Below are 70,861 nucleotides of genomic sequence, written 5' to 3' on the forward strand. Positions count from 1 at the left end.
TTTTTGATTGGGGTTATGGTTGTCTGTTTATTTAGGACAACTATGTATGCAACCTAATGAATAACTTTAGGGTATCTAAGAACTGTGTGGCAAGATGAGATTGAAAATATAAACATTTTGGATGTAAGTTATATGAAGATGAATTATTATGATGAGTGTCTAAGGTTTGTTACCTGAACTTAATGCAAATTAGAGCAGCAAATATTTGTGCATGTAACATAGATTGAAGTAAACCTTGTAAAGCATAGCAAAAAGTACTATTATATTCATATTGTCAAGAAAGATGTAACTCATATGTTCACAGTGATAATATCATTGTAGAGGCAACATGGCCCTAATCAAAACTTAGACATTTGTAAAAACTAAAATACCAAAATAACAGCAAAACATTTGCTAACATAATTGTATTCTTCAAACTAAAGTCTCAAAATACCAAAATAATAGTATCACATATCTTAGTATTACATATCTAAATGCCTATTATAACTGTCACCCCTGCCTAGGAGACCTAAGTCCTGGAGGCCGGTAGCCGGGTGTTGGCACAAATTTCAGAAGTCGTGATGCTGTGGTTGAATTTGCAACTGCCATCGTCTCTTCAGAAATCGCATCATGACTGGTTCCTGGAGTAGTCTTCCCAACTATTGAGTCATTTGATTAGAGCTGTGAGCTGTGAGGCTTGACGATTGAGGCTTGGAAAGGTTGAGATTTGAACCATAAGGTTGGCCCCGGTGCTGGTATGGGTGGAGGCACGAAAGATGGAGCTGGAGGCCTAACAATCTGCTGCTTCTCCCTAACTGTTGGAGGGTTGTCATTGGAGTTTTTTCTGCAGCCTGTAACAATGAGGGATTGAGATGTAATAATTTGTTGGATGAAACAGGTTTTGTTTTTTTAAACAATAGAAAAAAAGTACCTCCTCAGCTGGTGATGCAGATTGCAAAACTGAAATTTCTTCTCTCTGATTTTTGGGTAGTTTTTTCTTAGCTTTTCTGGCTTTGCTCTGTGACAAAATTCAATATATTATAGAAAGCAAGCAACAAAAGATAATTCTCAAACACAGCTATTGTACATAACACAGCCATTCTCAATCAAGCAACATATAAACCTATCAGTACATAACATAGCCATTGTACCTCAATTCTCAAACATAGAGTAAAGAAGTTATTGTTTAGGAAAAGTCAATTCTTAAAGCTAACACATTGTACCTGGTCAGTGTTCGTGGCTGGAGCAGTGTTTGTTGCTGGATCAGTGCTTGTTGCTAGATCAGTTGATAATTTGTGAGTTGTTGTCTTCTTCTGTGCTCGTCTCTCCCTTTTAGTCATAGGCTTCCAGTTGGGATCTTGTGCTGCATTCGGACATGTCTTGTAGTAATGGCATGTTTGGCCACACTTAGAGAAAATAACAACGAATGTCTTCTTCGCCTTGGTGGTGCTCATCTCTCTCTCAACTGGATCGGCTCTTCTCTTCATCTTAGGTCTATGAGCAGCTCTCTTGATAGTGGGAGGCAGTGGCCTTAGTGCATTAGTAGGTATCCAGTACTCTTCACTGTTGACTAGTTTAATGCAATGTGAATAAGTTACTCTGATGGCTTCCATAGTTAGCCACTTATGCACGAAATCCTCAAGCTTAAGACCCATTTTAGCTACTGCTGCAACGGCATGTCTACAAAGCATTCCTATGTACAATAACGAATTGATGTATAATCAGAAAATGACAATGAAGATATAATGATAAACCAAAAATTATAACAACTAAATAATTATCCAATAATTATATAACTAGACTTACCAGTCAACTGCCATACATTGCATGTACATGTCCTCTTGTGAAGATTCACACACACTTTATGGTTTTGAGAATGAACCTCAAAGAGGACTCTTTCCGAATCACCAGCCCATATAGATCTCCATTTATGACTCTTAGGCTTGATAAATTGATCCAACTTCTTATGTTGGACTGGTGTAAGTGGTCCAATGTGAGCCTCCAACTTCTTCTTGTGCGTTGCCATCTTTCTCATTATGTAGCACAGCAACCCTTCACACATGCTTAGAATAGGCTTTTCCCTATACTCCACAATCTTTGCATTCCACACTTCACACATATTATTAGTTATGTTGTCCACTTTCGTCCCATGACTAAAGTACGCCTTACACCACACAGCCGGATCAAATTTTTGCATATACTCCCATGGTGGTGCACTTACTCGCTTTAACTTCTCCATCGCAGTAGCTAATTCAGTGTGTGTGGTGCACCTTGCACATTTCCAAACTAATTGCTTCGTCTCTTCATCTTTGAAGTGCTTGATGAAGTTCTTCTAGATATGTAGTACACAATTTCTGTGGTGAGCTCTTGAAAATATCTCTTTCAAAGCCAATGCCAACTCCTGTATCAGTCCAAGGACATGATATGATTAGAAAATTCTAATTAGCAATGATAGAAAATATAAAAATTCTAATGCTTCATTCATTTCATTTGAAATTCTAATGCTATTTAATGAGTCATGACTCTACTTTAAAAGAGACCAACTAAAATAGTTTCAAAGTACATAAAAATTAATTTATCAACTAATAATATGAAAAATAAAAAAGTTTTATCTCAATGAATGCTAATAAAACATCCAAATCCATATGACAGTACACAGAATACCATTTAGGACTTCACAGAGTGCCAGCTTTCAAACAGAAATTTCAGTACATATAACCATAATAATATAATAGTAACCATATTTGACAAGTGATGCATGACTTCTCCCTTATTAGTATAAACGGTAACAAGAAGTGCTTAGTTAATCATTAAAACTAAGAAATAGGCTATTTGTTGCAGTTAGCTATTGATACATGTTTAATAAAATTTATGACAACAAATTAATGTAAATCCAATTAAAATGTCATAGTAATGTTTTATAATGATGGTTCCATTTTAGTCACATGTTCAGGAAGAACAAATCTCATAATCACTCAGATTATTAATTGAACCATTCATGTAGATATAGCCAAGCAGCTTCACTCCGTTTTCATGACACATGTATAATATTGCAAATTTTTTAAGGTTTCATTTGATCTCATTGAGGTCTTCTTAAGGACTTATCACATGTAGTAACTGAAGACAAACCAACCAATCACCATATTCTTATCTATCACAGTGGTGTGCTAAATTTAATACACAATCAAATCTGTTTAAAAAAAAATTCTGCTGTGGACCCCTTTAGACAGTGCTAACGAATTGCAAAGGCCAATAATAACCACTAGATTTCTTTGATGGATATGTGTTTTGCTCGTGACATAAGAGCCAAACTCTTTCATTGGTGAAAAATAATGTAGACTCTACTTTGAAAGAGTTAATTCATCTACTAATAAACTGAAAAATAAAAAAAAAATTATCTCAATGAAGACTAATAAAACATCCAAATCTATATGACATGACACAATAATTAGGAAGAGTTATAAAAATTTAAAAAGGAGTCACAGTGATCTATGGTCTATAACAAGTGAAATCATATCATGTTAAATGTTTGGGCATTCATAAGAAAATGAAAACAAAAGGAAAAAATGACTGATTGATAAACAAGTTATCTCAAGTTAGCTTAACTGGAAACAAAGGGAAAAAAGGACTGATTCAGTTCTAGATACCTAAAATAACCATTCTAAAATAAATATGAACTTAAAATTAGCATCAACTCACAGTTGAAAATTAGCTGGATTATGAAATAAGAATATAGGATGCGTTTGAGAAAAAATAAAAAATAAGAGTAGCTTCTAATTAAATTTATTTCCAATTTCTGAAATCAAGTTGTCAAACCAATTTTTTGAGAATCAGCAACAAACACACCCATAACTTTCCTTTTTCACAATTAAGTAATGCAGCAAAGTCTGTGAAAATGTAATATTCTATCTTAACATATCACCTAACTACTTGATAAGTTGATAGCATTGAAAAGCATGAATGTATGATAAGGCAAAAATAAAAAAATAAAAAAAAGGCTGCATAGTGATAAGAGTTTTTCCTTTAACGTGGCTTCAAAGTGCATAAGAATTAATTCCTCAACTAATAAACTGAAAAATATAAATGTTTTATCTCAATGAAACAGAGATTACCAACCAAATCAGAGCATAGATCATACATAATTATTCAACACAAGTAACTAATTAGCAGGGTTTAGAGCTGACCTTTTGTTGATCGGAGATAAAATTCAGTCCCAACTCAGTGCAATTCCCTAGATCCTGCTTCAATACTGATAAAAACCAGCCCCAAGTGTCTTTGCATTCGTTTGGAACCATAGCATACGCAATTACAAAAAAGTGGTTATTGGCATCTTGCCCCACTGCAGATAATAGCTGTCCACCATAGTAATCTTTGAGGAAGCACCCGTCCAACCTAATTAGAGGCCTGCACCCAGCTATAAAATCCCTTTTACATGCATCCAAACTTATATACAATTTGTCGAACAGTGGCAGCGACTCTGGCTGAGGTATGACATCAATCATAGCTGTGCTCCCTGGATTACTCCTGTGTAGTTCCATCAGATAGTCACGAAGCTTTCCGTACTGAGCTTGTTCGTTGCCTATAACTATCTCTCTGGCAACCTTCAGTCCCCTGCTTATCATTTTTTCACTAAGATGTACATTGTACTCCTCAATCATATAATCCCTTGCCTGTTTAGGCTTCAACTCAGGCTGAGTCAGTAACCTTTTCACTAACTTTGATGTCACCCACTCTCTGCTAGTTAGATTACTGCCAAAATCTCTAGCACAATTGTGCTTATTAACCAGTGTCTTCACCTGATAACACCCCCCAGCACTGTTTCAAGAGGGTAGAATCAACCAAGGACAATTCTCTCCTGCACATGCAGCCCTCACCCTCTTCTTTTCATTCTTTAGATACATCACATCCTTCCCTTCATACACAAAGTAGTCCTTTAGTGCATTCTTAAAACTTTTTATTGTGATGAATGTTTGCCCCACCTTAAATTCAACTTTTTCATATTCTGTCTCCTCATTGAAAGCATCAAATGCAGTCCTGTTTTCATCATCATCAGACACCGGACTGTTAAATGCTTCACTCTCATATTCATAAGGCTTTTCATAATCTGAGTCTAGCTCTTCCCTAACAATATCAGAACTTGATGCCATTGTATTCCCAACAAGTCCATGTCCAGCCTCCACACCACCACCTGCTACAAGCCCATCAACTACTGCACCTTCTGCCCCAGTTTTTTCATCCCTCAGAATATATTTCCTCCTCCTACCAGAATACCTCTTGGAAGCCCGTTTCTTGGCTATCTTTAGAGAATAACATGGACCACCTTTACTTGGTCCAGACTTATCCCTATTTTTTGTTGGGCCATGCTTGCTTAGATTCCTATTTGGCCAGACTTAACCTCACCATCTGGTCTATCCTTCACCTCCTCAGCTGGACCCTGACTAGCTCTCTTCCTTGGTGACACCATTTTCTTCTTTTTTTTCGTCAATCTCTCCTTCCTTTTCTGTACCTCACTATCGTCACTGCTATAAGTCTCTTCATATTCTGGAGGAGGTGGCTTATATGGCTCGTCCTCAGTTGTTTCATACTCATCATTTGAGGAAGATGAGTCACTCATAATAACCTTCTCAGCTTGCATCTCCTCATCCACAACATCTGACACACTAACCGGGTGATCAAAGTAGATATGAATCTCATTTGTCTCCTTGTTTTTATTCTTGTTAGACCTCATGTCATTTATCTCAGTATCACCCCTCATTACATGTAAGCTAGATTCCAAATCAGGTGCCATGCAATCAAACCAAAACATAGTCTTGTACTCCTATAACCCAACTCTTTCAGTAATGTTTCAAAATCAAAGAAGTTTACAAAATCAATGTCTAAAGGTGGCCACTTCTTGACTTTTTCATCAACATATTCTAATTTGCCCTGTGCATTCTTCTTAAAAATTCCTCCATGATGAAAAACAGGAACTACTTCAAGCTCATCCATCTGGAAATTATTTTTACTAATCAAAATCCAATTCATGACAGTTTAACATCATTGTGCCAATCATCTAAACTACTGACAATAAACATCAATTATTTAACAAATTAACTAAAAAAGTTCAAAATCTATTCAGCATCACAACATTTATAAAAATAAACAACCAGGCAAGCCATTTTAACCCACTAAACACTAAGCACCAACATGCAATTTAGGAACAGAGATTGGATTAGAATAATGTTTTAGATGCCCAAATTCATTACTAACCTGAATGCCGACACAAGCTGCCTCCTCCACTACACGACGTCAGTGACTCCGTCAAGTGTGGCGTTAGAGGAGTCCTCCAAGTCCTTCCTGGCGGCCTTGTCAGCACCCTTGTCAGCACTAACACTTGCTATTTCTACCACTCTCTTTCCTATTGCGTGAAGAAGGTTGAGGGGTTTTGGTTTTTCTGTAAATTTGAGTTAGGGCTTGGGGGGTTATAAGGGTGAGAATGACATTTGCTTCTTATTAACCTAGCAACGACGTTGTTTTTTAATGTGACAGGGGGACAAATCAACTCTTGTCCATTCCCACTTATCCACCTTGACACTTCACACTGGGTTAACTGACAGATCAGCGCCGGTAACTAACACATAAGCTTTTTCTGTCATCTATGGACAGAAAATACACGGGAGGAGACGCGATGAGTGATTTTTTGCATAGACAGGGATCAGTGTGGGTTAATTTTTTGATAAGGGATCGCGTTGTCCTAATTAAAAATGGACAGGGACCGAATTGTGTGTTTACTCTAAAATTGCTGGTGACGTAAATTTTTCTATAATAATATTATAATCGGTATACGTTTTGGCATATAAAATTAAAAATGATCCGAAGTCCGAAGTCAGCGTTGACCCTATGACTTATTCGCAGTGATCATAACACGGTGCCACGTGGAGAAACAAGGTACGAAGGATGAGTCCATAACCATAAGCATGAAGCCGCCTTGAGCTTCTTCGATGATTCTTCGTCGTTCCCACGACTCTGTTGAAAGCCAGACTATTAATTAATAAGACGGAGTTATCCGATCCGACAATGAACAAGTCCTGTAAAATTTGTACATGAATCAAGAAATAAAATTAAATATGGGTTTGAATAGAAGCATTGCGGGGATGGATCCACAGCTGGCTGCGGAGAAAGCAGTGTCAGTGATTGGTCAAGGCTATGATCTCTGCAGCGACATAAGATTCTCCGCCTGCAAGTCTTCCACCTTGATCGAGATTGATCATAAACACACCAGGGACATGCTCTTCCCAGTTCCAGGTTCAATTCTTGTCCACAACGTTCCCTCTTCCATCAAGTGTGACAAAGGTGAACGCACAAGGTTCCATTCCGATGTTCTCACCTTCAACCAGGTCACTGCTAACTACTAACTAATTCCATCGAATAAAACAAACATATATGGTTCGGTAGGGATAATGAATTTGTTTAATTGCAGATGTCGGAGCATTTTAACAGGCAGTTATCTCTGTCTGGGAAGATACCATCGGGAGTTTTCAATGCTATGTTTGACATGAGGAGGTGTTGGCCTAAGGATGCAGCTGCAACTAAGAGCCTTGCTTTTGATGGATGCTTCATATCATTGTACACCGTTGAATTGGATAGAACTAACTTAACCCTTTCCGATCAAGTCAAGAAAGATGTTCCTTCTTCCTGGAACCCTGCAGCTCTTGCCTCGTAAGTATTCTTCAGAAACAGAAACACAAACATGAAGCTTGTTCAATCAATTTAACACAGCATATGCTTGTGTTGTTCATCAGGTTCATTGACAAGTATGGCACCCATGTGATTGTTGGCGTCAAGATGGGAGGTAAAGATGTGGTCCACATCAAGCAGTCAAAGAATTCAGATCTTCCACCCGCTGAACTGCAGAAACTACTAAAACAACTAGCTGATGAGAGGTTTTCAGAGGATTCAAATCCATCTTCCAATGCCAATCCTGCTCAAATATCAGGAAAACTAAAGGCAAATATCAACCACCATATACACCTTCCGTTTCATGGTAGAAAAAAGAAAGTGACCTCTAACATAATTCAACCATGTTTACTTTCAGGATGATCATGCCAAGCTGTGGAGGCAGAACCATTTTCCTCCTGCTGGAAGACCAGTTGTAAAAAGCCACTCCAAGAATGATGTTAGTATTTCTACGAATCTATCTCTATCTTTTTATTTTGCAAGAAAGTTGCAATTCCCATAACAAATTCTTTTGCAGGAAATCATGAGTGTTTCGGTCCGCAGGGGAGGCATTGATATTCGTCAGCCTTATAACCAGTGGCTTCAAACCATACTACAATCCCCCAATGTCATATCAATGTCTTTTGTTCCTATTACTTCCTTACTCAACTCTGTTCCAGGCAATGGATTCTTGAGTCACGCCGTTAATTTGTATCTTAGATGTGAGCAAACATTTCTTAATTACTTTTGGCACAAATATAGAATGAGTAATATAATATAATATAATATCTCTAGTACATGTTTTTCTGAAAGTTTTATGTATCAAATAGATAAACCTGCCATAGAGGATCTCCATCATTTTCTGGAATTTCAGTTGCCACGGCAATGGGCACCAATGTATGGAGATCTGCCTCTTGGATATGGCCACAAGCATAAGAAAAACATGTCTCCGTCACTTCAGTTCAGTCTCATGGGACCCAAGCTTTATGTTAACACTGTCAAGGTAATTTCATTAAATTTAAGCAAGAAGCATATTATGTATCCAACTTAGAAATTTCCCCCAATTTTCTTTCTAGCAAGTTGAGTGACATTCATTATGCAGGTTGATTCCGGGAACCGTCCTGTAACAGGGATTCGTTTGTACTTAGAAAGCAAAAAGAATGATCACTTGGCAATCCATCTTCAGCATCTTGCAGAGATTCCTGGTTTCCTTGAAATCTCAGAAGACAACGGCTATGAACCCATCGATGAACCGGTCGAACGAGGCTACTACGAACCGGTAAAATGGAGCATGTTTTCTCATGTGTACACAGCACCTGTTCAGTACAACAGCTCCAGAATAGACGAGTCCACAGCCATAGTAACAAAGGCATGGTTTGAGGTGAAGCTTGTGGGAATGAAGAAGGTTCTGTTCCTAAGGCTTGGATTCTCAACCGTGGCATCGGCCAAAATCCGGAGATCAGAATGGGATGGACCTTCTACAATGTCTAGAAAATCAGGATTCTTCTCTGCCTTGATGAGCACAAAGCTGAGCAAAGAGTTGAAATCGTCGCCGGAGAAGGCGAACAAGGTGGAGATAAACTCAGCAATCTATCAAGGTGGTCCTCCAGTGCCAACAAGGGCTCCAAGAATGCTCAGCTTTGTAGACACAAAAGAAATGGTTAGGGGCCCAGAGGATACACCTGGATATTGGGTTGTCACAGGCGCAAAGTTGTGTGTGGATAATGGCAGAATCTCAATCAAAGCCAAGTATTCTTTGTTGACAGTTATACCAGAAGAAGCTATAGAGTAAGTAGCATTCGGGATTATAATATAGGATTACAATGTATGATTTAATATTATAGTCTGCTGTAAATACGTAACTTATTTTGTATGATTCATTCAAAAATGAGTGTCATCTGATGCAAAGTGAGCTAGATTTGTTTTGGCATAACTGCCATCAATAATAAAAAAAGTATCTGAATTTCGAAACACACAAAATCGTGTCGTTTTTTCCTTTTCGCTGATCCTGATATCTAACTCTACAAGTGGGCAACAGAGACTTATGTTTGCATCTTGGTATATCAGCAAATGCAACATGACACATTTGGCGAGTTCTGTAGAAGTATATAATGATTGATATGGGGTGCGGATATGGTACTCAACAAAAATAAGTTGAATGAGCGTCACATGTTAAAGGAGGACTCTTGTATTTAGTCAAGGTTCAAAATCTGTTAAAGAAAGTTTGGATTTGTGTAAAATTTTACTGCTGCTTTGACAGAAAAATGGGTCCAAATAACACACGTAACCGTTTTAACGGTAAAAACCGAACCAAGAGAAACTGAGAAACTCCATGAGAAAGGTAATTGCTTTTAATTACAACTCAGGTAAATATAAATAATAAAAGAAACTGGGAAATTTTTCTACATGCAATCTGCTAGCACGCAGACCTTTTTTTTTTTAAACAAATTAAGAAAGTAAAATATGTTTTAGAGGGAAATGCGGGAATCGATGGAGTAATTAAGAAGAAAAAGCAAGAGAAGAATTTCAAATCCCTCAACTGATAAAAGAAAGAAATTATTATTATTCACATGCACTACATACTTGATTACATCTCATATCACAATAATCTTGCTTTCTTACTTACTGCTACTACATGATTTATATGTTAGGAAATTATTTAATTTCCTAACTTATTTGTGGGCAATACATATATCAATTATAATCACAAATGATGCTATTTCAAATTAAATGACTTATATAATGATGATCTCATTTATTGTTATAAATGCTAATTGAATAAGTCATTATTACTTTTAATTTGGAATTAAATGAGAATAAAACCGGATATTATCTTTTGTTCCTTAGATAATTATCCTTTTGGATTTTAGATATATTATCTTTTGGGTTTTAGATACTATTTTATTTGGGCTTAAGGGTTTAATGGGTGCCATGCTCAAATATAAATAGACCTTCAGGGTTTCGGTCCCCAATATACCAAAGCCGCCTTTGTTACTCTTTCCCCATCAAAAGAGTTGCAGTACAGCCTCCTAGGAATACAGAAGGCTTTGGTGGAGGAAGATCGAAAGAACCACAAGATCCAAACTCTTCCAATCATAATTTATGTTTATGAATTCAGGTACGCTTCCGCATTATGTTATATTTTTGGTGATTCAATATGGATGATCTGGGTTATTGAAAATTAATTATTCCAACAAGTGGTATCAGAGCCATCCATAATTTAATCATCGAAAATATTCGGTTTTATTTTTAATTACTGAATTGATATATGGATCGATGTATATATGTTTTTTTTTTTTATTACATTACGATGTTATATATATTTGTGCGACTGTGTCTGTATATGTATTTGGTATTGTTCCACATATACAACGTAACATATCGCCGTTTTGGTTGCTTTTGAATATATACGTCGTATATATATAGCTGCTACTGTTGGACGAACAGGAGATTAATTTTTTTTTTTTTATGCCAATGGCCGTTGATTGCAGTTCCTTATATGCATATATATGTGTATCATTATGTATGGATATTTATATATATATTATTATTATTTGGTTATGGCTTAAGGTATACTTGTATACATATATATATTTTATACGAGACTGATTTGGCATTTAATTTATATAATGATTAATTTTAATTTTAATGAATTATTCTTTTGAGATATAAAGGATTATTATACCTATTAATTTTATAAAGATGGATTCTAATTTTAACGGATCAAAAATTTTTTGGCACATAAATTATAATTATATTTTTTTCTTTAAAGATCTCAAAAGACATCATTAAGATTTAATTCCTTTTGAGATTTAAGTATTTTAATTGTTACATAAAGAAACTAGTAACAATTGGATTAGTATACCCATCTATTTTATAAAGATTTGGTTTTGAAATAAATTGATTGAACATTATGCTGCCAAAGTAGCCTCTTTTGTGAAAATTGATTTATTTAAAACATTAGGAATATGGTGATATGTAATTCATGCGAATATTGGTCGGCCCAAAGGAAGGTCTGTATTTGGCCGAATTACATACACATATTGATGGTAAATACATATTTGGGTAACTAATTAAAGAATAAAGTAATACTTATTATTTATGCGAACAATAATCGGCCCAAAGGAAGTTTATTGTTTGGCCAAATAATAAGCATTGCACACTTTTGTTTATTTTCTATTAATTATGCGATCAATAATCGGCCCAAAGGAAGGTTATTGTTTGGCCAATTAATAGAAAATATATGCGGTAATAAATAGGTTGCAAAGTTTAAGTTTCCATGTGCGCATTAAGTCGGTCCAAAGAAAGGCTTAATGTGTGACAGGAATTTTGACAATATTTGATTACTGCAATGAGAGTATCACTTACAGTTAATTTTTCTATCCAAAGATTGAAAATTAATGTTGTGCTAGATATCTCAATATGGATTTTTTACCCATTAATTAACTAATGTTTACTGCATGTTTACTGGTTCTAATTCAGAAACTATGGCTTCAGCTACCAATGTTTCTGCACAAATTAGCAGTATTCCTATGCTGAATGGTTCAAACTTTAAAGTTTGGAAGGATACCGTGGAGATTGTCCTCGGTTGTATGGACCTAGATATATCTCTTCGAGAGGAGAAACCCACTTCCACTCCGGAAAACCTCAATGAGGTTAAAATAGAGAAGTGGGAGAAATCCAATCGAATGAGCATTATGATCATGAAACGCTCAATTCCTGAGGCGTTTCGGGGCTCAATTACTGAGGATAAAGATGCCAAACAGTTCCTAAAGGATGTTGAGAAATTCTTTACTAAGAAATTCAGTGCTCACATGCCTTTATCTTCTCAGTATAAAAGAAAGCGTGATACTACTGCGGATGCGCCTTCTCAGCAGAAAAAGGCTAAGAAACAGGATCAAGTTTCAACTTGTTTCTTCTGTAAAAAGGTGGGACACATGAAGAAGGATTGTACCAAATATGCCACTTGGCGTGTAAAGAAGGGTATAATTCTTACTTTTGTTTGTTCTCAGGCTAGTTTAAGTTATGCACCTGTTGATACTTGGTGGGTAGATTCTGCTGCTAGTAGGGGTGTTCAAAACCGATCCGGACCGAATTAAACCGAAGAACCGAACCGAAAAAACCGAAAATCGAAATAACCGAAAACCGAAAAAACCGAAAAAAGTGATGTGTTGCTGTTTTTTTGCGGTTCGGTTCGGTTTTCGGTTCTCACTACCAAAACCCTAACCGAACCGAACCGAACCGGTTCATCCCAAAACCCTAAAAAATTAAACCTACCCCCAATCCCCCACCCACCCATATGTGACTTGTGTCTTGTGAGATGAGAGTGTGAGAGTGACGGCCACACCCCCACTTCCCCTGTCCCCTTCTCCTTCCCCACATGCGCGACACTGCGACAGGCCGACAGCTTCCCTCTCCAAATCCCACCGCCGAACAGAGGAGAACCCCCACCGCCGGTGCACGACCCAGCCTCTAGCCCTCCACCGAACAGCGTTTCTGGAGCCACCTCTGACCACGCCACCTGCGACCTCGCCGCCTCTAGTCCACCCAGCACTCCAGCAGCGTTTCTGGAGCCACCCCCAACCTCGCCACGTCCGACCTCACCGCCTGCAGTCCACCCATCAGCGTTTCTGGAGCCCACCCACGACCTCGACACGTCCGACCTCGCCGCCTCAAGTCCACCCAGCAGCGTTTCTGGAGCCCAGCCACCCAGCCACCGATTGTCGGATTCAAGTTCATATGGAGCCCGAGCCATCTATTCAGGTAAACTTTGCTTGATTTGTTGTTCAATTTAGACCTAGGGTTATAACTTATCAGTTTATTGATTTATTGTTTATTTCTGATTCATTGTTTATTGCTTATTTATTGTTTATTGTTCAGTTTATCAGTCTATTGATTTATCGATTTATCAGTTTAGCAGTCTATTGATTTATCAGTTTATCAGTTTATCAGTTATTCAGTGCTGGTTCTGTGCTTAATGATTTAAACTTCAGCTGCTTGTTTATTGCTGGTTCTGTGCTTGTTTATTGCTGGTTCTGTGCTTGATTTATTGCTGGTAAAAGGGCTTGTTTATTGCTGGTTTTGTGCTTGTTTAATGCTGGTAAAAGTGGCTATTTTTTGCTGGTTCTATGCTTATTGGAAATGCTGGTTTTGTGCTTGTTTAATGGTGGTAAAAGTGCTTATTTTTTTGCTGGTTTTGTTCTTGTTTAATGCTGGTAAAAGTGCTTGTTTATTGCTGATCTTGTGCTTGTTTAATGCTGGTAAAAGTGCTTGTTTTTTGCTGGTTTTGTGCTTGTTTAATGCTGGTAAAAGTGGCTATTTTTTGCTGGTTCTGTGCTTATTGGAAATGTTGGTTTTGTGCTTGTTTAATGGTGGTAAAAGTGCTTATTTTTTTGCTGATTTTGTTCTTGTTTAATGCTGGTAAAAGTGCTTGTTTTTTTGCTTGTTTTGTGCTTGTTTAATGCTAGTAAAAGTGCTTGTTTATTGCTGATCTTGTACTTGTTTAATGGTGGTAAAAGTGCTTGTTTTTTGATGGTTTTGTGCTTGTTTAATGCTGGTAAAGGTGCCTGTTTTTTGCTGGTTCTGTGCTTATTTTTTTGCTTTGTTTGTAGAAATGTAGAACTATTTATTACTGTTAGAAAGTTCATATATGATATATCGTTAGATGATATTCCATTCTATAATTTAGACAATGATATTTCCTTTAAGTAAATGTGTAAAAAATGTAAACCAGTCAAAATTGTTGCGTAAGTTATAAATTAAAAATTTGAATGAAAATGGTGAGACATAACTTAACTTCGTAACAAAAACAATAGGATTAGAATGTCCGTTTCTTCTTTGTGTTGAGATAAATAAAGCCAAGTATGATATAACCATAATTTGGTTTAATTTCAATTAAGTAAAAGAAGCGGACTTTGATTTCAAAATTCCCCGTCAATAAAAGTAATATCATGTTTATTGCTTGTTTCAATTTATTGCTTGTTTATTGATGGCTGCTGCTGCTTGTTTACTGATTGCAAGAGACGTCTTAGCCATGCCAGTTTCCACAGTTGCTTCAGAATCGGCATTTAGTACTGGAGGAAGGGTGTTAAATAATTATAGGAGTTCTCTAACACCGATGACAGCTGAAGCGTTAATTTGTACCCAAAATTGGCTCCGAAACTCTCCAAAACTTGTCCTTGAGGAACTCATCGAGGAATTGGAGAAGTTGGAATTAGGTATGGTTAAGTTTTTACTTATAATTTTCTTTATTTTAATCTAGTTTTTATTAATATATATTAATTGTTATGATTGTTTCTTGTTTTATATATTTTGTAGAAGTTGCACCCACTCGTGATCCCAATGAAGAAGATTCTGGTGTTGAGTCTGATTAAAGTACATCTTGTTAAGTTGTTATGGTAGGAATTGTTTTCCTTATACTATTATTATTATTATAATTATTATTGTTGTTGTTGTTCTTATTATGTAACTTTTTTTTTTAATTTCAGGTTGGTTTGCATTATGAAGTTAGCTATTTTGTTGGAGAAGATACCATAACTTTGCTAATGACAATTTATTTTTATTTTCAGTTGTGTTGGCTGTTGAACTATTAAACTTCTTTAATTGTCGTATTTGAATTCTGTTGTCGTTATATTTCATTAGATCAATACTTTGTTAGCTATTGTGTATTTTGGTTTGTCGATTTCAGTGTTATGACTTTGCATAATAGTATGGTAGAATTTTTTTTATTTGATTGAAAAAACCGAACAAACCGAACCAAACCAAACCGATTTTAATTGGTTTGGTTTGGTTCGGATGACCTTGAAAAAAAAACCGAACCAAACCGAACCGCAGCATAATTAAACGATCGGATCGGATGGCTTTTCCTTCAAAAACCGAACCAAACCGCACCGCGAACACCCCTAGCTGCTACTACTCATGTAAGTGTCACTATGCAGGGTTGCCTGTGGAGCCGACCGCCAAGTGATGCTGAAAGATACATCTACGTGGCAGACGGCAATATAGTTGCAGTCGAAGCTATAGGAACCTTTAGATTATGTTCCACGAGTGGATATTATTTGGATTTATTAGAGACATTTTATGTACCGTCATTTAGACGAAATTTGGTTTCTGTTTCTCGTTTGGACAAATCAGGTTATTTTTGTTCATTCGGAGACAACAAAGTCAGTCTCTTTTATAATTCGAATAATATTTGCTCTGGTCATTTGGTGGATAATCTATATAGGCTTAGCTTAAATTCCTATAATAATGAAATACTGCAAACAGGTACAAAACAAAGACTTAATGAGAATTCGGCATCATTATGGCACAAGCGCTTAGGCCACATCTCTAAACAGAGAATTCAGAGGCTTGTGTCGGATGGAATTCTCGGACCCTTAAATTTGGCGGACTTTGAAGTTTGCATTGAGTGCATAAAGGGGAAAAGGACAAACGAAAGAAAATTAGGTGCCGAGAGAGCTAAAGATGTATTAGAACTGATACATACCGATATATGTGGCCCATTCCCTACTATATCTTGGAATGGACAACGGTACTTTATTACGTTTATAGATGATTACTCTCGTTATGGGTATCTATATTTAATTCATGAAAAGTCCCAAGCCTTGGATGTTTTCAAGTCTTTCAAAGCTGAAGTTGAACTTCAACTTGGAAAGAAAATCAAAGCTGTCAAATCTGATCGTGGTGGTGAATACTACGGAAGATATGATGGTTCAGGTGAGCAACGTCCCGGACCTTTTGCTCTTTTCCTAGAGGAGTGTGGTATTGTTCCGCAATACACCATGCCAGGCAAACCTAGCATGAATGGTGTTGCAGAGCGAAGGAACCGAACTCTTAAAGACATGGTGAGAAGTATGATTAGTCATTCTTCCTTGCCTGAATCACTCTGGGGAGAAGCATTAAAGACCGCAGTGTACATCCTTAATAGGGTGCCAAGCAAAGCAATTAACAAAATCCCATATGAAATTTGGACTGGAAAAAGGCCCAGTATAAAGCATCTACATATTTGGGGATGTCCAGCTGAGGCGCGACCTTATAGGCCGCATGAAAAAAAAAATTGGACTCAAGGGCAATTAGTTGCTACTTTGTTGGTTACGCTGAGCGCTCACGGGGGTACAAGTTTTACAATCCTGCATCAAGGTCTATTTTGAAACAGGAAATACGAGATTTCTTGAGGATGTTGAGTTTGGGGGGAAGGAGATACTAGAAATGTTGCTTTTGATGAGGATTCTGTAACTGACAATGATCAGGTCTTTGTACCTATTATTGTTCAAGACACAGTTATAGTACAAGAACACAATGAGAATCCTACTGTAGATCCAGTTACAGTACAAGAGAACAATGAGAATATTGTTGTTGCTCAAGATACTGCTACAGCACAGTAAAATAATGAGAATCCTCCTCAATCCCAATCCATACAGCAAGCTCAACAACTTCAAGAAGTGTCATTAAGGAGACCCAATAGAGAAAAGAGAAAATCCATCTATGATCTCAAACAAGCTTCCCGTTAATGGTATCACGAGTTTCATCAAGTTATTACCTCATATGGTTTTGAGGTAAATATTATAGATAAATGTGTATACCGCAAGTTCAGTGGGAGTAAATATATCCTTTTGGTCTTAGATGTTGATGACATTCTACTTACTAGTAACGATATAGGCTTGTTGCATGAAACTAAGAAATTTCTATCGAACAAATTCGAAATGAAAGATCTTGGTGATACCTCTTTTGTATTAGGAATCGAGATACTAAGAGATTACTCTTAAGGTATTCTTGGATTGTCACAAAAGAACTATATCGAAAAGATTTTAAGTAGATATGTCATAGAAAGTTATAGACCAATGGACACACCCGTAGTTAAAGGAGACAGGTTTAGTCTCAAGCAATGCCCCAAAATGATCTTAAGAAGACAACAATGCATGATAAACCTTATGCATCAGCACTAGGGAATTTAATGTATGCTCAAGTCTACATACATCCTGATATATCATTTATAGTGGGAGTGTTAGGTAGATACTTGAGCAATCCGGATATGGATCATTGGATAGCTGTTAAACGCATAATGCGTTATCTAAAGAGAACAAATGATTACATGCTTATTTATCGGAGATCAGAAAATTTGGAGATCATTAGGTACTCTGATTCCGATTTCATGGCATATGGTTGCGAAACTTTGTCACTAAGCTTCATATAGTAGATGACATTGAAAGGGCCATTAAAGATATTTTGTGACAATAAGTCAGTAAGTACTATACTCCAATAACAATAAGAGCTTGACAAAATCGAAGCATATAGACATCAAGTTTCTTAGTTGTCAAGGAGAAAGTTTAAGAAAAACAGATTTCCATAGGACATATGGAAACAGAGTATATGCTAGCAGACCCATTACCAAGGGATTGAATCCTAAAGTTTTTCATGAGCACACTGCTCGGATGGGTGTCAACATTTGTGATGCCTTGGTTTAGTGGGAGTTTATTTTATGCTATATGTCCTATGACAGATATTGAGTTATTTTCTGCAGAATTAAGTTGATGGTTTATTTCATGTTATATGAAATGTTCATTTTGCAATATTTGTATTGTGTTTGATCTCAATAAAGTTGGACCAGCTGGAAATAGACATGCATGAGATCACTTGGCATGTAATTTCCATATTACTCATCCAAATTTGATATATGTCGTTAAGTATATTAGGATGGTGATTGGCGTGGTTTAGTCACGACATTTAATGTGATAAAAGCTGCGGTAGTTCCATATCTAATGTATGAGACGGACCAGATTGTTAAAGTAATGAAAGAAATAGCATTCAGATGCGCGCATAAAGTTTATAAAATGTGATTATGTCAAGAAAGAATATATGTATAGCCCAAGTGGGAGATTGTTAGGAAATTATTTAATTTCCTAACTTATTTGTGGGCAATACATATATCAATTATAATCACAAATGATGCTATTTCAAATTAAATGACTTATATAATGATGATCTCATTTATTGTTATAAATGCTAATTGAATAAGTCATTATTACTTTTGATTTGGAATTAAATGAGAATAAAACCGGATATTATCTTTTGTTCCTTAGATAATTATCCTTTTGGATTTTAGATATATTATCTTTTGGGCTTTAGATACTATTTTATTTGGGCTTAAGGGTTTAATGGGTGCCATGCTCAAATATAAATAGACCTTCAGGGTTTCGGTCCCAATATACCAAAGTCGCCTTTGTTACTCTTTCCCCATCAAAAGAGTTGTAGTACAGCCTCCTAGGAATACAGAAGGCTTTGATTGAGGAAGATCGAAAGAACCACAAGATCCAAACTCTTCCAATCATAATTTATGTTTATGAATTCAGGTACGTTTTCGCATTATGTTATATTTTTGGTGATTCAATATGGATGATCTGGGTTATTGAAAATTAATTATTCCAACATTATATTTCTCAGGGACATGAACATGACATAGGCATTACGCAATTACAATTCACAACAAAACGCAAACACAGGTTTGAAAACGAGAGGAGCAAAAACAAGGAAAAAAGTATCTTGTTTAACCAGTGATCTGAATGGGCTTAACATCAGGTTTCTTAACTTCTGCCTTGGGAACAGTGACAGTGAGAACACCATTCTCCATGGATGCCTTCACCTGATCCATCTTGGCGTTCTCAGGGAGCCTAAACCTCCGCATGAACTTGCCGCTGCTGCGCTCCACACGGTGCCAGGTGTCGTTCTTGTCCTCCTTCTCAACGTTCCTCTCTCCGCTGATCTGAAGGACACTGTTATCTTCGATCTCAACCTTCACTTCCTCCTTCTTCAGACCAGGAAGATCAGCCTTGAAGACATGAGCTTCGGGAGTCTCCTTCCAGTCCACACGAGTGTTGACGAACGCAGAATTGTCGGAAGAAGTAAGAGAGCTCGGGAATTGGAAGTCTTTGAAGGGGTCCCAAACGTCGAGGGAAAAAGGATCGAAGACGTTGCTCCTTCGGCCACCGAAGAAACTTGGAATCAGCGACATCTTTTCCTCTATTAGATGATATACTTGCTACTCCGAAAGATAGTGATTGTTGTTTGCTATCTGAGAACTGCTTCTGTATGCTTTCTTGATGATGAGCAAAGAGGACACATCGGGTATTTAAACTGCCATAGAGGACTCATCCGGTATTTTCTAGAAAGGCCTATTGATTCGTTAACTTTTTTTTTTTCCTTTTTTAAGTATAAATAAGTAAATTTTTGTTTGGTAAATTCCAAGTTTCGAAGAGCTTCGAGTCTTTGGCTTTATTTGGATATAACAATTTTAGCCTTATAGAATCAAACAGAATGCTAACTCGTCCCAATGCCAAAATATTTCAGTCATTTACAGCATGCATATTTTGGTGAATACTATATACATTAAGACACTTTTTAATTTGAATATGGAAGATAAAGTGGTGTTAGACTCAGATGTGGGGAATACAGGTGCTTTACAGCCATGTGGTGTCAGTGAAATGAACTCGGACCATGCGAGTTCTTCCTTTCATAAAAAAATTGATAACAACAAACAACTCGGAGGGTCTGTTTTCTAGCTTCCGAAATTCATATTTGTTTACCCACAAGTCGGACCATGCGATTTGTTAAGCAAAATTTTAAAATCAAACAACTCGCATGGTCCGATTTGTGTACTCTGAATTTTTTCAAATTTTTTAACACAAATCGGACCCTCCGATTTGTGTACTCTGAATTTTTTTTAACTTTTTAAACACAAATCGGAGGGTCCGATTTGTGTACTCCCACAATTTTAAAAAACACCCAAAATTACCATATTAAAGTATATCACTCATTTTATTTCCATATTAAAATTTTTTAACCTACATTAAGAAGTGAGGTTGTTATTTCCAAATACGATATTATTATTTTTATTTTATGTAATTTTTTAAAAATTATTTTTAATTTTTGTTATTTTATTTTTTTAATAATAAAAAATTGTATTAAAAATTATTTAGAGATAACGTATAATAGAAAAGTAATATTATGAAATTAAAAGTAAGAATATCCGCTACCCAAACATTAACAATATTTTCATTAATACAACGAATCATATCTAGGGCTGTCAAATGGGCTAGCTCGACCTATTTAGGCCCGGCCTATTAAGTTCGTGGGTTAAACAGGCTGACCCGTTTAAACCCGCTTTATTCACGGGCAAGAATTTTCTAGCTCGGACCGTTTATGGTCAGCCCGATGGGTTAAACGGGTCAACCCGTTTATCATTTTATTTTATTTTTTGAAAAAAAATTTTGGCAAAAAATATTACTTTTAGGTCAAAAACCAATAAAAAACAATATTTTTTAGCTGGTGGGTCGGATTTTTGGGTCGAATCGGAAAAAATATTAGCTAAAAGTGCTATTTTTTAAAAAAATGTAAAAAAAAATTAAACGGGCCACTTGTTTAGCCCGCGGGCTAGCCCGTTTAACCCATCATTTTTTTCGGGTTAATCGGGCTCAGCTCGTTTAACCTGAAATTTAAACAGGCTTAATTTTAGAGGCAAAACCCGCCCATTTAAACGAGTAAACGGGCTGACCCGATGAATTTAGCCCATTTTAACGGCCCTAACCATATCATTGTAATTTACATTTCACATTTACTTGTAAAATATTCTCTTGTGTAAAATCAATACATAATTTGATCATATTTAGATATTTTCCTCTTAGGTAAATATTCTCAAACGATAGCAAACATTATTTGTCAAAATTAAAAATTCATACATGACCAAAACATAAGCATATTAAACCTTCAATTTGGCTTTATTTTTTTTGGTTGAAGCACATGTTTCTATTAATTTAAATGTTTAATTACTCTATTATTTCATATAGTTTCGCAAAATTTTTAATTAGATCCCTATACTTTTTTCATTTTAATTGAGTCTCTATACCTTTTTTTATTTATGTCCCAACACCAAATTTTTTTTAGTTAAGTCTCTATACAATTAAGCCAATTACAACTAAGAGGGGTTTAATTAAAAAAAAAATTGATGCATAGACCCAATTAAAAAGAAAAAAATATAGGAACTTAATTTAAAATTTTGCAAAACTATAGAGACCAATAAAGTAATTGAACCTAATTTAAACTATTAGTAGTTTAAAAGAATTTAGATCATTTAAAATAAAAATATTGATAAACTAATAAAATGAGAGATTAATTAATCACCGTTAAAATTGTAATTTTCATTATATATTTATATGTAAATTCTATTATTTTAATTTAAAAATAATTAATTTTTTATTTTATCATTTTAGAATAATTTGATCCAGTTCTGTTGAGTTAATAAATTAACTAAAATAATTAGTAATGACAAACATTATTTTTGGGCAAAATAAATAATTAGTGTTGATTAATTATAATTGCATGTTACTAATTATTTATAAAATATTGCAGGCCAAAATGTGAATTACAGCCCAAATGGAATGAGAAATAAAACAAGGCTGATGGGTCAATAATGTAAACGAAGCCCATAAGAAAACAAGGCTGAAAAATCAAAACGGACAAAAAGGTAGTGATCCGATCCATGTTCTGGTACTTCATTTGGTTCAAATTCCTTCCATGTGCTTCAACCAAAAGCAACGTTCACCTTTGTAAATTGGTCAGAAACTCAGAAAAGTAAGAAAGAGAAAAATAGCTTCTTCCCTAAGCTAGTAACCAAAGAAGCAAGAGAGAGAAGGTTCAAGCTTGAAAGATAGAATGTCAAATCAACAAGTTCAAGCCAAATCAAGTTTAAGAAAAGATCAAAGGTAAACCATTTCCTTAGACATGCAACTCAATTTTTTCTCTTCTTCCCAACTCTCTGCTCAATCCGAAATGGGATACAAAGAAAAGTTGGTTTCTGTTCTTCTCTGCTGTGTATTCACGATCTCAAACTTGTCTTGGGGACCAAGTTAGTTTTCAAGGGTTCAGATTAAGTTGACAACTAGAAGACTTTTGTGGTTGCTGCTTTATGGCTTTCGGCCAAGATGAAGGAGTCAGAAACAAAGTTTCCACTCTAAGGTTTAATGAGAAAAAGTGAATCTGTGGGTTGGTGAAGCTCAAGGCTCAAGATGTTGACCTTGGAAGAAGAATCAAGCAACATGCAAGGAGATAAAAGAAGTTTGGTATTCATTCAGAAACCAAGGAGAGATAACCAGAGTATTGGGGTTTTGTTCTGAGAAGTGTTCTTTGAGAAAGTTCAACTAACTGGACAATGTAACCTAATCAAAAAGTGCATTCTGCCAGTATGAAGAACTGAATCAGAGGCTTACTAATCTGGTTTTCGCATAGCACAAAGGCTGTTGATGAAGTCAATCTCCTTCATATTTTACTGATTGTAATGTACTTTTCTAAGTTTATCTTTCTGTAATTTCTTGTGAGAAAAGGCATTGCGAGAAAACTCAAGTAAAATGCATGAGTGAAAAAAGACAGAGTAATACACTTGAGAGAAAAGTCTATAGTTATTTTATGATTTCTTTAGGTTGGTTAAGTGTCTTGTATTTTGTACCTGTTAGGTATTCCTTTCTTAGTTGGGTTAGCACTAAGAGTGAATAGTTAGGTGTTAGCATAGCCAATGTCAAATTAGGTTAGAACTTGAGTGTGAAATTGGTGTATGTAATACTTTTAACTATAGTGAAAATTCCTCCATTGTTGTGGTAGGTTGCATAGCACAAGGCAACCGAACCAAGATATATGTTGGTGTTAGCTTTTCTTTTCTCTGCTGTATTTCTGTTTTCTGATATTCATGAGACAAAAATAAATTATCTCATAAATTTTCGCTGCTGAGTACAAACAGAATCAGAATTAAAAGTTTTGTTTTAAAAGGTTATAACAGCAACTCAAAAGAAAGACATAAATTCAACCCCCTTCTCTAAACCTACCACAACCTTCAAGTTCATATATATTAAATTGGTAAGAATTTTTCCTTTTTTTTTTTATATATCGGTAAGCTGTTAAGAATAATTTTATTTATTTATTTTGGAAATATTAGCGGTAAGAACTTATTTTTTGTCATACTGGTAAGAACTTGAGTTCTATTATTTATTTGTTATTGGGCTCATTGTTTCATTTTAATCAATCCTTAAGCCCTTTAAGTCATGGGCTTCACACAAGAGGCTGTAATGTTGAATCTAGAGCCTTCTGTAAACGAAAAAAAAAAAAATCTAGAGCCTTCTTGTTGTATCATGTTCTATTTCTCTACTAGCCCCAGAGGAATCCAGAACAGCTTCGAATCGAATAGATGAAGAAATAAGTAGGATATTTCTAGAAGCTGCATCTTCATTCCGTTCCTCCATTAATCACTATAAATACCTCGTGTCCTCTCTCATCTTCAACATTATCGGGCACAAGCATTGACAACGACAATTACACCTACATTCTCTGCTTGCAAGTTACAACCTTAATCATCAAACAAAGAGAAGATGTCGCTGATTCCAAGTTTCTTTGGTGGCAGAAGGAGCGACCCATTCTCCCTCGACGTTTGGGACCCTTTCAGGGACTTCCAATTCCCGAGCTCTCTTACTTCTTCAGAGAATTCTGCATTCGTGAACACTCGTGTGGATTGGAAGGAGACTCCCGAAGCGCATGTGTTCAAGGCTGATCTTCCTGGTCTGAAGAAGGAGGAAGTGAAGGTTGAGATCGAAGATAACAGTGTCCTTCAGATCAGCGGCGAGAGGAACGTTGAGAAGGAGGACAAGAATGACACCTGGCACCGTGTGGAGCGCAGCAGCGGCAAGTTCATGCGGAGGTTCAGGCTCCCCGAGAACGCCAAGATGGATCAGGTGAAGGCATCCATGGAGAATGGTGTTCTTACTGTCACTGTTCCCAAGGCGGAAGTTAAGAAACATGATGTTAAGCCCATTCAAATTACTGGTTAAGCAAAAGTATGCAGTATACAGTGATCTAGTAATCTCTTGTTCTTGAATGCTGTAGTGTGCTTTCTGCGTGTCATGTGAATAAATGGGAAATTGAACGGTGAGGTTCTTGTATTGTATTTTCTGCGTGTTTTCGTAAATGCCGAATCAATTGGTCTTGTAACGTTTTTATATTATACATAGTTTAATAATAGCATAAGTAATTTTCAATACAACTTATATTCTAGCCTCTGGTTGGATGTTGAGGATGGTCTAATTCTATTCGTCTCTGTTTAAAGTGAACACACTGAACCAGAAACAATGCGATCTGTTGGTTAATTTAGCAGCTACTGAGTGAAATCTGAAGAAACAAAAGTTTAGGAAAAAAAATCCCCTCGGACAATCCTGATTTTTTATCGTACTTAAGGGGATATCATGTGAAAATTTAGCTACATATCTTTCGGCGGATAGATAAATAATACAACACTTAAAAACATATCATAATGCAAGAATATTAAAAGTATTTTAGTTTGATGAATTTTTAATTTAAAAGATTTTTATATGTATATTTAATTATGTAATATTATTTTAATAAAAATAATTTTTAATAGTCATAAAAAAACATATATGAATATATATTTTGGTGAAGACAATATGGCTATGTTTATTTATTGTTTTTTAAATATATAAATACAAACAGACATATATATAAAGATATACTATTTTATTGTTTTATTGTGTTTGTTGATATTAAACAAGATATATTAATATAAATTAAATATTAATTTTATTATTATAATTATTAATAATAAAAGAGTAAATATTTATGTTTCATTTAATGTATTTAAGTATTTCATTTTATTTAAAAAATATTATATATATTTTATGTATATTTGTATGTCATTATATTTTTTAAAAATTTATTTTAATAAATAAATAATGAATATATACTATTATATTTATGTATTAGTGTCTGTGTCCTATAAAAAAACGCAGCATATAATAAATGTGATTTTCTATCAAAAGGGAAACAAAAAATTAGTTTGTCATCGTCCACTACTAAAATAAATTAAACGCACTATTATTAATTCTGCTGCTGCGTACTTGGACGTAAGTGGACTGAAGTTAAATTTAAGAGAACTAAAATAGTAGTAATAAAAAATTAGTTATGCTATATATATAAGTCTTTTTAATTTGTAAATTTTATAAATTGAGCCAAATTTAATAGAAGTTACGTTCACTCAAAAAAACATGTTAATACACATCATATTTCTAAAGCGCTTTCTTATCATTATGAACGACTCTTTTTTTTTGATAAAAACTATAATTATTATTTTTTTTTTGCGTTTCTCCTCCTTTTTCTCTTCGTCTTCCTTCTTCTTCTTTTTTTTCTTTTGTTTTTCTCCTCCTTTTTCATCGTCGTGTTTCTCCTCCTTCTTCTTTTGATTTTGCAGTATTATGCATTTTTTTATTCTTTGTTTGTTTTTCCTCAAAAAAAATTATGAAAATATGAAATAAGAAGATGAAAAAATAGCAAAAAATAAGGAGGAGGAGAAAGATGAATAATTCTAAATTATGCAAAATTTATCAGAATAAAAATACATCCAAATATTTTTGTTTTACACTTAAATATATTCGTTTTACACCTAAATTTGCTGCAAATACAGAAATGAGTTATGTTACGTTTACACTAAAATCAACCACCAAAGTCAGTCACCAGTATAAAATACATACTGAAATACAAATAATCCATTGAAAATAAATTAAAGCACACATATATTTATACACAAATACATTAGTGGCTGATTTTAGTGACTGATTTTAGTATACAGTAAAATATTTTCTCTAATGCTGTATTTTTTTCTTCTTTTTCTTTTCCTTATTTCTTTCTTTCTTTTGGTTAAATGAATGTAAGTTTATTCTCTTCTAAGTAATTTTGCAGTATTACGTGTTTCTTCTTCTTCTTCTTCTTTGTTTTTATTCTTATTAAGAGAGTAAAACAAAAAAATTTGAGAAGGTAAAACAAAAGATAAAAGATGAATAAGAAAAAGAGAAGAAGAAGATGGTGATGATGATGAAAAAAAAAAGAAGCAGCAGAAGATGATGAGGATGAAGAGGAAGAGTTCTTAATTATGCAGAATTTATCATAATAAAAATACACCCAAATATCTTCATTTTACACTCAGATATCTTCGTATTACACCCAAATATCTTCATTTTACACCCAATTTTTCTACAAATACAGAAATGAGTTATGCACCGTGTACACTAAAATCAGCCACCAAAATTAACTACCAGTATAAAATATATACTGAAATATAAATATACATTAAAAATAAATTAAAGCACAGATGTATTTATATACAAATACATTGGTGGCTGATTTTAATAGCTGATTTTAGTGTATAAATAACATTTTTGTACAGAAAAATATTTTCTCTAATGTTGTATTTTTTCTTCTTCTTCTTTTTCTTATTTCTTTCTTTCTTTTAGTTAAATGAATGTAAGTCCATTATCTTTCAAGTAATTTTGCAGTATTATATGTTTCTTCTTCTTCTTTGTTTGATTTTTTTGTTTTTATTCTTATTAAGAAAGTAAAATAAGAAGAAATTTGAGAAGGTAAAACAAAAATAAAAAAATAAATAAAAAAAGAAAAAAAAAAGATAGTGATGATGATAAAAAAAAGAAGCAGAAGATGAGGAGGAGACAGGAAGATGAAAAGTTTAAATTATGCAGAACTTATCAGAATAAAAATACACATAAAATTCTTATAAATAAATCTAAATATCTTTATCTTACACCCAAATATCTTTAAGTTACACCCAAATTTGCTACAAATACAGAAAAATGTTTCCTATAATGTTATATTTTTTCTTCTGAATTGAACCACATCTCAACCACTTGATTGGATTCAAAACAATAAAAAAATTTTGATTTCCCTACTTCAAATCCAGCTAAGGGATTTGTCTTCTCGGTTGGAGATATTTTCAATTTCCATTTTCCCTCTCTGCTACATGTAATCAATTGATTCTTAATTTCGTTTTCCTTTTTATTTGTGCTCCGAACTCTTGTAGAAAAACCTACAGCCTTCGCATAATTTTTGTAGAATTTTGCAGTATCTTCAAAGGTGTTAAAAGTCATCTCAACCTTGGATACAAACTGCTCATCAACACCACAGATTTGTTGCAAAATACACCCAAAATACACCATATTAAAACAAGTATATATAAACTATAGAATGCAAATACAACTATAAAACCATCATAAAAAATATCAAAAATTAGAGTCATGAATCATCAATAAACAGAAACTAAACACAATAAGACAATTCATCCTCAATGAGATGAAAAGTTATAAACTGTAAATACACCCAAACTTTCATGAAATACACCCAAATATTCTTGATTTACATCCCTCATATAAAATGTAGAAAATTCATTAGAACTAGTACATTAGATTCAATTTAAACAAGGAATAATAAACAGCGAATTTCACAGACAATGTTCCCGCATTATTTAGCTACACAATCATAAACTATTAACTGGATTCAAATTCAGATTCAATTATTAACTGGAATTAAACCACACCTCATAAATTTTATTTGATTCAAATTCAAAATTCATTTCGCTCTGATTCAGTTGATAATTTGAAGTTGAAACATTCATTATTTTCAAAACAATTTCAGAGCTTAATTTCAGAAACAATGGAAAACGAGAAAAATGAAGAAAGAAAACAGAAAAAAAAAACTTACATAAACGGAGAAGGAGAAGGGAGAGAGAAATGTACGAAAGAGATCGAAGAGAGAAGACAAGAAAACGTAGAAGGAATTTAAAAAAGGAAACAAAATCTTTTCGAAAAAGAAAATTATATATTCGCGCGTTGATTGATTGAAAAATATGTTAAGGAGGCGCGTGAAACATACGTGCCATAAGAAACGCGTCTTAGAGATTAGGGATTTTCAAGACTTGTATGACTTATATATTGAAAAGGCTTGTATTTGGATTAATTCTAAAAAAATAATATGTTAATTTAAATTTAAAAAAAGATTAAATACAATATTTGTTGTGTTATTCAGAGTACAATCTTAAAGATTTTAATTTTTTTTTTACTTTGATACAAAATATAACAATATAAGCTAATATTTTTCATTTTTGTTTAATTTTTTATATTTCTTTCATCGATTTAAGAATTATTACCTATGGTACTTTTTTGTTATCCTTTTTTAGCAACAATATTGATATTCTTTTTAATTTATCTTTTTTATACTCATCTTTAATCGAATTCATTCTTTTCTTCTTAATAAAAACTGCATAAAAATTACAATTAAAATTGAATCAATAAATTTTAATACAAAATGCTAAAACAGAATAATTCATAATAGAAAACAATTCAATTTAAAAATGTCAAATAAAATATATATTAATAATACTAAAGAGATAAAAAAATTATTTAATATTTATTAATTATAATTATTATAATAATTAATAAATATTAAATAAAAAATTATGATTATTTTTAACTATTTTTTTGTTATCAAATATTTTTGTAATTGAAATGGGAATATAGTATGAACAAATATAATTTACATGTCAGTGTAGTTTAATAATCATTAGAGTTTTTATATATTGCTTGGTTAGATGTTCATAAACCATAATTTATGGGATTTATGTGATGATTAAAATTTCAATTTCAAAACACACACTATAGTCTTATTATCAATTAGTCTAAGTAATTTACCATTATTGGTTGAAGATACTAAGTTGTTTCTTCGAATTCTAGATATGAAGGAAGAATATAATTACATGAGTAATCAATCTCCAAAAAGTTTAGTTAGACAAATTAATTGTTAATAACTTTTAATTATTAAATCAGCTTTTAATATTTTATTTTGTTAGATATATTAATTTCTACGTTAAATTTATGTAAAAAATTAGACAAATGAATTATTATTATTTAATAAAAGACACAATAATTTTTAAGAATATTTTAATTCTTATGTCAATATTTTTATATAGACAAATAATTTAATGCGAGAATTTATCTATCTAACGAAATAAAAATTTTAAAAATTGATTTGATGATTAAAATTTATTGATGACTAAATTCAATTATAAATTATTTATGAACTGATATGGGATATTTATTCGTAGAAAATTAAAAAAAAAAACACTATAGTTTATGGGGCAATTTACATAAATAAAATGAATGAAAGAAACTGTGACGTAAATACAACATTCTGAAAAATCATACGCAAATAGAACAAACCTAATTATATGTAATTCGTGCAAACTAATACGGAACCTGGATACACGTAATTCGCTATACTTTGTCGAGGATTACGTTGAGAAGCTAAAAACTCATAAACCGCTACACCCTGTAGCGGTTTATGAATAGATAGGCCCGAAACCTATTCCGCTACACCCTCTAGCGGATTATGAAGAGAGTGGAAGCTTTGAAGATGCCTATATATACCCAGCAAGTTGTGTAGAGTGTCATTTTCATTCATTCATAACTTGAGGAATGGAGAGTGAGGAGAGTTTTTTTATGTTAGTGCACTCTTCTAGAAAAATAAAAAAGAGTAAGAGGCACGGTGTGAAGTTTACCGATAGGGAACCACTAAGTATTTTTATCAGGTCATCAGATACACTGTTGGATCTAAAGACCGCTATATTGCAGAAGTTGGGCGCGTGTGGCACAAAGTGGCTGAAGAAGCTGTTCTACAAGATTCCTATTGCGATTGTGTCAACCGGCGTGCAATATGAAACATTTGTGTTACGATCAGATGAAAATATGCAGGTGTTGTTTCATTGTCACCGAAGTTTTCCGAAAGTGAGGATACATGAGTTGTTTGCGAAGTTGGAACGTGACATCGATAGTTCTGGGGCATCCGTGCCAAACCCTTAGTCCACCACGATGGGGGTGCCTCTACCTCGATGCCCGTCGTTGCAGCTGAGTGTTTGTTGGAGTATGTAACTGGTCCATTTGAGGTATTCACCTCAGCCCATCCATCTCCAGATGTTGGACGTGAGGGTGAACCGGATCGGGTTGAAAATGCGATGCTAGAGGATGATTTGGATGAAGAGCTTGCTGACATTGGAGGGGACAACGATGATGAAATTCCGACAAACCCAGCAACATGTCAACCACCGTCAAGTGCCAGCACACATGAGCAACCTGCACATTTTTCTACCCTGAACCTGGAAGTTGTCGGCCAACCGGCGGAGTCAGTTCCAACCTTTTGGGGTCAAGGTTTGCGCGAGGAAAATTCTGTAGTTGAGTTTCAAGTTGGCTAATCTTTCCACAGTAAGGAGGAAGTTGTTCTTAGTGTAAAGGATTATAGCATTCGCCGCGGTGTTGAGTATAGAGTGATGGAGTCGGATCATCTTAAGTACCATGGGAGATGCAAGGAGTTCGGCAAGGGTTGCACGTGGATGATTCACATCAGCCTCGAGCGTGAAAGGGAACCTGGGAGGTTTGACGGTACAACGGACCATACACATGCTTGGCTACATCGATATTAAGCGACCACCGACATCTTGATTATCACATGATCTGTGCGAAAACAACATACGGGTTTAGGCCAACTTACAGGAAGACGTGGTTGGCAAAACAGAAGGCAGATCCGTAAGGACCATGATTGGGAATTTTTTGATCGTCTTTCTCCGAGGAAGAGGCGAAACATAATCAACTTGAATTCGGGACAGCTATTCGAAATCTTAGTGAAAGACTGGATTTATTATCTCATGTTTGCTTTTCGTGAAAAAATACCAATTGAAGTGGAGGTTTTCTTCAAACAACAAGGGGCTGGGTCAACTGCTCAATCAAATGATATTGAGCATGTTTCCCATCTCTTCTTGAGAAACAAGCTAGATATACAGGGACTGGGAAGAGTCCTATGCTGAGCTACCTCGTTGGATCCTTGGTGTGCAGTCTACCATGGAGGGGGACCGTTGCCTTGTTGAAGATGTCTCCGATTTGAGTCGGTGATGATGTTGACTCCTCAAGCGTGTACTTTCACCGTCTTTTCTGGACGTTTTCTCCTTGTGTTGAAGCTTCCCGACATTGCAAGCCATTGGTCAGCATAGACAGTACTCATATGTATGGCAAGTATGGCGGGACTTTGCTCCTAGCCATTGGCCAAGATGGGAACTCCAACATCTTTCCTATTGCTTTCACTATCGTGGAGGGAGAAAATGCCGAGTCGTGGTCTTTCTTCCTGACCAACCTGCGCCAACATGTGACTCCGCAGCAGGGGATACTGGTAATCTCGGATAGGCACAACGGCATCAAGGCTACACTAGAGAACCTTAACAGTGGGTGGTTACCCCCTCATGCGTATCGAGCATTTTGTATTCGGCATGTTGCAGCTAACTTCGCACTCAGTTTCAAGGGCACGGATGCAAAGCGTTTGCTTGTGAACGCTGCTTATGCAAAGACTGAGGCAGAGTTTCACTATTGGTTTGACATAATGCGAACTGAGAATCTGGCAATGTGTGATTAGGCGAACAGAATAGAATACGATAAGTGGACTCAGCACCAGAATGGTGGCAGACGATTCGGTCACATGACGACCAATATATCTGAGTGTGTTAATTCTGTTCTGAAGGGTACACGGAATCTTCCGGTTACTGCCCTGGTAAAGTCCACATATGGTCGGCTAGCGGAGTTGTTTGTGATTGGTGGTCAGACGACAGAGGCTTAGTTGGCCAGCGGTGCCAAGTTTTGCCAGTCTTTTATGAGGGTGATGGAGCGCAACTTGAGAGACTCCAAGTGCTTCACTGTCACCCTATTCGATAGACACCAGTCTGAGTATACCGTTGCCGAGACGACACCAATTGGGACCTTTTCACTTGGGACGTGCCGAGTTTCCCTTCAGGATCGTACATGTGACTGTGGATACTTTCAGGCTCTCCATTATCCATGTTGCCATGCGATTGCATGTTATGCCCAGTCATGGCTTGACTGGTCTATCTATGTCGACGAAGTCTATACCATGCAGAAGGTGTTCAGGGTGTACCAGATGGGTTTTGTGCCGCCAATACCAGAGGGACTTTAGCCACTTTATGATGGTCCGACCGTTATTTCGGATCCTAGCTTGAGGCGTTGTCATGATGGGCGACCGAGGTTCCAGCAGAATCCGGAAAAACATGGATGAGGCCGACCTTAATCGACCGAAGTGATGTGGGCTCTGCAGACAGGCTGGGCACACGCGTAGATCTTGCTCCCAGAGAGGCTCCACCATTGCTGGTAGTTCGTAGGACTTGTAGTGTTTATGCTTTTAGTTTTTGAATTTTATTTTCTCATGTAGCGATTTACATTTTTTGGGTGTTAGTGTTAGTGCCTTGGGTGTGTTACTGTTAGTTTCGACCTATTTGTATGACTTATGTTATTTTTATTTCCTGTTAGTGTTAATGACTTGTGACTATTATATTTGTATGACTTATGTAGTAATTACTCCGTGTTAGTGTTAATGCCTGGTGGCTATTATATTTGTACGACTTATTGCTTATGACAAGTATATTTTTATAATTTCGTACATTTTGCATCACGAGTTGTTACTATTATACTGGTATTCATGAATATATTCCAAAGCTTCCACTCTCTTCATAAACCACTAGAGGGTGTAGTGGAATAGGCTTCGGGCCCATCTGTTCATAAATCGCTACAGGGTATAACAGTTTATTAGTTTTTAGCTTCTCAACGTAATCCGCGACAGGGTGTAGCAGATTACGTGTATCTAGATTCCGCGTTAGGGTTTTGCGAATTACATATAATTGGATTTGTTGCATTTGCGTCTGGTTTTTCAGAATGTTGTATTTGCGTAATAGTTTCTTTCATTCATTTTATTTATGTAAATTGCTCTAGTTTATGGAGCACATGATATTGTGATAATAATTAGAATTGGTAGGATGACCGCATTTAGAAATTACAGATAAGTTATAATTTTAGATAATAATCAAAATTTCATAGAATAATTAACATAAAAAAGAGAAAATAATACTAATCCCAGTATTAATATTAATATTGGGCTACAGAGAAGGTTTTTTTGGAGTAAAGAAAATGGAAACAACGGTATACCACTAGTGAGATGGGATATGGTGCAAGCTCCGAAAAAGTTATGTGGTTTAGGTGTGGGGGATGCTTTAATCAGAAACGCATCGCTTCTATTCAAGTGGTGATGGCGCTTTTCAAAGGAAGATTGCCCGCTGTGAAAGAAGATTGTATGTTCTTGTAACCATTTGGACCAACTTTGATATTGTCAAAATAGCCATTACCGTCAAGAGGTAGCCCTTGGAAAGACATTTGCCAGCTTAATGTTAAAGAGCAACAGGTAAGAGATATGATGATCAGTGGTCTATCTATAGAAGTGGAAAATGGCAGATGTATTCGATTTTGGGAGGACGATTGGTTACAAAGTGGCTCTTTGAAAGATAGTTTTTTGAGACTATTCTCTGTGTCAAATCAATAAGGATCTGTCATAGGGGACTGTGGGTTCTGGGATGGGCTAGAGTGGGTATGGAACTTTCAATGGAGGAGAGATTTATTCCAATGGGAGCTGGAGCTGCTCAATCAACTTCATGAGCGGCTACAGCTGGCTAGACTATCATCCGATAGAGAGGATACATTTATATGGAAATTTGACAGAACAGGTGTTTTTTCTACTAACTCTTTTGTGCAGGTGGTACAGAAAGAGACTCTCTCAGAGGACATCACAAGCTACAGTTTCACCAGTACCATATGGAGAGGATCGGTTCCTCCAATAGTTAAATTGTTTGCTTGGTTTGTCTTAGTAGGCAGAGTCAGCACGAAAGAGAGACTCAATAGACTAGGAATTATAAATTATGGTGATAATATGTGTGTTATGTGCAAAAAAATAGAATTTGTGCATCATCTTTTTCTTGGCTGTGAGTTTACATGACAGGTGTGGTGTGCTTGGCTGACGAGGGCTGATAGAGCTTGGGTTGTTCCAAGAACGGTCAAAGAGCTGTTTTAGAGCTGGATTGAAGCGCTTGGTCGTAACTCACTGAAAAAGAAGTGGCTGATATGATTTTTTGCAGTAATCTGGAATATCTGGCTGGAACGGAATAGCAGAGTTTTCTGGAGCTGCGAGACAGGTGTTGATGAAATAAAAAATAACTCGTTTTTGAGCTACAAAGAATGGTGTGGTGTGGATCCGTTCGGTTGTTGATGGCAACGCCGGAGATGACAACGGATTGTACCTTGCATCTCACTAGATTTGTCGATGCTAACTGGGATACTTGTGCCGATACTCGTCGCTTCGTTTCCGGTTATTGTTTCATGCTTGGAACTCTCTTATTAGCTGGAAGAGTAAGAAGTAAACCACAGTTTCTAAGTCCTCTGCAGAAGCTGAATATAGGTCTCTTGCTGTTGCCACTTGTGAAGCTAGTTGGTTATCTTTCTTAATGGATTTTATTGGTTTGCTGCTTCAAAAATCTATCACTCTATTTTGTGACAACCAGTCAGCCATTCACGTTGCCAATAATCCAATCTTTCATGAAAGAACCAAACACATTAAAGTGAACTTCCACATTGTTCGTGAAAAGCATTTGTCTGGTCTCATTCATCTTATGTCAGTTCGTTCCACCAAAGCTCTGCCACCGGATCCTTTTCTTGCTAATGTTTCCAAGCTAAGATTGTTAAAATTCTAGCTTGCAGGAGGGTATTACCTAAATTATTTCTTTATCAATAGGATAATTCTACACATATAAGCGTTTTTTTATACAAGTCTTTACAAGTCATTTATATTAACGCGCTTCGAACCGTTACTGCACGTTCTTCTTCTTGTTGCACGTTCTTCTTCCTCTTCATCTTCTTCTTCTTCTCTTTCGTTTCTTGCCTTCTCTTTCTCCTTCTTCATTTACGTGCTTTTCTCTGTTTTCTTTCTTTGTTATTCTCGATTTTCATTATTTTTTGACATCAAGCTCTGAAATCATTTTTGAAGAAGAAGAAGCAGCAGAAGATGAGGAGGAGAAAGAGAAAGAGTTCTGAATTATGCATAAGGTGTACTTCAACGAATTTTGGGTGTATTTCTTAAATCCTTTGGGTGTATTTTTGTAATCTTTTGGGTGTATTTCTGTAATTGTTTGGGTGTATTTCTGTAATCGTTTTTCTGAAGTTCCATTATCTTCAAAACAATTTCAAAGCTTGATTTCAAAAACCATGAAAATCGAAAAAAAAAACGAAGCAAGAATACTAGTGATAAACGCAGGTAAAACAACGAATGAAAAGGCAAAGAGAGAATGCACGAAGAAGATCGAACAAATTTGGCAAGAAACTCGTTTTCATGGAGGAAGAAGAAGAAGAGTCGTTCATAATGCATGGTGAGTAGCGCGTTTTGGAAACAGGAAGTGGTTGAATAACTTGCGTATTATTGGGCTTATGTCAACTTGTAAGACTTGTAAGTCAAAAAGGCTTGTATGTGTAGCATACCTCTTATTAATAATATGTTTACTATTGTAATTATTTTTTTAGTGAGAGTACATAAGGAGTACATAGTATATAAAGGGTAATAACTCAAGAAATATTTTTTAAGAAAATTTTTCATTCTCTTCAACAATGAGAAGAACTTATTTTTCTCCCTCTCTTAGTCCTTTCTGGTTCATCAAACCATCAACATCACAATTTGAACAGTTTAGGACATGAGATTTTTTTTCAGTGTTTGTAACCTGAGAAAGAACTACACTCCATTTAAGGAATGCAAAAAGAAAACACTCAACATTTTAGAAAATAATTTCTAAACAAAATAAGAAGAAAAGTAAAAGTAATTGACGAATTTTGCTCGATAAAAGCTACAAAAACATAGAATTTAGTTGAAGAATTCTATGTAAGTAACCTTTAAATATATTGTCCTCATTGCTCCCCTTTTTTGGGCATAAACCTCTTTACTCTAAATTTGCTAACACATCTTACTACAAACCCACTTAATCGCAAGTTAAACAACACTAATTCAAAAACAGAATATTATTGTAGTCAAAGCTTTTAAAATCATTACATTGCATCAAAAGGTATAGTTTCCTAAAGAACAGTAGATAATAAATTGCATAATTTCTCATGATTTGTTTCATGTCCCAAGTCTTAAATTTAAAATAACGTGACAAAGGCGGAGGCAGCAAGTAACTTTTTCAACATGATGATATGGTAGATCTTAATGGCCATAATTAAAGTTTTCCTTTATTAAATGATTAGACCTCGTTTGAGTGTCACTAACTACTATGTACACGCAGCCTACTAACTCTCAATAATGTTTTCTATAGCTGCAGTTCAAACGGAGAAATGGTTGATTTTACTCTCTCCTACTAAAAAAACCAAGGCACAAATCAAGCTAGATCCACCCCTCCCATACTCAACGGCTAAGAAGACTTAAGAGTTGTATAAAAGAAACTATAAGTCATATCACAAACTTAAACTCTATGTATTATTAAAACTGATATATTATTCTTAGTCATTGCCTTTAATTATTTATTAATAAATCTAAACAAAATAGAAGCCTAAATGCTTGAACTCGTGTATTCAATTCTTGTAGATGAAAGGAATGATTGAGAAATTGAAATCAGTATTATTACTTTTAGATAAACTTCATTAACAAATAAAAAATTAGTAAAATACAGAAATTAGTATTATTACATACTAAATACACATGCGCTAAGTGCCTATTGCAGTAACTTTCACATTATGAAGTAATTCTCATTGTAAAAGCACCAAGACACTTTTATATTCATTTATTGAATAAATCAACGGAAACATGAATAAATAAAGGGATTACAATTCAGAGATTTTAGCTAAGGACTTAATAGGAGTTTAAAAAACATATCACATATGAAATAGCCAACTATACAACAAGACTCCAAACTTTGTAACAAACAACATAGTTCCAAATAAATTTTACGAAAAAATCCCTTGCAATTAATAATCCCAAACCCATTTCATTGTTTTAATAAATCCCTAGCAATCGATTTATTGAGGATCAAGTTTAGAGACAGAAATACCTTAATGAAGTCAATTACCTTACTGTTGCTATGAAAGCATTGCCTACAATTCAAAAGCAAGGATAATTGGTAAGGCAAAGCACATCCCTCACTTTTTCATCAACACAGTTCTTGCAAAATACAAAAATATTTATAACTTAATCTAATTATGTAAAACATAGAAAAGATAGAGAGAATGGTGTCTAATGACCATAAACTCTTAAAAGGAATTGTATATTTACATATAAAAACATATATAAGCTACGTTTGAATCGATAGAAAGTAGAAAAATAAAATGGAATAAAACAGGATAAATTGTACGAAACAGGATGTAATAATACAATTATTTGTATAAAATAATAATATTTATAATTATATTTTATCATATTTCCTTCCATAATTAGAGGTAAGAAAAGTGAAGGATAAGAAATAGCTGTGTTGGATAAGAAATGGTTAAGGGCCCAGAGGATACACCTGGATATTGGGTTGTCACAGGTGCAAAGTTGTGTGTGGATAATGGCAGAATCTCAATCAAAGCCAAGTATTCTTTGTTGACTATTATACCAGAAGAAGCTATAGAGTAAGTAGCATTCGGGATTATAATATAGGATTACAATGTATGATTTAATATTATAGTCTGCTGTAAATACGTAACTTATATTGTATGATTCATTCAAAAATGAGTGTCATCTTATGCAAAGTGAGAGAGATTTGTTTTGGCATAACTGCCATCAATAAAAAAAGTATCTGAATTTCGAAACACACAAAATCGTGTCGTTTTTCCCTTTTCGCTGATCCTGATATCTAACTCTACAAGTGGGCAACAGAGACTTAAGTTTGCAACTTGGTATATCAGCAAATGCAACATGACACATTTGGCGAGTTCTATAGAAGTATATAATGATTGATATGGGGTGCGGATATGGTACTCAACAAAAATAAGTTGAATGAACGTCACATGTTAAAGGAGGACTCTTGTATTTAGTCAAGGTTCAAAATCTGTTAAAGAGTTCCTCCACGGCACCGTACTTGTGGAAATTTTAATAGGATACGATCAGATTAAGATTACATGGGAAAGAAAGTTTGGATTTGTGTAAAATTTTACTGCTGCTTTGACAGAAAAATGGGTCCAAATAACAGCTTCAAACACGTAACCGTTTTAACGGTAAAAACTGAACCAAAAGAAAATGAGAAAAATTTTCCCATGAGAAAGGTAATTGCTTTTAATTACAACTCAGGTAAATATAAAATAATAAAGAAAATTTTCTACATGCAATCTGCTAGCACGCTGGCCTTTTTTTTTTAAAATAAATTAAGAAAGTAAAATGTTCTAGAGGGAAATGGGGAAATCAATGGAGTAATTAAGAAGAAAAACCAAGAGATGAAATTTCAAATCCCTCAACTGATAAAAGAAGGAAATTATTATTATTCACATGCACTACATACTTGATTACATCTCATATCACAATAATCTTGCTTTCTTACTTACCACTACTACATGATTTATATTTCTCAGGGACATGAACATGACATAGGCATTGCTCAATTACAATTCACAACAAAACGCAAACACAGGTTTGAAAACGAGAGGAGCAAAAACAAGAGAAAAAGTATCTTGTTTAACCAGTGATCTGAATGGGTTTAACATCGGGTTTCTTAACTTCTGCTTTGGGAACAGTGACAGTGAGAACACCATTCTCCATGGCTGCCTTCACCTCATCCATCTTGGCGTTCTCGGGGAGCCTGAACCTCCGCATGAACTTGCCGCTGCTGCGCTCCACACGGTGCCAGGTGTCGTTCTTGTCCTCCTTCTCAACGTTCCTCTCTCCGCTGATCTGAAGGACACTGTTATCTTCGATCTCAACCTTCACTTCCTCCTTCTTGAGACCAGGAAGATCAGCCTTGAACACATGAGCTTCGGGAGTCTCCTTCCAGTCCACACGAGTGTTGACGAACGCAGAATTCTCTGAAGAAGTAAGAGAGCTCGGGAATTGGAAGTCTTTGAAGGGGTCCCAAACGTCGAGGGAGAAAGGATCGAAGACGTTGCTCCTTCGGCCACCGAAGAAACTTGGAATCAGCGACATTCTCTTCTTTTCTTTTTGTGTGATCGAGTAGAAAATGATGTGTGTGTGATTGATTACGAAATACTTTGTTGTCTTGCTAGCGTGATGCAGAGGAATGAAGATACTTGAGGTATTTAAACGCTGTGGAGGAGGAGTCAGGTATTTTCCAGAAAAGTCTATCCAGTATCTACCAATTATTCCTTCACAAGATGTTGAAACCTCCAAAACCTTCCAGATTCTTCAGGTTCCACGTAGAACCCTCTGGCTTACCTCTATTTTCTTTTTTGGGTCTTGCTGGCTTACCTCTATTTCCCTCTTGGTCATGGCTGGCTTACCTCTTAATCTCGTATGACTAATAGAGTATGTTTTGAAGCCCAAATTGTTTTTTGGGCCTACGATAGGAAGACGAATCTTTAAATGTTACATTTAGGGCCTGACCAAAGGCTGAAAGGAAAAAAGAAATAAGTGTTCAAGACAAACAAAGAAACAAAAAAGTTGATAAATACCGACTCTGAAAAAACAAAAAGAAAATCAAAGAAATTTTATTTATGACTCAATTTTGTGAACAAACATGAGCTTTCTCCTACTTCCACATAGTTAGCTTTTAAATTAAATAGTTGCACAATTGTGCAAATTATTAGTCATCACACGTATTGAATAATCAATAATCATATACTTTACAAATACTTTTAGATAATTTTAGTCATATTTTTATTATCTTTCATATCAAAAATCATATAACTATCAATCAATCAAGTACATCATGGTGAATTATATTAGTATTAATACTAGAATTAGTATTATTTTCTCTTTTTGTATGTTAATTATTCTACGAAATTTTAATTATTATCTAAAATTATAGCTTATTCTGTAATTTCTAAACGCGGTCATCATACCAATTTTAATTATTATCTCAATATCATGTGTTCCATAAACTATAGTGCCTTTTTTTAAATTTTCTACGAGTAAATATCTCAGATCAGTTCCCAATAATTTATAATTGGATTTAGTCATTAATAAATTTTAATTACCAAATCAAATTTTAAACTTTTATTTTTTTAATTATTATAATAATTAATAAATATTAAATAAAAAATTTTGATTGATACTATTTTTTTTGTTATCAAATATTTTTGTAATTGGAATAAAAATGATAGTATGAACAAATATAATTTCCATGTCAGTGTAGTTCAATAATCATTAGTTTTTATATATTACTTTGTAAGATGTTCATAGACCATAATCTATGGGATTTATGTGATGATTAAAATTTTAATTTTAAAATACACAGTATAGTCTTATTGTCAATTAATCTAAGTAATTTACCCTCATTGTTTGAAGATACTAATTTGTCTCTTTGAATTCAAAATATGAAGAAAGAATATTGTTATAATGGGTAACTGGAGATTAATAGGCTGGACTGGTAAGGTAGGTCTAATCGTCTGCTGGAGGAGGTCTCCGACTTGATTCGCGTTAGGGAGCCGCCGTCCGACTTGTATGTATGAAAAAATGGGGTGTGGTACTTGCAAGGACACTCCGATGCCTAAGTCAGCAAAGGGCTTTACAGGTTTATAGAGTATTGGAACTTAGAGATACCTGATGGGTGCCAGTGTATTTATAGTGGTGAACTAATAACCACCGTTGGAATAGTTCCACCTTTTAAGGAGGATAACCGTCCCTTTATTTTAGGGAAGTTGAGATATGACTTCTGGAAGTGATCCGAGAGATTTTAGGGACAGTTACTTATTTGAATAAGTATTATATGCCAGTTATCTTTCAGGCCCCACTTCTCGGAAGCGAAGTAGGCGTAGAGTCCGACCTCTTTGAAGGAGGTCGATTGTCAGCAAAGGCAATTCTTTGGATTGGGCCTTCTTAGCTTATTTGGACTTGGACTTTAATGTTTAGGCCAGGGTATGAACAGTGCCCCTACTCGAGTCCGATCTCTTTCATTTACGAGTTAGGCTCGAGTATTTGAACTTGGGCTTGTAGCCGACGTGATTTAAATTTCTCAACAGTTGCGTCTAATCAAACATCGCGTTCGTTAGAGGTTGCGTATTTATGCGTGAGGAGCAGTTTCATTGGTAACGGCGTGTTTCTTTAATGATTGCGTCGATTTACCTTTCTGCCCCTGCTGTGTTTATAAATACTTTTCCCTCTTTTTCTTTGTTTCCTTTCTAAAAACTTTTGTTTACACTCTCTATTCGAAAGAAAACTCTTCCTTCTTCGAGTGCTTTAGTCGTCGTCGCGCCTTCTTCTTTTCACGAACAAAGGTCAGTTCTTTTCCTTCTCCTCTTTTATTATTGAATGCTCTATTTTGCATTTTTAGAGGAGCTTTTATGTGCTTGTAATGAGTCTGACTATAGGGCTAGTGACTCTGTTTTATTGAGGGGCTTGCTTTAGATTTTTGGAGGTTCTGTGTGTGATCCTTTTCCATTTTTCTTTGTAGGTCTTTGTTGCCTTTCACCTATTTTTTACCGAAAAAGATGTCTTCTCATGTTTCTGAATGGGTAGATGTTACTGTTCTTGGGGAGGAACCCTTAGTGGATACCAACTATCTCTCTGAACTTCGCGTTCATCATAGGTTTTGTGGCTCTGATGACGATGAGCCCAAGTATGAGTTGATTGCCCTGAGTCCTGAAGATTGGGTTTGTTTTGGGAAAGCTGCCAATGCTGACCCTCACTTCTTTTTTATGTATGAGAGTCTCTTTACCCGTCTAGGGGTTTTTCTGCCTTTTACTGACTTTGAGATAAAGGTTCTAAACCATTGCCGAGTTGCTCCCACCCAACTTCACTCCAAATCTTGTGGTTTCATGAAAATTTATCAACTTGTTAGCCGTGAATTGGATTTTCTGACCTCTTTAAAGATCTTTTTCTATCTCTTTCATATGACTAAGCCCTTTAGTGGGCAAAATAATAAGCAACAATGGATCTCTTTCCGGGCCATTCAAGGTCAGAAAGTTTTTTTTTCTATCTTTGACGAGTCTTTTTATGATTTTAAAAACTTTTTTTCAAAATTCAAGCCGTAGAGGGTCACCATCCTTTTTTTTCTGAACGAAAATTCTTCTCCTCGCTTTCTTCTTTACTGGCTGGAGGCTTCTCCTGTGGAGAAATATGGCCTGAATGACTTGGATGAGGTTGACGAGGCTGTTGTGGGGTTCTTTCAAAAAGTTTGGGGAAGAGCCCCTTACTTGGATACAAAAAAGTTTCTTCAGGGATCTTCAAGTTTTGTGCGGACCCAATTAGGTGGCTTTATTGTTGATTTTGATAATTTTCGACTTGTAATCTTCTTATTTGTTATTTTCGACTTGTAGTTTTTCGATTTGTAGACTTAATTTTTGTTTCCTTCATTTTAGAGATGGTGAAAAAAGGTTCCAACTCCTCCTACCAGAAGGTCCAGGACGCCAAGAGGAGGTCTCGGGCTCGAGTCGATGCTGCCAGGGCCGCTGGTACTCTTCCTCCTCCTCCTCCTCCTAATGATTTGGGGACCTCTTCTCGTCCTATTTTGGTATCCTCCTCTTCTACTTCTTCTCTTCCTCCTCCCATTCCTCTAGCCCGATCTTCCCATGAACCCGCTTAAAAGAAGCGCAAGACTTCTGGCTCTTCTTCTAGAGGTTTTAATTTTGATGGTCTCAAATTCGTTCTGAATCACATCTTTTCCCATATTAAAATTGATATGGATGATGTTTTCGTTGGAAACCATCTTAATATTATAGTTCAGGGGAGTGTTAGAGCTGCTGGTGTGTGCACAAAACTTCTTCATATCTTGAAAAAGATTCTCCTTAGCTCTCTGGGTTCTACCCAAAAGGTTGAGGAGTTAGAGGGGAAGATCTTCCTTTATCAAGAGGAAGAGAAGAGGCTGAAGGAAGAGATCGCCGATCTGAGGGAGGAGAGGGACCGTCTCCAGGAGAGGGAGAAGAGGTTAATGGGCAAGTGTGTCATGGCGAAGGGCCTAAAGGAAAAAGCGGAGCAGAATTATGTCAGGCTCTTTAGGGATAATCTTGACCTGAAGAAGGAGCTGGCAAGAGGTTGGGAGGCTTATCAGGATTTAGAGGACTCCGTGGCTGAGAGCTCGGAGGAGGCCTGGAGGATCTTTAAGGAGTAGGTCAGAGTTATCGCTCCTGGCCTGGACCTTTCTCCTCTCGATCCTGATAAGATAGTTGTTGATAGGTTATTGTCTCTCCTCCCCGACCTGAGACTGACTCCGACCTGAAGACTCATGGGAAGAGAATAGTAGAATCTCCTCCTCGTGAGGAGCGGCCAGATAGAGACCTACCGAGTTCTTCAGGCGTGCCTGCTTCTGCTGCTGAAGAGACTGCTCCGTCCTCCCCTACTGCTGATCCGACTACTATCCCTGACGCTGATCCAACCTCTGGTGGCCCTTAATTTTTCTTCTTCCGATTGACTTGAGCTATTTTTTGAACAATTTCATTTGTTTTTTGTGGTTTGTTTATAACTCTTCCTGGCCTTTTATGGCCGTTAACAAAAAATGCGTTTAATTTCTACCCTTTTTTTGGATAAGGGGTTTAAGATTGATTTGGCGTGTTCATGCTTTCTGCAAATTTTCATTAGGTTTTTCTTAAAACAAAACCCCCCTTTTGATATTTTCATCTTTGAAAAAGCCTTCTTATCTGGGCAGGCTGTGTCTTGTCTAAGTTGTTTTTGGATTTTTCAAAGACTTGAGTCAGCTTGTGCCTTCGCTTTTGATGGCTTTCTTTTTTCTCTTTTTGGTATTCCTTATGGATTCGAATTTTCTTATTTGAATCATTCCTAACTTAGGTTATTTTCGCGATGCATTTCAATTCTTCTCGGTTTTTCCAACTTGTTAGTCAATATATTTCCGAGTTATTATGATATGTTTTTATGACCTCTTTACACCGACTCGTACCTCGTCGTTTTATCCTGACAACCACTTAGGTCGGTCATGGGGTTTTCACATTTTGTTGAGCTTAAGTTCGGTGCGTTTCATAGAAAAATGGTGATAACTTAATGAAATTTACAAAGAGATGTAGGAAAAGACCTTTATTTATTAGGCAAAAGGTACTTTTTGCTACTAAGGGTTTAAAAATTGTTGCCCTTTAGTCTCCACTTTGATGCCTCGTTAAAACCCCCTTCAGGAAAACCTTTTTTTGGGAAAAAACCAAGAAGTCGGGAAAAAGAGTACATCAGGGAGTGGAGTTCGCTTTTAACTATAGTACCTTTTCATGTTACAAGCATGCCACGACCTAGGTAGTTCGGTGTCGTTTAAGTCGGTCACCTTGTAGTAGCCTTTTCTTAAGACCTCACTAATTTTGTATGACCCTTTCCAGTTAGCAGCAAGCTTTCCCTCCCCGACTTGTTAACTCCAATTTCGTTTCTGATCAAGACCAAGTCGTCTGGAGTGAAGCTTCTTTGAATGACTTTCTTGTTGTATCTATTCGTCATCCTTTGCTTTAGCGCTGCTTCTCTTATTTGGGCTTGCTCTCGGACTTTGGGAAGCAGCTAGAGTTCTTCTTTGTGCCCCTGTACGTTTCTAACTTCATCGTAGAAGCTCACCCTTGGACTTTGCTTGTTAATTTCAACTGGTATCATGGCTTCTATGCCATAAACAAGTCGGAATGGTGTTTCTCCTGTGGCAAACTGAGGTATGGTCCAATAAGTCCATAATACTTGAGGGAGTTCTTCAGCCCATGCTCCCTTTGCCTCTTGCAACCTTTTCTTCAACCTAGCCAGTATGACTCTGTTGGCTGCCTCGTCTTACCCATTTGCTTGTGGGTGCTCTACCAAGGTGAACTGATACATGATCTTCATACTGGCTACCAGGTTTCTGAAGGTAGAGTCTGTGAACTGAGTTCCATTATCAGTGGTAATAGAGTGGGGTACCCCATACCTAGTGATAATGTTCTTGTAAAGGAACTTCCGACTTCTTTGGGCTATGATGGTGGCTAGTGGTTCTGCTTCTATCCACTTCGTGAAGTAGTCTACTCCCACTATTAGATATTTTACTTGTCCATGCGCTTGGAAAAAGGATCCTAATAGGTCCAATCCCCATTTTGCAAAAGACCATGGAGAAGTTATGCTAATGAGCTCCTCGGGGGGAGCGACGTGGAAGTTTGCATGCATTTGGCATGGCTGACACTTCTTTACGAATTCATTGGCATCTTTTTGTAAGGTCGGCCAGTAGAACCCGACTCGTGTCACTTTCCTAGCCAAGGACCTTGCTCCAAGATGGTTCCCACAAATACCATTATGAACCTCTTCTAAGAATTTTGTTGTCCTTAAAGTCGGAATGCATTTTAACAATGGTGTAGATATCCCTCGTTTATAAAAGGATATTTTTTACCAAAGTGTAGTTTTGTGCTTCCATCCGGATCTTCTTGGCCTCTTTTTCCTCTTCGGGTAGGATGTCGAATTTCAGATATTCGATTAGTGGGTTCATCCACCCGAGGTCCAATCTGGAAACTTCAAGGACGTCTTGTCTGCCCTCTATTTTTGCGACAGAGGGTTCTTGCAGAGTTTCTTGGATCAGGCTTCTATTATTTCCCCCTGGCTTGGTACTAGCTAGCTTGGAGAGGGCATCTGCTCTGCTGTTAAGATCCCGAGTTATGTGTTTGACCTCGGTTTCAGCAAATCGCCTAAGGTACTCAAAGGTTTTGTCTAAGCACCTTTTCATGTTGGGGTCTTTGGCCTGGTACTCTCCATTAATTTGTGAGGTCACCATCTGGGAGTCGCTGAACACAACTATTTTCGTTGCGCCGACTTCCTCTGCCAGCTTTAACCCTGCAATCAAGGCTTCATATTCTGCCTGATTGTTAGAAGCCGGGAATTCAAATTTGAGGGAGACTTCTACTTGAGTTTCCTCCTGGTTGATTAGTTTTATGCCTGCACCGCTTTCGATTTTGTTGGAGGATCCATCCACGTATAGTTCCCATGTCGTGGAGGCTTCCTCTTGATCACCTGCATATTCTTCCACGAAGTCGGTGAGGCATTGGGCCTTGATCGCCGTCCAAGTTTCGTACTTGAGGTCGAATTCGGATAGCTTTATGGCCCATTGAACCATTCTTCCCGCAATATCCATTTTCTGAAGGATTTGCTTCATGGGCTGGTTCGTTCAAACTCTTATTGTGTGAGCTTGAAAATATGGCCGTAGCCTTCGAGAGGCTACTATTAAGGCATATGCAAACTTCTCAAGTTTTTGATACCTTAATTCAGGGTCTTGTAGAACTTTGTTGGTGAAGTATATAGGATACTTCCCGACCTCATCTTCCTCTATTAGGGCTGATGCTACAGCTTTGTCGGCTACGGACAAATGCAGCACGAGTTCTTCCCCAACTTTAGGTCGGGTCAGAATGGGAGGTTGGCTTAAAAACCTTTTGAACTCCTGGAATGCTTCTTCTCACTCAGGAGTCCATTCGAACTGGCATCATTTTCTTAGTAGGGAGAAGAGTGGTAGGGATCTTAATGCTGATCCTGCCAAAAATCTGGAAAGGACGGCAAGTCGGCCATTCAGCTGCTAGACCTCCCTTAAACAAGTCGGGCTTTTCATTTCTAGGACTACTTTACACTTGTCAGGATTGGCTTCAATCCCCTTTTGTGTTAACATAAATCCCCTTTGCGGGATTCAATCTCATCCCATGCATTCTAATGGTGGCGAAAACTTGCGAGAGGTCAGCCAAGAGGTCGGTCTCATCCTTGTTTTTTATTAGCATGTCGTCTACATAGACTTCCATTATTAGATTCCCAAGGTGAGGAGCAAACACTTTGTTCATCAGCCTTTGATATGTGGCCCCAACACTTTTCAGCCCAAAAGGTATGACCACATAGCAATAGTTTGCCCTATGCGTGATGAATGATGTTTTTTCCTGATCCGGCTTGTACATCGGGATTTGGTTGTATCCCGAGTATGCATCCATGAACGACAAGTATTGATACCCAGAGTTAGAGTCTACTAAGGTATCAATGTTTGGTAATGGATATGGGTCTTTGGGACACGCCTTATTCAGGTCAGTGTAATCGACGCACATCCTCCACTTGCCGTTTTGCTTTTTGACTAGCACCACATTTGCCAGCCATGCCAGATACTTGACCTCTTTGATGAAACCGGCTTTTAGGAGGGCTCGCACTTGCTATTCCACCACTTGGGCTCGTTCAGGTTTGAGCTTCTGTCTTCTTTGCTGAACAAGTCACGATCCAGAGTATACTAATAGAGTGATAGTTTATGTGACATGAGTTTAGGATCTATTCCTGGCATGTCGGAGACTTTCCAGGCGAAGAGGTCGGAATTCTATTGTAGGAGCCTTATAAGCTTCTGTTTCAAATCTTCTTTCAGGCTGGCTCCTATGTTGGTATTTTTTCCTTCCTCTTTTCTGACCTGTACCTCTTTAATTTTTCCTCCGGGCTGTAGTCACAATTCTTCCTTAGCTCGGACTCCTCCTAGCTCGATGGTGTGCACCTCCTTGCCCTTTCCTCTCAGGTTTAAGCTTTCATTGTAGCATTTTCTTGCCAGATTTTTATCTCCCTTGATGGTTATTATTCTCTCTAGTGTTGGAAATTTCATGCAAAGGTGTGGGGTGGACACCACTGCTCCGAGGCGATTTAGGGTTGTCCAGCCTATTAGAGCATTATATGCAGAATCTATGTCGACGACTATGAAGTCGATGCTCAGAGTTTTGGACTTTACCCCTTTCCTGAAAGTTGTGTGTATGGGTATGAATTCTGGTGGCTTTATTGGTGTATCACCTAGCCCATATAGAGTATCGGGATAAGCTCTTAGCTCCTTTTCGTCCAACCCCAGCTTATCAAATGCCAGTTTGAACAGGATGTCAGCTAAGCTTCCCTGATCCACCAGGGTTCTGTGAAGATGGAAATTGGCAAGGATCATGGTTATCACCACTGGGTCGTCATATCCAGGAATGACACCTTGCCCATCTTCTTTAGTGAAAGAGATGGTTGGGAGGTCGGGTGCTTCGTTTTTGACCTGGTAGATTTCCTTCAAATGCCTCTTGCGAGATGACTTTGTGAGTCTGCCTCCCCCGAATCCTCCCGAGATCACATGTATATGTCTTTCCGGGGTTTGTGGTGGTGGGTCTCTTCGGTCCTCGTCATCTCGCTTCCTCTTAGCATGATGGTCCGACCTTTCCATAAGATATCTATGCAGCCGACCTTCTCTGGCCAGCTTTTCTATCACATTTTTGATGTTGTAACAATCATTTGTGGAGTGACCATATAGTTTATGATACTCACAGTAGTCGCCACGACTCCCCCCTTTTTATTTTTGATGGGCCTAAGGGGAGGTAGTCTTTCAGTATGGCAAATTTTCCTGTAGACATCAATTAGGGAAACTCGTAGAGGGGTATAGGAGTGATATCTCCTAGGCCTTTCAGGGCTGACTTTCTCTTTTTTCTTGGGCTCTCTCTCTTTCTCTTTTGATGAGTGAGAGTGCCCAGGTCACCAGCTTGGCTCTCGAAGCCTGGTGTTTTCCTTCATGTTGATGTACTTCTCAGCCCTTTCCTGTACATCACTCAAAGAAGTCGGGTGCCTTTTTGAGATGGACTGGGAGAAGGGGCCTTCTCGGAGTCCATTTACCAGGCCCATAATCACTGCCTATGTGGGCAGGTCTTGAATCTCCAAACATGCTTTGTTGAACCTTTCCATGTAGTTATTCAAAGGTTCTCCGACCTCCTGTTTTACTCTCATGAGGCTCGGTGCGTGCTTCACTTTATCCTTCTGGATGGAGAATTGCATAAGGAACTTACGCGAGAGGTCGTCGAAGCTAGTGACCAAATTTGGAGGGAGACTATCGAACCACTTCATCGCTACTTTCGTCAAGGTTGTCACAAAAGCCTTGTAGCGAGTAGCATCAGAGACGTCAGCTAGGTACATCCGACTTTTGAAATTGCTCAAATGATACTTTGGATCTGTAATTCTGTCTTAGTGATCCATATTAGGGCTTTTAAAGTTCCTTGGAACTTTTGCCCTCATTATGTCCTTGCTGAACGGATCTTCTCCTCCTAGAGAAGAGTCTTCTCAGTCGTTGCGAGAACTTTGACTTTTGAGAGCGGATTCTAATCTCAGGAGCTTTTCCTCAAACTCCTTTCGTCGTTTGATCTCATTCCTCAAATTCCTTTTCGCCTCTCGCTGTCACTCTAATTCTTGTTCCAACTGCTCCAGTCGTCCCTAGTGGCCATGGAACAATCCCATGAAGTCAGTTGCATGGGATTGTCCTTTTTTTTCTGATTCATGCCCCTCAGAGGAGTTTTTCTTTGGGTCATTCACCCCTGAGGTTCTTTCTTTGTGCTAATTAGTCACCCCTTGGTGAGTGACTATTCCTCTATCGTTATTACTAGCGTCCTGATTCTCTTACTCAGAGTTAGACGCTGTGTTTCCATCCTTGTTGAAATCGTCTGTCATTACTGCTTGATCTCTTGGGTCCCCGGTAATGGCGCCAATGTTACGATGGGCAACCGGAGATTAATGGGCTGAACTGGTAAGGTAGGTCCAATCGTCTGCTGGAGGAGGTCTCTGACTTGATTCGCGTCAGGGAGCCGCCGTCCGACTTGTATGTATGAAAGAATAGGGGGTGGTACCTGCAAGGACACTCTGGTGCCTAAGTCAGCAAAGGGCTTTACAGGTTTATAGAGCATTGGAACTTAGAGATACTTGAGAGTTGTCAGTGTATTTATAGTGATGAACCAATAATTACCGTTAGAGCAGTTTTACCTTTTAAGAAGGATAACCGTCCCTTTATTTTAGGAAAGTTGAGATATGACTTCTAGAAGTGGGCCGAGAGATTTTAGGGGCAGTTACTTATTTGAATAAATGTTATCTGTCAGTTATCTTTCAGGCCCGACTTCTCAGAAGCGAAGTACGCGTAGAGTCCGACCTCTTTGAAGGAAGTCGATTGTCAGCGAAGGCTAATTCTTTGTATTGAGCCTTCTTAGCTTATTTAGACTTGAATCTTAATGTTTAGGTTAAGGTATGAACAAATTTAATTACATGAGTAATATAATCTTTTAAATCAATCTCCAAAAAGTTTTTAGTTAGACAAATTAATTGGTTAATAACTTTTACTTATCAAATTAGTTTTTAATATTTTATTTCGTTAGATAGATAAATTCTCACATCAAATTATGTCTATATAAAAAATATATAAATTAAAAAATTCTTAAAAATTATTGTGTCTTTTAATTAATTTGTCTAATTTTTTACCTAAATTTAACGTAGAAATTAATATATCTAACGAAATAAAATATTAAAAACTAATTTGATAAGTAAAAGTTATTAACAATTAATTTGTCTAACTAAAAATTTTTTGGAGATTGATTTAAAAAATTATATTACTCATGTAATTATATTCTTCATTCATATTTAGAATTCGAAGAAACAAATTAGTATCTTCAAACCTTAAGACTATAGTTTGTGTTTTGAAATTGAAATTTTAACGGTCACATAAATTTCATAGATTATGGTCTATAAACATCTTACAAAGTAATATATAAAAACTAATGATTATTAAACTACACTGACATGTAAATTACATTTGTCATATTATCATTTCTATTTCAATCACCAAAATATTTGATAACAAAAAAATAGTAACGATCAAAATTTTTTATTTAATATTTATTAATTATTATAATAATTATAATTAATAAATACTAAATAAATTTTTTTATCTTTTTAGTATTATTAGTGTTTTGGCAAGAATACTCCTTTCGAGTTATATGTCGGCCTCGCGTCACAGCCTCACGTTAATCCTAAGACACTTTGTAGCCTAAATTGAACTAGAAGTATCCTCGTGAATTCGAAAATATAGTACCGGTAAAAAATACTTCGACGCCCAAATTAATAAAAAAGATCTCTTAAAAATAATAACGAGTATATAATTAGAATATTGTTTTATGGTGTGTTGTTGTGGGGTTGAATTTCTTCTTGTTATATTGTCGGTACCGTGCTTGATTTATAGCTCGGTTAATATTGAAATAGTCGTTGATTTTATCCGAGATCTTTGCGACCGATCTCGTGGCAAGATTACAAGGAGTATTCCGTTAAAATAGAGCCGTTTTTATAATAAGTTGTGTCGAAATATAACTTGGTTTTATCTATAAAGTGTGGTACAATAGTACAACTAGTATATCTTTTTATTTGACATTTTTTAAATTGAATTACTTTCTATTATGGATTATTCGTTTTTAGTATTTGGTATTGAAATTTATTGATTCAATTTTAATTGTTTTATGCAGTTTTTATTAAAAAGAAAAAAAAAGAATGAATTCTATTAAAAATGAGTGTAAAAAAGATAAAAAAAATATCAATATTGTTACTTAAAAAAAGGATAACAAAAAGTACCATAGGTAATAATTCTTAAATTGATAAAAAATATAAAAAATAAAAAAAGAAAATAAAAAATATTAGCTTATATTCTTATATTTTGTGTTCAAAGTAAAAAAAATTAAAATCTCTAAAATTGTAGTGTGAGTAGTACAACAAATATTGTATTCAATCTTTTTTTAAATTTAAATTAACATATTGTTTTTTTATTACTACTATTTCAATTTTCTTAAATTTAACTTCAGTCCACTTACGTCCAAGTATGCAGCATGTCACGGCCTTGGACACACTCCAACGCTACCGTGCCGGCACTCGGACTTACTCAACCTCTTGAGCTAAGACCAAGTCAGCCTAACCCTCAATACTTAGCAAGAAAGCTAAGAACACAAGAGAACACAAGAGAAAGGAAGCTTTGGTGGAAAGAACACTTTATTACTCAAGTGTTGGTTACAAATGATTCACACACACCCAAACTCTAACTCTTACCCCTATTTATAGCCATCCACCTCCTCAATGGATGGTTAGGATTAAATCTAATCAACGGTCCAGATTAATCATCCAGAACCTTCTTTACAAATATCTATCCTACCACAACTCTCTAAATGTTTCTAGATTATTCCATACCACTCTTTATACTTCTATATACATCTACACTCTTCTAGAATATTCCATGATCTTCTAAAGTCTTCTAGAACCTTCTAGAGTATTCCAGAACCTTCTAGGACATTCTAGAACGTTCCGGAACCATCTAGAGTATTCTCAAACACTCCAGAAAACTATACAAACACTGTTAAATATAACCTTCTAAAAATTTACCGTGACATTCTCCCCCACCTAATGCGCAGACGTCCTCGTCGCGTTCTGTTCATGATAGCGCTCTAGGTGTTCTTGGAATTGCCACAGATCTTCACGAGCTTCCCAACTAGCTTCAGTTATCGGGAGCTCTTTCCACTTGATCAAATATTGAATACTTGGTGGCACTCCTCTTCGTCGCACGATGCGATTAGCTAAGATCTCTTCGATTTCTTTATCAAATGATCTAATTACCACAGGCGGAGCACGACTTGAGTCACCTCTACTCGGTTCGTCTTGGTCTCCATGATATGGTTTAAGCATACTCACATGGAAGACCGGGTGAATCTTCATAGAGGGAGGAAGTTGTACTTTGTAAGCAACCTCCCCAACACGTCCAATGATCTCAAATGGCCCTTCGTATTTGCGGATTAAGCCCTTATGAACCTTGCGAAAGGCTTTGAATTGTTGTGGAAGAAGTTTGATCATTACCTTGTCTCCCACTTGATAGCTTGCATGCCTCCTCTTCTTATCTGCCCATTTTTTCATCCTCTTGGCAGCTTTGTCGAGGTAAGAACGAGTGACATCTGCTTGTTCTTCCCATGACTTAATCATATGATAAGCTCCAGGGCTCTTCCCTGAATAAGAGGAAGAAAGAGAGTGAGGTGTAAGCGGCTGTTGTCCAGTCACAATCTCGAATGGGCTCTTCCCTGTAGACTCACTCCTTTGCAGATTGTATGAGAATTGAGCAATGTCTAGGAGTTTTGTCCAATCCTTCTGATTAGCGCTTACAAAATGCCTTAAGTAACACTCGAGTAACGCATTCACTCTCTCAGTCTGCCCATCGGTTTGAGGATGGAAGCTTGTTGAGAAATGAAGCTCCGACCCAAGGAGTTTGAACAGCTCTGTCCATAGTCGTCCTGTGAAGCGTGGATCTCGATCACTAATGATGCTCTTAGGTAATCCCCAGTACTTCACCACATTCTTGAAGAATAGTCGTGCTGCTTCCTCTGCAGTGCAGTCAGTAGGGGCAGGTATAAAGGTAGCATACTTCGAAAATCGATCCACTACCACGAGAATAGATCCAAACCCCTCGGACTTCGGTAAGGCAGAGATGAAATCTAGAGAGACACTTTCCCACGGTCGCTCTGATGGAGGCAGAGGTTCCAACAACCCGCTTGGTGTCTTATTTTCAATCTTATCTTGTTGGCACACAAGACAAGTCTTCACATAGATCTCCACTTCATCTCTCATTTGAGGCCAATAATAAGAAGATTCAATGAGTGCTAAGGTCCTTCGCTGACCTTGGTGACCAGCCCACTTGGTGTCGTGGCATTCTCTTACCAACTTCCTTCTCAGATTTTCCCATTTAGGAACGTATAGTCTTCTCCCTTTTGTGTAGAGAAGGTCGTTTTCTAACCAAAATCTTTTGGTCTTACCTTCTCTAGCCAACTCCACCAACTTCTTGGCTAATGGATCGTGATGCAACCCTTCCTTGATGGTATGCACAATATCTCCTTCAACCATAGAAATGGCCCCCATCCTGTATGGTTTTAAGATAGGCGGTTTTGCTCCTAACTCCAATTCAATGTTGTCATCCATCTTTCTTCTAGGTGGTAACTGCTTTGGCAACTCGAGAGGTATCACATCCTTATTTTCTTCAAGGACTTCCTTGATTTTATAGGGAACATCTTCTCCTTTGGCTGTTGACTCCTCTTGTAGTAAAGCCAAAGACATCATCTCCTCCTTCTTGAAACCTTTCTTGAGTTGCATGGTCGAGAGCATCGGGATTCTTCCCGCCTTTGAGATTGTAGGGACCATGCATGGAGACCCTTTCTCCATGACGCATACTACGTCGTAGTATGGCATAGGTATTATATTTGCTTTCCTTTGCAAATCGAGTCCGATGACTATTTTAAAATCGTCCATGGGTGCTACTGAGAAATCCACAAGGCCCTTCCAAGAACCAAGAGTCATCTCAACCCCCTTTTGCTACTCCCTTAAGGGGTTCACCCTTGGTATTCACGGGTTTGAACCAGCCATTCTTTTCGGTGATCTTCAACCCAAGCCTCTTTGCTTCATCAGGCGTGATGAAGTTGTGTGTAGCACCAGTGTCGATCATAGCCATGACGGGTTTTTCATTGATAAAGGCTTTGACATACATCAAGCCTTTCTTTTCTGCAGTGCTTGCCTCTTTGGTCTTCACAGCATTTATGTGTTGGATAGATCCAACACACTCAGTTACTTGAGTTTGAGCTTCTCGTTCCTCAGCGATAGATGCCAAAGTCCCTAACTTGGGACAATCCTTCATTTGGTGTGGTCCCTTGCACACGAAGCATCCTCCTTTGGGCACGAAAGCCTTCTTCTTTTCTTCGTACTCTTTCTTTGAAGAGTATTTTCCTTCCTTCTTGGTTGAGAAACTCTTCCCCTTGTCTCCCCCACCTTTAGCAAAACTAGGCTTGGAGGAAGACTTGGGTTTAGAGTCTCCCCTATGATACTCAGTGAGTGATTCGGCCGCCACGATGGCCTCATCGACATCCTTAACATTCCTTCTTTGTAGTTCTTGCTTTGCCCAAGGTTGGAGTCCATCAATGAAGAAGAACAATGCATCCTCTGATGTTAAGTTGGGGATTTGAAGTGTGAGAGTAGTGAACTCCTTTACATAGTCACTAATTGTACTCTTGTGCTTCAACTCCCTCAACTTCTTCCTTGCTTCATAAACCACATTTTCAGGGAAGAATTGTCTTTTCAACTCCCTTTTGAAATCTTCCCATGTGGTTATGTTGCAAGTACCCTTTTCTATATCTACGCACTTTCTCCTCCACCACAAAGTAGCATTATCAGAAAGGTAGAGAGCTGCAGTGCGTACCTTTATTGCTTCCTCGACCACCCCATGGCCTTCGAAGTACCTCTCCATTTGCCATAGGAAGTTCTCCACCTCGCGAGCGTCCCTTACGCCCTTGAACTCCTTTGGCTTGGGGAGATCAATCTTTGTCGTCTCCCTTATAATGGTTGGTCGAGATTTCGCCTCCTCGAACCAAACTCGAACTTCTTCAAATAACTTCAAGGAATTCTCAAGCTTCTCTTCGATTTGGAGCATGCTTTCTTTGAAAGCATCTAGTTCTCCTAACACGTGAGCCTCGAGGGTCTCCTTGTCATGTTCTATCCTTTGGAACCGCTCATCCATAGAGGATAGAACATTTTCCAACATAGAAACTCTTTCTTCTAAGAAGTTAGAGTCCTTACCACTAGGCTCACTTGAAGAACGTACCTTCTTGCCTCCCCATTGAGAAGGAATAGTATCCCTTCCCCTTTGTGACTCAACATGCTCCATGGTGATATTTGAAGCCATACCCACAAACCACTTGTGCTCCCTCTCGAACCTTGCTCGGATACCAAATTGTCACGGCCTTGGACACACTCCAACGCTACCGTGCCGGCACTCGGACTTACTCAACCTCTTGAGCTAAGACCAAGTCAGCCTAACCCTCAATACTTAGCAAGAAAGCTAAGAACACAAGAGAACACAAGAGAAAGGAAGTTTTGGTGGAAAGAACACTTTATTACTCAAGTGTTGGTTACAAATGATTCACACACACCCAAACTCTAACTCTTACCCCTATTTATAGCCATCCACCTCCTCAATGGATGGTTAGGATTAAATCTAATCAACGGTCCAGATTAATCATCCAGAACCTTCTTTACAAATATCTATCCTACCACAACTCTCTAAATGTTTCTAGATTATTCCATACCACTCTTTATACTTCTATATACATCTACACTCTTCTAGAATATTCCATGATCTTCTAAAGTCTTCTAGAACCTTCTAGAGTATTCCAGAACCTTCTAGGACATTCTAGAACGTTCCAGAACCATCTAGAGTATTCTCAAACACTCCAGAAAACTATACAAACACTGTTAAATATAACCTTCTAAAAAATTTACCGTGACAAGCAGCAGAATTAATAATAGTGCGTTTGATTTATTTTAGTAGTGGACAATGATAAACTAATTTTTTGGATAGAAAATCACATTCATTATTATCTTCACCGAAATATATATTCATATCTGTTTTTTTTTTATGACAATGATATCCCATTCGGTACGATAAAAATCAGGTTGTCAGAGGGGCTTTTTATTCCTAAACTTCTGTTTCTTCAGATTTCACTCAGTAGCTGCTAAATTAACCAACAGATCGCATTGTTTCTGGTTCAGTGAGTTGAAATTTGTTCACTTTAAACAGAGACGAATAGAATTAGACCATCCTCAACTTCCAACCAAAGGCTGAGAGCACTCCTATATGACTTCATGATTGATTATATAGCACATCAAATGGTGTTTATTATAACTCACGGTTGCATTGGGAACCTATCGGCCGTTTGGTTCGTAATTCCCAGATTTGTACCCAAAATATAAGTTGTATTGGAAATTACTTAAAACTATGTATAATATAAAAACGTTACAAGACCAATTGATTCGGCATTTACGAAAACACGCAGAAAATACAATACAAGAACCTCACCGTTCAATTTCCCATTTATTCACATGACACGCAGAAAGCACACTACAGCATTCAAGAACAAGAGATTACTAGATCACTGTATACTGCATACTTTTGCTTAACCAGTAATTTGAATGGGCTTAACATCATGTTTCTTAACTTCCGCCTTGGGAACAGTGACAGTAAGAACACCATTCTCCATGGATGCCTTCACCTGATCCATCTTGGCGTTCTCGGGGAGCCTGAACCTCCGCATGAACTTGCCGCTGCTGCGCTCCACACGGTGCCAGGTGTCATTCTTGTCCTCCTTCTCAACGTTCCTCTCGCCGCTGATCTGAAGGACACTGTTATCTTCGATCTCAACCTTCACTTCCTCCTTCTTCAGACCAGGAAGATCAGCCTTGAACACATGCGCTTCGGGAGTCTCCTTCCAATCCACACGAGTGTTCACGAATGCAGAATTCTCTGAAGAAGTAAGAGAGCTCGGGAATTGGAAGTCCCTGAAAGGGTCCCAAACGTCGAGGGAGAATGGGTCGCTCCTTCTGCCACCAAAGAAACTTGGAATCAGCGACATCTTCTCTTTGTTTGATGATTAAGGTTGTAACTTGCAAGCAGAGAATGTAGGTGTAATTGTCGTTGTCAATGCTTGTGCCCGATAATGTTGAAGATGAGAGAGGACACGAGGTATTTATAGTGATTAATGGAGGAACGGAATGAAGATGCAGCTTCTAGAAATATCCTACTTATTTCTTCATCTATTCGATTCGAAGCTGTTCTGGATTCCTCTGGGGCTAGTAGAGAAATAGAACATGATACAACAAGAAGGCTCTAGATTTTTTTTTTTTTCGTTTACAGAAGGCTCTAGATTCAACATTACAGCCTCTTGTGTGAAGCCCATGACTTAAAGGGCTTAAGGATTGATTAAAATGAAACAATGAGCCCAATAACAAATAAATAATAGAACTCAAGTTCTTACCAGTATGACAAAAAATAAGTTCTTACCGCTAATATTTCCAAAATAAATAAATAAAATTATTCTTAACAGCTTACCGAATACCGATATAAAAAGAAAAGGAAAAATTCTTACCAATTTAATATATGTGAACTGGATCAAATTCTTCTAAACTGATAAAATAAAAAATTAATTATTTTTAAATTAAAATAATAGAATTTACATATAAATATATAATAAAAATTACAATTTCAGCGGTAATTAATTAATCTCTCATTTTATTAGTTTATCAATATTTTTATTTTAAATGATCTAAATTCTTTTAAACTACCAATAGTTTAAATTAATAGAAACATGTGCTTCAACCAAAAAAGTAAAGCCAAATTGAAGGTTTAGTGTGCTTATGTTTTGGTCATGTATGAATTTCTAATTTTGACAAATAATGTTTGCTCTCGTTTGAGATTATTTACCTAAGAGGGAAATATCTACATTTGATCAAATTATGTATTGATTTTACACAAGAGAATATTTTACAAGTAAATGTGAAATGTAAATTACAATGATATGGTTCGTTGTATTAATGAAAATATTGTTAATATTTGGGGAGCGAATATTTTTACTTTTAATTTCATAATATTATTTTTCTATTATATGTTATTTTTAAATTATTTTTAATACAATTTTTTATTATTATAAAAAATAAAATAACGAAAATTAAAATAATTTTTAAAAATTTACATAAAATAAAATTAATAATGTCGTATTTGGAAATAACAACCTCACTTCCTAATGTATATAGTATTCACCAAAGAGTAATGCTAGGAGGCCAGTAATTTTTATGATTGTTAGCCATCAACTAGCCATCAATGATGATTTGATGGTGTGAGATTGGTATGAGATTTCATCCAATGGCTCACCTTCTTCTGCTGGTTACATGCTGGCCAAAATTCAATAAAACTGCTGGTCCCCTAGACTTTTCCTTCACGAAAGAGTAATGCTAGGAGGCCAGTAATTTTTATGATTGTTAGCCATCAACTAGCCATCAATGATGATTTGATGGTGTGAGATTGGTATGAGATTTCATCCAATGGCTCACCTTCTTCTGCTGGTTACATGCTGGCCAAAATTCAATAAAACTGCTGGTCCCCTAGACTTTTCCTTCACGAAAGAGTAATGCTAGGAGGCCAGTAATTTTTATGATTGTTAGCCATCAACTAGCCATCAATGATGATTTGATGGTGTGAGATTGGTATGAGATTTCATCCAATGGCTCACCTTCTTCTGCTGGTTACATGCTGGCCAAAATTCAATAAAACTGCTGGTCCCCTAGACTTTTCCTTCACGAAAGAGTAATGCTAGGAGGCCAGTAATTTTTATGATTGTTAGCCATCAACTAGCCATCAATGATGATTTGATGGTGTGAGATTGGTATGAGATTTCATCCAATGGCTCACCTTCTTCTGCTGGTTACATGCTGGCCAAAATTCAATAAAACTGCTGGTCCCCTAGACTTTTCCTTCACGAAAGAGTAATGCTAGGAGGCCAGTAATTTTTATGATTGTTAGCCATCAACTAGCCATCAATGATGATTTGATGGTGTGAGATTGGTATGAGATTTCATCCAATGGCTAAAATATTTTGACATTGGGATGAGTTAGCATTCTGATTGATTCTATAAGGCTAAAATTGTTAGATTTGGGTTTTCTAAAATTTCAATTTTATTTTAGAAAGTAAAGTGTAATTTTTTATTATTTATTTTATAGATAAGACTAAAAATAAATATGAGAGAGAAACCATTCAAGAGTAAAAGATCACATCTTATTCTCTAAAAAAAATTTAAAATTTAGAGGATTCAAATCCAAAATTGTTATATCCAAATAAAGCCACGGTAAAGACTCGAAGCTCTTCGAAACTTGGAATTTACCAAACGAAAATTTATTTATTTATACTTAAAAAAGAAAAAAAGAAGTTAACGAATCAATAGGCCTTTCTAGAAAATACCGGATGAGTCCTCTATGGCAGTTTAAATACCCGGTGTGTCCTCTTTGCCCATGATCAAGAAAACATACAGAAGCAGTTCTCTGATAGCAAACAAAGCCACAGAACACAACAATCACTCTCTTTCGGAGTAGCAAGTATATCATCTAATAGAGGAAAAGATGTCTCTGATTCCAAGTTTCTTCGGTGGCCGAAGGAGCAACGTCTTCGATCCTTTCTCCCTCGACGTTTGGGACCCCTTCAAAGACTTCCAATTCCCGAGCTCTCTTACTTCTTCAGAGAATTCTGCGTTCGTCAACACTCGTGTGGACTGGAAGGAGACTCCCGAAGCTCATGTGTTCAAGGCTGATCTTCCTGGTCTCAAGAAGGAGGAAGTGAAGGTTGAGATCGAAGATAACAGTGTCCTTCAGATCAGCGGAGAGAGGAACGTTGAGAAGGAGGACAAGAACGACACCTGGCACCGTGTGGAGCGCAGCAGCGGCAAGTTCATGCGGAGGTTCAGGCTCCCCGAGAACGCCAAGATGGATGAGGTGAAGGCAGCCATGGAGAATGGTGTTCTCACTGTCACTGTTCCCAAAGCAGAAGTTAAGAAACCCGATGTTAAACCCATTCAGATCACTGGTTAGACGTGCGTGAGAATGAAGCAATTCTGCATCCAATTAGCTGTTGAGTCTTGTTTGTTTTCCTCTTGTAGTAATGCGTCTGTCTGTGTGTGTGTAATCTCCGCTTAATTCTGTTATATTTTGCTTGAAAATGGTGTGATTTCTTCAAAAGAAGGACTATCTTGCAATTTAGTTTATATGGTTTGAAATTGAACAAGGTAAATAAAAATCACAGGCCTATTAGTTTTACGTATTTTCCTCGCCATCCAAAAAGGACCTAAATGAAGAATGGAGACTTGTAATTTAATCCACGAGTTTTGGCGAATAATTCTCCTAACCTTCCCCAACGCTTCCTAAAAGGAAACAAGTTATTTATTCTTGTGTTATTAATGTTGAACAAGTTAATTACAAGAGAAAATCGCAGATTAAGAAATGTCGATTATCCCAACGACGAACCCCCTGGAGGAAAACTCTTCCCTTGCACTGCCACAACTGTCACGGGAGGACCCCTTGTTCGTGAGCAGAGACGTGGATTGGAAGGAGACGGCAGAAGCGCACGTGTTCAGGGCTGATATGACGGGTCTGAACAAAGAGGAGGTGAAGGTTGAAGTTGAAGAAGGCGGTGTGCTTCAGATAAGCGCCGAGCGGAGCGTACAAAGGGAAGAAAAGAACGGTGATGCCACGCACCGCGTCGAGTGCGCCACTGGAAGATTCTCCAGGAGCTTCACTCTTCCTGCTAATGCTAGAATGGATCAGCTCAAAGCTTCCATCGACAATGGGGTTCTAACTGTCACTGTCCCCAAAGACGACCTCAACCTATTGCATGCTGTTTCCAATTGACTGCACCAAACTCTCGCTCTTCGTTTTTGCTGGATTTGAATTTCATTCTTTGCTTCCTTTTTTGTTTGTTTGTGGAGTTAGAAGAAAGAAATAAATGTGTTTGTGTTAGTTAACGTTATCATCACAAGTATTTTCATTCATTAATTGTATCAAAACAAGATATCTTCGAATAGAATAATGGCATTTTCTTAATTAATTGATCCCACCATGACCATTGTAGTGAAAATTGTTGAAATTTGTTCATTATTATTAGACTATGCATTGATTTCCCCAAGGGTCATAGTCAGACTTGGTTTTCTCGCTAGTATTACGAAGTTGATTCACTAGCAATTTCTAATCTGTACTAAGCAATTTTTCAAGAAGAACGAAGCTGATATTCAACGATGTAATCCTAGTGGAAAATTGATCTAATTAATAGCCGGAATGTCAATAATACGATGACCTTGACTTCGAAACCTAACGATTTAAGAACAGAGCCACACCAACCGGAGATAAATAATTAGTGTTATTGGATTCCTTAACGTATATAAGCTCACCAATTGCAAATCTTTTTTTCTTATGTGTGCGTTTGAAACTAAGAAAGATGTTACACATTGAATCTTTGTTTTTCCGTTTTATGAAGATCATCCAATTCTTTTTCATCAGGCTATCCGTTTCCAATGGAAATGAACTACGAATTATAATAGGTCTTATGAGTCATGAGGATGATTCAAGATTCATATTGCCAATATATAGCAAAATAATTCAACAGTAGGCTCTTTCTTTATCTTTTTTTGTTTTTTCCCCAAGAAAGCGATACATCTCTATCTACTTGTCTAGTGGAGTTGCTTACAAGGATGGATAAATTGATATCTCATCAAAGTGGGCACCATGTCAAAGGTGCCACTGCCACAATATCCAATCCAAAGGATGGATCTTTGGCCCGGTTTCCTGCATCAAAGGACGACTGTTGATTGATTCTTCTCTTCTAAGCAACTTAAAGCCTCTGTTAGTCGCCTAACAAGGTTGAAAGAAACAAATCCTGCACAAAACCAGATCTCCCAGCTGCTTGTCTCATCCTTTTCTCCCGCTCTTCAGCGCTCAACGACGGATCAAAGCTGCAGACACATACAGAACAAGGAATGTTATGTAACCCCATTTTTTTTAATATGCATTAAGCATGATGGTCCATGCACGTTCCACTTAGTGATGACTTGAGAGACTCAGAATTTTAAAGCACCTTGATTTCCATATATGTGAAGGTGCTGTATTCTTTGCAGAAGACTCTTCAGCACTGGTTACCACAGATTTAGAAATTTCTTCAGCTTCACAAGCAGGGAAATTTAAAATAAGAGAGGACAAGAACGGATCAGTGGCTGCATTAGATACTGTGGAACTGTTTGATGACCGATATCCGCCACTGCCACCAAGAAGCACCTGTAAATGAGCCTCACGAAGATCACGACCCAAGAGTGACAATGTTTGACTGTTTGGGATGGCAACTCTTCTTAACCTGCGCCTTCTCTGTAAGTAATCAATAGTTAAGGGAATCAATGAAGCGTGTTCATTTAGACTGCCCATCATCTTAGCAAGCACTTTGCAAATACATAAATAATAATCAGAAATGTAGAAAGGATATCTTAAACAAGTGCCCATGTTGCAGTGTTATGTGACTCAACATGTCCCTTGCAACTTTAACTGAGCATATGGGACAAATCTGTATCATAGAAAAAACAAACAATGAACCTATTATAAACAGGTTTAAAGATTAATTCAATCTTTGAGGCAGGGATATAAGGTAACAAGAGCACACAAGACAAATACAAACAATCAATCTTCAGCAGCTTTGATTTTTCCATTCAAAACTCGGCACAAACACAAATCATACATATTCTAGTTTCCACTACATGATCAGATGAGTTTAATTAATGATCTTTTCATCCTTAACATCTAGGGTTCAGGATTTGTAAGATTGTAACAAGCTACCTATCTGCATAAGAAGTTGCTGAGAACAAATGTCCTCAATGATGTTGAATATAATGTATAAATGAATTACACACAAGCATACAATACATACGGCAATTATCAAGAAACGGAGAAGATAACACAATTCTCGTTGAAGCTATATGCTCAATATCTAGGAGGAAATAAAAGGTTCAGCCTCAAGACCCCAAAACCTGTACTATCATTTAGCTCTGTATGAATTGTTCTTCAAGCATACTTATTCGAAATTATCACAAAATTTAAAACTAAACCATAGAACTCCTCTTCACACACACTTTCCTCGTCTACAAGGTTTACATTAATCAGTAAGAAATCTATCTAGATAATTTATCCCATATCTGATTATTCTAAATCCTGAAAAAGTATCACATCAAAGACATGCCAATTCTGAGAAAGTATCTCATGTAGCCACACTTTTGGCTCCGGATTTTATATGTAAACTACCTCATACAATACCTCTAAGCTAGAAACATAGAGAAAAATCCATTTCTGCTAAGCCATAAGGTTCAGCTTCCAATCAATTGAGTAAGCTATAATCTAATAAGCTACCAGCACCTTTGCTATCTATGCTAACCAATTTCTCTCCACAAATATTTAAGAACAAATAGGATCTAGCTTTAGATTGATTTATTTGTTCCTTTTGCGTGCGTGTGTGTGTGAGACAAAACAAACATAATCACATGAAAAATAACAGAACAACCATAAGATCTAAATAGCAACGTAAGGCAAGGAAGTGATATCAAAAGAAGAAGAATCATCATCTACCGTGACCCTGGATTCACATGAATGTTCATCTTCAAGATGCGAACACAAGGAGGCGATGTCGAAGTCCTCGTAACAATAGGGGCACGGAAAATCTGGTCGCACCTCTTCCTCCAAATCAAAATCATCCATTCCCAACCGATCTGAAAACACACCCCCAAATATATATAAAAAAATCAGATTTTGACTTGAACCAGAAATTTTTTCTCAACCATAAAAAAAAGATAGCAGCGAAGAAAAGGTACCTAGGTGTGGGTGATGATGCTGAAGAGCGTACTGTCTTTTTGCAGCGGCAAGGCGTGAGGTCCAGAACTCAGAATCCATCGAAGGATCAAAGATACAACTTTGATTGGAAAGGGGGGAAAAAGGTGCTATGAAATCAAAATTCAATAAAATACTAACAAAATAAATGGTTTTTAAAATTTGTTGCCCCGGATAAATTAAAATAATTTGTAATTGAAGCTGGTCTCCATGCTACAGGTCTAAAGCAAGAGATAGGTAGAGGATGAAGATTATTTTGTTGTCTGTAATATTATTTTGTTCAGAAATGAAGATTAGAAATATTTAGAATTGACTTATTCTAAGAGCTCGGTTGAGAGAATGCGGATTGAGATAGCCGACTGAAATGGGAAAGAGAGAGAGTTACTTTGTGGTTGCCGAAAAGATTTTTCATATGGGTTTAAACCTTTTTTTTTATCGTTGTTTTTAATTTGTTATACCATAAAAATATCCAACTTATTTTTACAGTACGACTAAGTTTTATTATTGCTTCTTTTTTTTTTCTTCTTAAAAGCAAAGGAAAAAATTCCAAATACTAAAGTTGAAAATTAAAATAAAAATTAACAACTCTGTTCATATTAAATTTTAGTATCAAATGGTTTATATAATAATTCAACTTATGTTTTACAACTTTGAATATTACACTAAGATAAGTGTTTATAAATATATCATATATATTAAACATCTAATAATTATATCTTAATCATCATATTAATTTATATCATTGAATTTTAACGGAATAGACCATAAAATTAGCTTCCAAGTTGCGATGGCTTTGAGCAATTGGGAGGAAATGTCGGACTTGTCTTGGTTGTTGGGTGATGTCTCCGTTTTGCTTTCTATTTATTGTTATGTGGCTACGAGACAATTTTATGGCCTCGTTTGTGATTCTTATCTACGATATTAGTTTTTGCAGAATTTAAGAGACAATAAAAAATTAATAGGGTCATTGGATAATATTAAAAGGTTTATCTATTATAGGATACATCATACCGCTTTTTATTTTTCATATAAAAAAACTAGCGTTATCCATCGTTATTGAAGTTTTGTGTGTTATCTAAGGAATTAAATCTAAAGTAGTTTTTAAGGTTCACAAAATGAATTAATTTAGTTTTTGATTTTTTAATTGTACTATTTATGTTTATAAGATGGAAAAAAATACAGTTAATTGATTCCTTCTCATTTTTTCGTCCAAATTATTTTTAGACGGCAGTAATCTGGCAAATGATTGTCACATTAGAGTATTTAATGGTTATATGACATGACAATTGAAAGTGTTTAATTTAATGTGGTTCTTGAATCTCTTTTTTAATTCTAATTGCAAAAGTAGCGCACCACTTCTTATTTTTCTTTCTCTTTGTTCGTTTTCTTCGTTGTTGTTGTGCTAGTTGGAACAATGGTTGGACGTGCAAATGAAGGAGACTGGAGTTCTATTCGATCAACGACAAAGACGCCAAGTCGCAGTAGAACCTCGCGAGTGCCAGAGCAGTGTGGATTTGGAAAACGCCCTGTGTTCCGATGATCTGGAACGAATACCCACCAAAACAAACCCTTCTTCGGATGCGCGAATTACAATGTGAGTTTGTCTTTAAGAAGTGTTGTTGAATTTTTTCGATGGCAGACGTTGTAGAAGATGATAATGAAAATTTTGAAGACGCTGCAGTATATAACAATGAAGAATTGAGCATGAGTCTTGCTTTGAGGATTGGCAATTAGGAGGTTAAATTAAGGACCCAAAAATATATAATAGAAATGTTAGGATTGCTGATTTTTTTTCTTGTTAGTTGTTGTACTAGTTGTGATGGTAAAAATATAACAATTGTGTATGAAAGTATTTGTTTATAAATGTATGAGCACTCTTTGAATTATTGGTGTGGTCTGTGTAAATAGATTACAAAAATAATAACCAAACTGAATGAATAGAACAGAACAAGTAAACTAATAATAGCATATTTTGATTATAATTAACACAATGTCAATATAACACACTATCAATGGATCACATAATGATAAGGGTTTTCGTCCCTAAAGTTTGAGGTAAAAATCAAAACCGTCTCCGACCTTTTTTTGTTATTAAAATCATCCCCAACGTTACAAAATGTTATAAAATCGTCCTTTTCTACTTTAATTATATTTTTGACCAAATTACCCTTAACTATTAATAAAAATAATAAAAAAAAGACTGAAGTATGAATGCTGAGCCATTTTTCTCTTCGACACAGACTCTCTGATCACCTCCCAACCCTAATCTCTTCAACTTTCTTCCTACGAAATACAAACGCCACCGTCAAACGAAGTCGTCGCGAGTCGAAGTCTCACCGTTGCGGGTCGAAGCCTCACCATCGCGGATCGAAGCGTCACCGTCACTGTCACCGAAGCGTTGGCATCGTCTGGTTGTCGGCTTGGTGTCGTCATGGTCATCAGCTTGTTGTCGTCACCATCACTGAAGCGTCGTCATCTGGCTCTGGCATTCTGTGCTCTCCTGCAGTGAGTACTAACTATTGAGGAATTCTGTTATTCAATCTTTTTGAGTTTTTGTTCTTTAATTAATTTTGAGTTTCTGTGCTCTGGCCTTCCGTCATCTTCAGGACCAAAAGCACGTTGCCCTCCCACAAAAGCCAACACATCAAGATCGGCCCAGCCATTCCATTGTATCACTTGGATCTGTTTTCACCTTTTCTTCGTCTTCCTCGCCTTTTTCTCGTCGATTTTGTTGTTGCCGCGCCTCTAGTAGTTGCTCGATTTTTTTAATGTGGCAGTGAGTCCCTGTATTCCCTTCTCTGTTTTCCTGTTCTGGAGATCCTGCTGTTCAATTTTCATTCTTGATTTTTTAGTATCTATTACAGACAATGCTTTCGATTTTCTTTGGATAATTGATTAATTGTAATAATGAATAATATAGGTTCTGAATTTTAGATAAGCAATCTTAATATTTGATGGAATGACTTATTGATTAGTTTTTAAATTTAGACCTTTTATGGAATTGTTTTAGACAAATCTACCAATCCTATGCACCTGGAGTGAGAAGTTTATGGATTAGCAATGGCGATATGGTGTTTTTGTGTAGTAGCTTGTGAAAGAGTCAGAGCAAGAAAGAGATGTTGGGGAGTGGGGTGGGGTGGGGTTTTTCTTTTTTTTAATATTATTTTTATTAATAGTTAAAGGTAATTTGATCAAAAAAATATAATTAAAGTAGAAAATAATGATTTTATAACATTTTGTAATGTTGGAGATGATTTTAATAACAAAAAAAGGTCGGGGACGATTTTGATTTTCACCTCAAACCTTAGGAACGAAAAAAGTATTTAACCCTAATGATAAATACCATAATACAGCCACCAAAAAGAAACCCAAGAAGATCTCCAAGTTTAAAGGTTTCTAACTACCAAAAGTGAAAATAAACCATACAGTTTGGTTATGTGCTATTCTTAATTGAAAGTAACAAAAAAAATAACTAATGCCCAAATTCTATATGTAATCAATCAAATATCAATAGCTAGTACATCTAATTATTTAGTGTTTTTCTTCCTTGGTGCTTTGAATCCTAGAGATGGAACAAATTTCAGAAAGCTTGCCAACTTAGAAGATGTTGCTGCACTTACTCCTTACATGGAATCAACAGAAACAGTTACTGATGGTGGTGAGTTCCTCCTTTTGGTTGGTAATTTATGTGGCCTTCTTATTGTTGGTGGTGAGTTCCTCCTTAAGGAGCAATGACAAAAAAAAGTAAAAAATAAATAATAAGAAATTTTTTTTATCTCATCTTGTGTTCCACCATAGTTTGGTTGGGATAAATCTATCTCCGTAGCTTGGGATACAACCACGGATGGTGGAAGGTTGTCTGTAACAACCACATGAGGAGGATTTTGAATACCTGTACCAGGAAGAGCTTCAACTACTTGTGGTGCCTCATTGGCAGTGTTGCTTACTTCTACTGCAGGTATACTCCTAGTTGGAGTAGTTTTGGAGTTGGCAGTCGCCACAACAGCCGCTGTAGCTGCAAGCGTAGCACCAACCTCATCAGCTCTCTTTTTTTTATATCCCCTCTTGGTGTGGCCCTTTACTCCACAATATGTGCATGTGAACGGCTTCAACTGTCTCTTTAGAGTAACGGTTGGCTTAGCTTTCTTGTTTCCATGAGTACCCTCATTAGCATCCTTTCTTCTTTTGGTTGTCAGTTTTCCTGATTTTCGTTTAATGTTAGGAGCTTGTGGTTGATTGTAAACTGATTTTTCCCACAAGGATTGGCTTGGGAGAGGATTGATGTTGAAGGTTGTAATAGGCTTAGAGAAGGGGGGTTGAATCTATGCCTATCTTTTAAATTACTGAACTTAACCCTTTAATGTAAACTTTCAATTCTGATTCTATTTGAACTCAGCAGCGGAAATTTATGAGACAATTTATTTTTGTCTCATGAATATCAAAAAACAGAACTGAGCAGAGAAAAGAAAAGCTAACACCATCATGTATCCTGGTTCAGTTGCCTTGTGCTATGCAACCTACGTCCAGTCTCTACCACAACAGTGGTGGAATTTTCACTATAGTTAAAGTATTACATACACCAATTTCACAGGATTGACACAATCCTCTCACACTCAAGTTCTAACCTAACTTGACATTGGCTATGCTAATACCTAACTCTTCCTCTTAGTGCTACCTAACTCTTCCTCTTAGTGCTAACCCAACTAAAAAAGGGATACCTCACAGGTACAAGATACAAGACACAGACTTACCTAAAGAAATATGAAAATAACTCTAGGCTTTTCTCTCAAGTGTATCACTCAGCCTCTTTCTACTCATTTGGCTTTTACTTGATCTCTCTCATTCTGCCTTTTCACTCAAGAAATTATAGAAAGATAAACATTAAAAAGAAAATTACAATCTGTAAAATATGAAGGAGATTGACTCTTCAACAGCCTCTTTGCTATGTGATAAACTAGATTTGCATGTTTCTGATTCATCTCTTCATTTTTTGGTGAAAAGATTCTTTAAAAGAAAACACTGTCCAAATAGATGAACTTCCTCAGGGAGCACTTCTCAAAACAGAACCTCAATACCCTGATTCTCTCTCCTTACTTCTGAATGATAAAAAAATCTTCTTTTATCTCCTTGCATGTTGCTGGGTTGCTCTTCCTAGGTCAACTTCTTGAGCTTTGTGCCTCACCAACTCAACCGTTCACTTTCTTCTATTTTTACTGAAATTAGGGACTTTGGTTCTGACCTCCTTGGTTGACCGAAAGCCTCAAGATAGCAAACACAAAACATCTTTCAATGGTAAGCCAGATCTTGGCCATTGAAAAATAGCTTGGTCCTCAAGTTGTATTTGTGATCGTAGATGCACAGCAGGGAAGGATAGACTTTATCTTTCCCATGTATCCCAATATGGAGTAGCAGAGAGTTGAAGATGAAGCGAAGAAAATGAGATGCATGTAGAAGAAAATAAAATCACCTTTAACTTTTGACCTCTTCTTAATAAAGATTGATGTCGGTGATTAGACTTCTACCATTTGTTTAACCTTCTCTTTCTTGCTTCTTTGGTGAATAGCTTAGGGAAGAAGCTCTCTCTTTCTTCTGTGGTTTCTTAATAAAGATTGATATGGGTGATTAGACTTCTATCATTTGTTTAACCTTCTCTTTCTTGCTTCTTTGGTGAATAGCTTAGGGAAAAAGCTCTCTCTTTCTTCTATGGTTTCTAACCAAGATGGGAAAAAGTGAACGTTGATTTGGTGAAAGCAAATGAGAGGGAAAAGCTTGCTGTCGGGCTTGGATTAGATCATTTCATTCAATCCGTTTTTATTTCTCAACTTTATTTCCTTTTGGGCTTTGTTTGATGATTCGTAGTCTACCAGTTTTGTTTCTTATTTTCCATCCTCTTGGGCTACTGCAATAATAAGTTTTGGTCTGCAATATTTAATAAATAATTAGCAACATATAATTATAAACAATCAACGCTAATTATTTTATTTTGCTCAAAAATAATATTTGTCATTATTAATTAATTTAGTTAATTTCTTACTCAACGGATGTGATGTTCATAGGTCTTCTTGTATGACTCCATGGTGACCAAGGGATGACAGAAATTTTTGGGTCTCTTGTTCACCCGTGCAAAAGTAGCACAGACACGAACACAGAGAATGCTTATAGTAAATTAATCAACTCTAATTTAACTCCACACTAACTCACATAATAATTGAAGTGAAGCCATTTATAATGAAAATAAAAATAAAATCGGTGTAAAGGTTAATAATATCACATGTTAACATCCAGAACTGGCAGTGCAAA

General features: G+C 36.5%; 9 protein-coding genes across 10 annotated transcripts; 4 read left to right on the top strand and 5 right to left on the bottom strand.

Annotated features, from left to right (window-relative positions):
* Window positions 1–1,175: 1,175 nt before the first annotated feature.
* On the bottom strand, window positions 1,176–2,218 carry LOC114927487 (uncharacterized). The gene is made up of 2 exons (XM_029297466.1): window positions 1,786–2,218; window positions 1,176–1,672 (listed from the first exon to the last, which is right to left on the bottom strand). Exons 1-2 carry the CDS (start codon window positions 2,216–2,218, stop codon window positions 1,176–1,178), a joined length of 930 nt encoding a protein of 309 aa, XP_029153299.1.
* A 4,677-nt stretch (window positions 2,219–6,895) lies between these two features.
* On the top strand, window positions 6,896–9,654 carry LOC112791494 (MACPF domain-containing protein NSL1). The gene is made up of 7 exons (XM_025834353.2): window positions 6,896–7,355; window positions 7,439–7,677; window positions 7,761–7,965; window positions 8,054–8,134; window positions 8,213–8,396; window positions 8,505–8,677; window positions 8,777–9,654. The coding sequence occupies exons 1-7, from the start codon at window positions 7,062–7,064 to the stop codon at window positions 9,464–9,466; spliced, it is 1,866 nt and encodes a 621-aa protein (XP_025690138.1). The 5' UTR covers window positions 6,896–7,061; the 3' UTR covers window positions 9,467–9,654.
* A 9,421-nt stretch (window positions 9,655–19,075) lies between these two features.
* Window positions 19,076–19,995, bottom strand: LOC112791495 (17.3 kDa class I heat shock protein). The gene has a single exon (XM_025834354.3). It carries the CDS (start codon window positions 19,679–19,681, stop codon window positions 19,217–19,219), a length of 465 nt encoding a protein of 154 aa, XP_025690139.1. The 5' UTR covers window positions 19,682–19,995; the 3' UTR covers window positions 19,076–19,216.
* A 3,872-nt stretch (window positions 19,996–23,867) lies between these two features.
* On the top strand, window positions 23,868–24,652 carry LOC112791496 (17.3 kDa class I heat shock protein). The gene has a single exon (XM_025834355.3). The coding sequence runs from the start codon at window positions 24,081–24,083 to the stop codon at window positions 24,534–24,536; it is 456 nt and encodes a 151-aa protein (XP_025690140.1). The 5' UTR covers window positions 23,868–24,080; the 3' UTR covers window positions 24,537–24,652.
* Window positions 24,653–38,885: 14,233 nt separating this feature from the next.
* Window positions 38,886–39,872, bottom strand: LOC112791497 (17.3 kDa class I heat shock protein). Its single transcript, XM_025834356.3, has one exon. The coding sequence runs from the start codon at window positions 39,580–39,582 to the stop codon at window positions 39,118–39,120; it is 465 nt and encodes a 154-aa protein (XP_025690141.1). The 5' UTR covers window positions 39,583–39,872; the 3' UTR covers window positions 38,886–39,117.
* Window positions 39,873–57,060: 17,188 nt separating this feature from the next.
* On the bottom strand, window positions 57,061–57,945 carry LOC112791499 (17.3 kDa class I heat shock protein). The gene has a single exon (XM_025834357.3). The coding sequence runs from the start codon at window positions 57,735–57,737 to the stop codon at window positions 57,282–57,284; it is 456 nt and encodes a 151-aa protein (XP_025690142.1). The 5' UTR covers window positions 57,738–57,945; the 3' UTR covers window positions 57,061–57,281.
* A 2,095-nt stretch (window positions 57,946–60,040) lies between these two features.
* Window positions 60,041–60,886, top strand: LOC112791501 (17.3 kDa class I heat shock protein-like). Its single transcript, XM_072227319.1, has one exon. It carries the CDS (start codon window positions 60,275–60,277, stop codon window positions 60,737–60,739), a length of 465 nt encoding a protein of 154 aa, XP_072083420.1. The 5' UTR covers window positions 60,041–60,274; the 3' UTR covers window positions 60,740–60,886.
* Window positions 60,887–61,147: 261 nt separating this feature from the next.
* LOC112791502 (18.5 kDa class I heat shock protein-like) lies at window positions 61,148–61,555 on the top strand. Its single transcript, XM_025834361.3, has one exon. The coding sequence runs from the start codon at window positions 61,148–61,150 to the stop codon at window positions 61,553–61,555; it is 408 nt and encodes a 135-aa protein (XP_025690146.1).
* A 705-nt stretch (window positions 61,556–62,260) lies between these two features.
* Window positions 62,261–65,032, bottom strand: LOC112791500 (protein DEHYDRATION-INDUCED 19). Of its 2 annotated transcripts, XM_025834358.3 has the most exons (5): window positions 64,546–65,032; window positions 64,304–64,443; window positions 63,174–63,251; window positions 62,775–63,064; window positions 62,261–62,652 (listed from the first exon to the last, which is right to left on the bottom strand). In XM_025834358.3, exons 1-5 carry the CDS (start codon window positions 64,622–64,624, stop codon window positions 62,544–62,546), a joined length of 696 nt encoding a protein of 231 aa, XP_025690143.1. In that variant the 5' UTR covers window positions 64,625–65,032; the 3' UTR covers window positions 62,261–62,543. The 2 variants fall into 2 exon arrangements, with proteins under 2 accessions (XP_025690143.1, XP_025690144.1); XM_025834359.3 differs by lacking the exon at window positions 63,174–63,251 and having other exon boundaries at window positions 62,775–63,058.
* Between the last annotated feature and the right edge of the window lie 5,829 nt (window positions 65,033–70,861).

Source organism: Arachis hypogaea, chromosome 3 (assembly GCF_003086295.3).
Source record: "Arachis hypogaea cultivar Tifrunner chromosome 3, arahy.Tifrunner.gnm2.J5K5, whole genome shotgun sequence".
Lineage (NCBI taxonomy): Eukaryota > Viridiplantae > Streptophyta > Magnoliopsida > Fabales > Fabaceae > Arachis > Arachis hypogaea.

Excerpts from the sequence above, each read along its gene's own strand:
- LOC114927487 (XM_029297466.1), bottom strand. The coding sequence starts at position 2,218 with ATGGAGAAGTTAAAGCGAGTAAGTGCACCACCATGGGAGTATATGCAA. Across the intron at positions 1,673-1,785 it reads CAATGTATGGCAGTTGACTG|GAATGCTTTGTAGACATGCC; the intron begins GTAAGTCTAGTT and ends TATTGTACATAG.
- LOC112791496 (XM_025834355.3), top strand. The coding sequence starts at position 24,081 with ATGTCGCTGATTCCAAGTTTCTTTGGTGGCAGAAGGAGCGACCCATTC.
- LOC112791499 (XM_025834357.3), bottom strand. The coding sequence starts at position 57,737 with ATGTCGCTGATTCCAAGTTTCTTTGGTGGCAGAAGGAGCGACCCATTC.
- LOC112791494 (XM_025834353.2), top strand. The coding sequence starts at position 7,062 with ATGAATCAAGAAATAAAATTAAATATGGGTTTGAATAGAAGCATTGCG. Across the intron at positions 7,966-8,053 it reads AAATATCAGGAAAACTAAAG|GATGATCATGCCAAGCTGTG; the intron begins GCAAATATCAAC and ends GTTTACTTTCAG. Across the intron at positions 8,397-8,504 it reads CGTTAATTTGTATCTTAGAT|ATAAACCTGCCATAGAGGAT; the intron begins GTGAGCAAACAT and ends TGTATCAAATAG.
- LOC112791495 (XM_025834354.3), bottom strand. The coding sequence starts at position 19,681 with ATGTCGCTGATTCCAAGTTTCTTCGGTGGCCGAAGGAGCAACGTCTTC.
- LOC112791497 (XM_025834356.3), bottom strand. The coding sequence starts at position 39,582 with ATGTCGCTGATTCCAAGTTTCTTCGGTGGCCGAAGGAGCAACGTCTTC.
- LOC112791501 (XM_072227319.1), top strand. The coding sequence starts at position 60,275 with ATGTCTCTGATTCCAAGTTTCTTCGGTGGCCGAAGGAGCAACGTCTTC.
- LOC112791502 (XM_025834361.3), top strand. The coding sequence starts at position 61,148 with ATGTCGATTATCCCAACGACGAACCCCCTGGAGGAAAACTCTTCCCTT.
- LOC112791500 (XM_025834358.3), bottom strand. The coding sequence starts at position 64,624 with ATGGATTCTGAGTTCTGGACCTCACGCCTTGCCGCTGCAAAAAGACAG. Across the intron at positions 63,065-63,173 it reads AACATGGGCACTTGTTTAAG|TTACAGAGAAGGCGCAGGTT; the intron begins ATATCCTTTCTA and ends ACTATTGATTAC. Across the intron at positions 62,653-62,774 it reads TCACATATATGGAAATCAAG|CTTTGATCCGTCGTTGAGCG; the intron begins GTGCTTTAAAAT and ends ATGTGTCTGCAG.